The following is a 72089-nucleotide window of genomic DNA, read 5'->3' as shown; positions in this document are numbered from 1 at the left end:
ATGGTTATCTTCTGCCCTGGGGCGTCACAGGGCTGATGAGGACAGATGAAGCCCGCTGCTAGCAACATTGATGGAACACTAGTGCAGAGATGGATAAATGCATGGACTAAGATGAGGTGGACGGTATATAGCAAAATCGGCCTTGTGGGGGTCATTATCGTCTAAAGTCGTATGGTACAGAGTAAGAAGATGTTGAAGAGCTGTGGCTTGATGTTGAGGAGGGGTATCATGAATGATGTCCTGGTGAAAGGTGTCGAGGAAGAGCGGATTACCTTCGGCAATGACTTTTGTTATGTATTTTGTGCGGAGTGTTTCCAAGTGTTGTAAGATGGTGGGAAAGTTGATACGGCGATAGAGATCGGCAGTTGGTGCTGGTAGTCTTATGCGATAGGCAAGGCGGAGAGCATGACGTTCGGATATTGCAAGTCTAGTATATAGTGTGTCAGGGGCAGAGATCCAGCATATATGGCCATGTGTGAGAGCAGGTCGAAGGAAAACCTTATAAGTCTTAATAACAGTGTCAGTATGTAAGCCCCAAGTGGTGCCCACTAGCCGCCGGAGAAGGTTTAATCGATTTGTAGCCTGTGATCGGATTTTCTGTAAGTGAGGTTTCCAGCTGAGTTTTGAGTCAAAGATGATTCCGAGGTATGTTGCTTGTGATGATGGGCGTATGAAAGTGCCATTGACGTGAATATGAAGAAGAGCAGGATTGCGATGAATTCGTGATCGGCAGCGAGGTGGAAGAAAAATGATAGCCTGAGTTTTGAGGGTATTTATTGTTAGGCGCCACTTGTCACACCAGGAAGTGAAGGCATCAATTGCTTGTTGAAGTGTTCGATTTATCTGTTGAACAGTGTTGGCTGTGGTGAAAAAAGCTGTATCGTCGGCATATTGATATAATGAGACATTTGGTGGTAGAGGGGGCATGTCTGCTACGTATAATACATAAAGAAGGGGTGAAAGAACAGAGCCTTGAGGAACACCACAGTGAAGAAAGATCGGATGTGAAAGTGATTGGTTGACGGTAATGTAAGTCATACGATTTGAAAGGAAAGAATGGATACATCTGATGTAGGAGAAAGGAAGATGAAAAGAGAGAAGTTTTGCGATGAGGCCGGCATGCCAAACTTTGTCAAAAGCCTTTTCAAGATCGAACAGTAACAGGCAGGAAGGTTTGGAGGTATTGTAATGATTAGTTATGGCAGTCGTGAGGCGTAAAAGTTGATCGGAAATACTGATGTTTGGGCGAAAACCAGCTTGATGAAGAGGAATGAGGTTTCGTTCAGAAAGATGGTTATGAAGGCGACTGACAAGAATGCGTTCAAAGATTTTGCTGAGTACTGATGTCAGTTGTATAGGACGGTATGATGAGAGTTCTGTAGGAGATTTATTGGGTTTGGTGAAAAGTAGAGTTTTTGAGATTTTCCATTGTGGTGGATAAAAGCCGGTGCGGAGAATGAAGTTGTATATGGCTGCAAGAAGTGTATATAAGACGGGAGAAGAGGCTTTTATGAGTTTATAAGTAATATGGTCAAAGCCAGGCGCCGTGGTACGTTTCGATTTGATGGAGGCTGAGATATCTGCAGGAGTAATGGGATCATTAAGAGGTGAATCGGTGAGTTGATGGTGAATGTTGGGTTGTAGGAGGGGGGAATGCGGATTTGCAAGGCGTTCGACACGTCGGGTGATAGTTGGATGTGTTAGTTGTACGGTAGGGGTAAATATTTCTTGGAAGAAGGAGGCAAAAGCATTTGCTTTATCAGTATCGGTTTGGAGAGGATGATGATGAGAGATGATAGGGTATGATGTATGTCGAGTTTGACCAGTTAACTGATGGAATTTTTGCCAGAATTTGGTAGGATGTGATGTAGTTGAGAGGGAGTTGCAGGTGGAGATCCAACGTTTTCTTTTATAGGCAGTAAGGTAATTATGAAGCATGCGGGTCCAACGGCGATGCTGTGCTAAGGATATAGGATTATGAGTACGTTGAAAGTCACGGAAAGAGCGACGAGAGGCAGCAAGGATGGAAAGGTATTGTGGAGGGATCGGAGGTTTGTGTGGATGACGTATACGTAAGGGTATGTTATTGTGGGTGGCTGTGTCAAGAGATGCTGTGAGTTGGTCAACAAGGTCATAGAGTTCGTGCTCTGAGGTAGGCTCTGGAAGATGCTGTATCGAATTTGTAAGATCCGCTTGGAAATTAGCCCAATTTGCATGTTTATAATCAAAGTAGTGAATGGGCGGTGGTTGTGTTTGAGCTGAATGGGTGAGAATAATATCGAGTAGTATCGGAGCATGATCGCTGCCGAAAGGTGGGAGAACCCTAAGATTTTGAATATTCAGAGACGCAGAGCTGATAACTATGTCTGGGGAAGTGTTGCTGATGGGGCGAGATGGCGATGGGAGATGATGAAAATCGGCGGCAATGATATTAGAGATGTAGTTGTGAAACTGTTGTTTCTCAGCCTGCGAGCGGCAATGAATATTTATGTCTGCCATGATGATGTAATGCCGAAAAGTATTGTCAATGTATTGAAAAAATTCATATGGTATGGGGTGGCCTGGTCGAATGTAGATAGTGCATAGAGTGATGATTTTGGTGCGAAAATATAGTGTGACTATGGAATACTCGGGAAGGTTATGTGGCTTTGGAAAATAGTGAGTGCGTACAGGGATATTGTGATATGTTCCAATTGCAGTGCCTCCATTTGCTCGTTGGTATGGTCTAGAGCAATCATGACGGTGTAGTTGAAACTGTGGAAAACGGACATGATGTGTAGGTTTGAGATAGGTTTCGTTCAATGCAAAAGCCTGTATTTGTTTCTCCCTTAGGAGTTGTTCAAAAACTGCTTTGTGAGTGAGAAGAGATCGGATATTAATGAACAGGAAAGTGACTGCCATGAAGATTGATAGTGTTTTAGAAGTTGTTGGGCGATGGTTGTAAATTATAGAGATGGCCATTCTGGATCTGTTTTAGTAGATGTGATGGAAAAGTGGGCATGTGGACCGGTGTAAGTGGCAGAAAGTTGTAGGCCAAATAATTGTTGGGCTATGTGATCGACCTGCATAAGAATGTGTGGGCGTAAGAAGGGCTGGATATTTTGAAGAACAAGAGTGGTGAAACGGAGCAAGTCCTCAGCTGTGATGGGTTCTCGTAAGGAGTTAGCAGGTGGTGTAGCAGAATCGGTGGTGCGGATGGGAACGGATAGTTCAGGTTTATCAGTAGGTGGAGCAGGTTTTTGATGGCATTTATAACTATAGGTTGGGTGTTGTTGATGGCAGGTATTGCATAGAGGTGGTTTTTTCAGGTTAGGACAGTTGTTAGTGGAATGGTCCTCATTGCAGTGTCCACAGCGGGGTGAGTTTGGACAGTTTTTAGTCAGATGTGAGGCATATGTTTGGCATCTTTCGCAGCGGATTGGGAGTGGTGGTGAAGTGCGGGATGGTTCTACTCTATGACGTCTGCGATAGATAAAAGCACCATTTTGCAGCAGATCGTCTACTGTTTCCTTGGATGTTGTAAGAACTCGAACGAGATAGGTGGGACCGGACTGACACTTGATGCGAATGCATTTGTGAACTTCATAACATTCGAGTCTTAATTCGTCAAGGATTTCTTCATCGGAATATGCTGGTGGAACGCCTTTTATCACCACTGAAAACATGGGTTGGCGTCGAGGTGGCGGTGGTTGCTTTTTCCTGGTTTGAGAGAGAGCTTGGATGTTAGCTTTGTCTCCAAAGATGTGAAATCCTGCTTTGTTTCTTATTGTAGTAAGGAAGTTTTGATCTGGAGATTTTATAATTATTCCGTTTCTAGTGAAGATGATTTCTGAAACATTAGCTCGCGGATAGTATTTCATAAGTTGAATTAGAATGTGTTTTGGATTTGAGTATTTGTTGTCAGCATTAGTGAGAAGATAATTGAAGGTTGCTGGAGGTTGGTTTGAAGCGATGTCCATAGCTAGATCATATAGGTCACTTTCGGAAGCCTGACTGACAGGAGATCTTGATCGAGGACGAGGTTGCTTTTTCTGATTTTGTGATTGTAGTGTTTCACCTGATCGTTTTTGGGAATTGGGACCCGTTCTGGGTTTGGCCCCCTTGCACTCCATCGAGTTCACAGGGGACACACCCACGGATCGCGAAGACTGCGGAGTGGCCGAAGCCAGTACAATATGAGAGGTGAATAACAATGATCAGTCAGGATGATGTCGATGAAACGGTGTACAACGATGATGATAGGTTTCACCCTCCAGCACTGAAAAGTACTGTCAATCCCAGAGAGAGCGTATGCGTGCTGGTCTCTATTGTGCGTATGCTACACAATGTCCTCGAAAGCACGTTAACGATTCTCAGCTAGGCTAGGCGTGGTACAAAATACAGCTCGTGACGTATGGTACGTCTAGCTGTTGAGATAGTATGTTTAAGAGCGACCGAGCTCAAACCTATAACCTTAGCATTCAATCCTTTGACTTACGGTTATTTGTGATTTCACGTTTATAACAAAGACAAATATATTTAAAAGAATGTAGTTTAAATAAATTACTTAAAGAAATATTTTTCACAAAGTTATCCTTTTAAATTATTGTTCAAAGGCCTTTGCCTTTAGTAAGTCTTCTCCGAAATAAATGCAAATGAATTGTGCTGCCATCTTTGGAGCTCTTTTGAAATACGCATTTTTTTTTTTTTTTTGCGGCCCATACTGTCGACAATGAGATCTCAGAAAGTACAGTCTCTAGAAAGATGACGTTTTCACTGATCGATTGCAAATTTCATGTAGATTGTCCAGTTCTAATTGAATATTTAAAAAACATGGGCACTATTTCTTTATTACATTTTTACGGGTACATTGGAAGTGTTGAAATTTAAAAAAAAATAAATAAATAAAACATCACATCACACTGTTGTATATAGGGGTTGTATATGTCTCCGGCATTTGTTTCATAGCCAAATAATAATGGAAAAGGAAGGATAACCATTTCTCCAGTCTAAGATGAACCTTTTTTGGGAGTGTTTTGCCCAATGAACACCATATATAACTGACATTATATTAATTTTGTATGTAATATATTTGCTTATTACATACTGCATGCAAGAAGAAAGAAAACACTGGTCATACATGAATTAGAAACTCCAACCGGAAGTAGGCTCAAATCTTGCAAACGGTGCGAGATATTCAGAAAAATAATCGAAAAATCTCCTCTTTATGATACCCCTTGGCTATTTTTTAATCAATACGTCTTTAACTTGTGTCTGTAAAGAGACATGTACAGATGTTGAAAGGAATGATAAGGCGATTTATGCTCATATGCGAATAATGCGCTGTGTAGAGAGCGCAGGTTCAGCTAGTTTCTTGCAAAAATTCTTCAATTGAAGATTTATAATCGCCATTGATTTTCAATTTTGTCGATATTATCTTCAAATTCCACACAAGGTGAAAGAAGAAGCTAAATCAGTAAAAGATGTTTCACCGGTTTCAGGCTTATTGCCACTGAAAAGCGACATTTCCTGAAGGATGTCTATATTATCAGGCTGAATTTCTTTAAGGAGTTAGTTTATACTTAAACTTACGTCTTCCCGAAAATTTTATGTAACGTATAGTTTTAACGTACAGGTTTTGATCTAATTCTCTGCTGTGTAACGTCACAATATAACCAAAAATGCTAATTTTATGAGGACAATTCTGACAGTGGGGTTTAGAATTTTACAACCTAGAGTACGCATCAAACGTCAGAAAATTGCAAAATGACACACAGAATATATTAAAATGTGGCTAAACTCAGAAAGTGGCTATAGAAGTGAAAAGCATATGGCTAAAAAAGCCACTATTGGCTCTTTGGAAATTATGTGACTAACGACGTTCTCAAAATGGCCAGATCTAGTCACAAAGTGGCTAAATTGGCAACCCTAGTCGCAATACGAAGCAACTTACGCACAACCATGCCATGGTACATGGGGTATGTGCCATTCACATTCCTTACATTCCAGTGAAGCATGTAAAAGTACCTTTCAAGTGTCAGAAATTCCTCGAAAGGCACGTACCTAGCGACACATGCTATGCATATGAAATGTACATTTCTCAAGTACCAGGTACGTAAACGATACATATGGAACTTAAATGGCACGTTCCTAGAATGTACCTGGTTGGGTGGGTCGCAACTGGATAGCTGATTGCGTGGGTGAAGATAATGAATATTACTACAAACTGTTACAAAGGTGGGGGCCGCAGTGGCCCAGTGGAAGCCAGTGGGTGTAGCTAAGCAGCCTGAGGTGTCAGCCTGTAGTGTAGTGGTGCGGCTCGGCTCACGACTCAGTCACCACCGAGCCGAACCTTGAAGTGAGCCGACCCTACATCTCAACATACCGAGCCGGTTCGAGATCCATAAAAGTGATTAGATGCTAATACAATATGAAGTACTAGCAGCGTTCACCCCGCTTCGCTGCGGTCACCCCGGAACGCAATAAACTTTGTTACTTAGATAATTTTTACTTTTTCGCTTTCAAATTGCAGTAAATGTTAACATTATAGCGCCTGTCATTTATGTTAACCCGCCGAGTGACACGGTCATGCGGGTTGCATATAAATACGTTTATTTTTACCTATGATGAACTAATAACAAAGGATTTGTACGTATGGACACTTGAATGGTCAATTATCTCAAGACACTGGTAATTAAAAATTAAAGTGATATGATAAAAACCATCTAGGGTCCAAATCCTAATAACCCCCCAAAAATGAAAGAAATTGGTTCAGCCGTATTAGCGTGATGAGCTAACAAAGGATTTGTGCATTCTCTTTTATATATATAGATATGTTCTATAAGCCTTTCCCACAATTCTACTGCTTGGGGCTGAAATCAGTCAATACCGAGGAAGTTAATTATTCGTCCCTGACTGAAAACTGTTCCGCGAAGACATCTTTAAACAAATCCCATTTTTATGGAACATAGTGAAATTGATCAAAGACAAGCGCTACAATTCGACTCAACTGACATTTGTGTGTATGTGCGGCCGTTTGCCTGTTCCACAGCTCTTTTATTGTTTTGGTTTCATTTTAATGAAAATTGGCTTATGGTTTCAACTAATAATCCTATTGTTTGGGATTTAACTCTATCAAAAATAAGGGGTGAAAGCTAAAACACTCACCCTTTGCACATACACATATAAAACATTTTTGTGTTATAGGCAAAACAACTTGAAGATCATTTGATTAGACAAAACATAGGCTATTTTTACTTTAGGCCATCCGCATCATCGGAATTGGTTGCGGGTGAAATTGGCAATGAATAAGCGCGTAAAAGGGACCAAGTTCCTCTGAACTTCGAAACTTGGTTATTTAAATATTATAATAAAATATTTTTAAAAATAACTTTTACCATATTGAGTCAATTTCGATTCAAAATGGCGTATGGTTGTTGGGAGCAAGATCTCAACAACCTAGTCGAAGCTAGAGGTTAACTATGTCAATAAAATTCATTTGAAACGGTTCAGCCATTTTTCGTTATGATAGACAACGTATTTTTCATTTATATACTATGTAGATATACGTTAATAGTATTGTTACTGTCTTTTTATTTAAGTTAGTTATTGATATAAAAATGATGTATTAACTTTAATATTTAACAGTATCATACAAATTCATCGTGCGTATGACGATGTGTCGTCGTCTCCAGGTCTGTTCCGGTCATGCCGGGACACGAGTGTGATTGCTTCCAGGTCACGAAATTCGTAACCAATTAGCACTGCTTCCAAATACCAGTATAATAATAGGGTATGTTCTAACCCCAACGGGTAGAAACTGACTGTGGTTAGATTTTTCCTAAAAACGGAGCTCGATTCTCAGTAGAATCCTATGGTTTCGGATCCCACGTTAAGCTTTAAGTCCATGTCTCATATAGACTCGCTGCTGAACGGGACGCTAAAGTAAAAGCAACTACTACAACTAATAACAGACATACTAGAAAGCTCTGCAGACCATTTTCTTCACAAGAAATATTTTTTCATATCAAACAGAGCAAACATAAATGTATAATTACAAGCATTCTGTTAAAATCTTCCGAAGTATCCAGAAACCTAAGAAAAAAAGGTTTGATGTATGAACTTCTACCAAACATAAGTTCTAGCAAGCGAAGTAGGCTATTTTTAGCATTATTCAATTTGATCAGGACTAAAAGATGAAAATTTTATACAAAAAGAAAAAAAAACAAAATTAGTGACATTTAGTTCCAGAAATAGGGATGATGGAAGTCAATGTGCTGATCACACACAAAACAGCTGAAATCCATTTCCTTGACCATAGCTAATTATGGACTACAATTAAAGAGAATTCAATTTATTTTGAGCTGTAATCTTATTCATAGTTTTTATTAAGAGTCAAATCTAGAAGTTTTTACGCTTGTAAAATTCTACTTTATTTTTTCGCTTGACAAGAAAAAAATAAATAAATACTTGCAGAATATCGAATCACACCTTGAACTGTAACCATGTTTCTTTCTACTGGAGTCCTACCTGATCAATAATAAAATAAAAATAAAAAATAGCGACACGAAGATTCAAACACGGGTCCCGTGAATGGGAATTCTGCACGGATCCAATGAGCTACGGAATAAGGTACACGAAACATCTACGCTATAAATATATGGCAATAATCGTAAGCTTCACGCTGTGAAAGAACTTTTTTTCCTTTTATTAAGTTTTACGATATTTCTAGTGTCTTGGGTGAACTGCAAAGAGAGAGATCATGCAGTTATCGAATTTGTTAGGGATTGAGCTTTAAAAACTTTTAAAACAATTAATTAAATCGCGATATGGTAGCAAGGAATGTGTAGCGATTTCATTCTAATAGTAAGGGGCAAAAGATAGTATCCCACGGAAAACATGTATTTTCTTATGTGACAGAGAATACATAACTTGGTAACAGGGGCGTAGACAGGATTTGATTTCAGGAGGACCGCTGGCTAAATGTTCATTTGGGATGTGTCCGGGGGTACACCCCGGGAAAAAGTTTAAATAAAACCGCAATCTTAGGCTTTATATTAACAACTTCTACCAATGTCGGGCATTCCAGACCTCCTGGCTACGCCACTGCTCGGTAGCATCCATTGTTCCTGATCATAATCAGTCTGTTCACTTCCAACTTCAGCCATAATTTTATTCTTCCAAGCCAAAAAGAATGCCTTTGTTCTACGCATTTGGCGCCCTTAAAAGTAAAATTATGGTATAATTAAACGTGAGATTTTGCCATTTGAATGTAAATTTATTTCCCTTACTGACCAAAAAAATCTTATGGGCGCAATCTGCTTCCTAAGTCCTGCGTGTGTGCTTCTACCTGTTCCCAATAGAAAATTTAGTTTAGGTATTATCTGCAAAACTATTCGCGAGATATAGAATTTCATAATCAGTACTTCTGTTTCCTTGGTACGGGAGTTCATAGAATTGGAAATAATTCGTTTGTGTAAGTATAATTATGTGAACAGCGATGAATAAATGTTTTGTGTTGCTAAAAATGTATGCATATTGTTAGGAAATTTTCTAGAGAGGTGGAAAATATTTTTCTCAGGCTGGGACAACAGTAATTAAGTTAGTGCCAAGGAAAGAAAAACTAGAGACGGGGAATTTCCCTAGCTTCACCATACAAATAAATCACTGGTCGTAACGAATGTTTTTTTCCTTACGTATGACTGTCATTCTGTGTGGCTCCGTGGATGAGTGAGCTAAGGCGTGGGTCCGGTCGGGGGAAGTTGGTATTTTTTTTCCATTGTTTGTTCCCCATATCTTAAGATGTTTCTCTTCCTCCCTAATCATCTGATGGTCTCAACTGAGTTGAATTTAACAATTGGTAATTGGGATGCTGTCAGGTTCGGGTGAGCTTTTACATGTCTACTTACAAAATCAAAATTTGCGACAAAATATGGATGCTATCCGATCATTTTGTCTCCAATTCTGAATTTGCACATGTGAGTGTATTTCTCCATCATATTTGTATCTCCCGTTCTGCTGTGTTGTCAATTATGACATAAGATGGCTTGGGAGCAAGATTTCAAATCATAAAAGCGGTATACCAATGGGCTCACTCTCGCTAAGCATTTGATTAAAAGTATATGTTTTCATACTGTAGGAAGGGAGCATTCGCTCTTCCTACCCCCCTGAAGTGACAGAATATTTATTCAGGTTCTGCAAAGTCATTTCAGATCAAACGACTTAAAGAGAGTTCATTGCAATAGCAACAGGATTGGACTTTCATTTTTTGTTGCACTTTATCTTCACAAATAGGGCGAATATCAAGTAGTATGTTTGGCATAAGAACTAAACGTCTAAGATTCATCTCATTTTGGAGAAATGATGCTGTAGACGGTAGTGGGAATTTCACCCAAGTGTACGGGAATTTTCATTGCCTGGCGATTATGCCACCCGCCTTCTTTTAAAGTTAGTTCGGTTGCAATACTTCCCGGCAAATACTTTGTACTCAACTGGTGGAGCACTCTTGCCATAAATCTCCATATGGCTGTACCATTTAGAAGTGTTCCTCACTGTACAATAGGAATGGACAAAAAAATTCGGAACATCCAACCTACGTGAATCATCTTGTATTTTGCTCGAGAGATTGTGGTATACGCTAACATCGGCAGGTTTGGCCATGCTTTTAATTGTCACAAACGTATCAGCTATACATCGTTGGAAAGCTTATAGAACATACATTCGAACAAGGTAACTTATAGAACAGATAGACAGACAGACAGAGAGAGAGAGAGAGAGAGAGAAAGGAAAACAGTTATCACCTCAGAACACAGCGTTCTATTTTTAGCCTGGTTAAGGTCAGCCGTAGCTATCAGTGGAACCTACGGGTCGTAAATATGCAATACATTTCTTTCAACTCCCTCCTTTGATAAGTTATTTAGTTTTAGAAAATATCTTCCTGCCGAAGGAAAAGAAAAGAGAAGCAATGATCTTTCGACGAACAATGTTAGGTGAACCAATGCGAGTTTATTCTCTGCCGTTAGTAAGATTCCTACTGCACTTACACGGTTTATTTTTTGCACAATTGTTCACAATAACGGGGGTAAATATGAGAATTTTTTCGCATACGACAAACAACAGCGTTGTCATAGTCCGACAAATTTCAAAAAACTTGATTTTCCGCTCAAAATTTTCATTTTTGTCTTCTTTTTCTTATACTAGTTTGGCCCAACAGACACGAAATTTATCTTGTTGGAATGTTTATTCCATAAGCTTTCCAACGAGGTATAGCTGATACGTTTGTGACAATTAGGAGCGTGGCCAAGCCTGCCGATATTAGCGTATACCACAATCTATCGAAAAAAATGCAGGATGATCCACGTAGATTTGATGTTCCGAATTTTTCCCTCCATTCCTATTGTACCTACACCATCCATTTTTTTATATCATTGTCCCCAATGTCTGGCGTAAATGTGAGAATTTTTTTCTTCCGTACGAGAAATAACAGCGTTGCCATAGTCCGACAAATTTTAAAAAAATGGATTTTCCAACCAAAATTTTGATTTTCTTCTTCTTTTACTAATTTAGCCCGAGAGACGCGAAAGTTGCCTTGTTGGAATGTGTGTGTTATACGGATTTCAACAAGGCATAGCTGATATGTTTGTGACAATTAGGAGCGTGGCCAAGCCTGCCAATGTTAGCGTATACCACAATCTCTCGAAATAAAATCAGGATGATTCACGTAGGTTGGATGTTCCGAATATTTTCCTCCATTCCTATCGTACCTAAACCCTTCATTTTTTTATATATCATTGTTCCCAATGTCTGGCGTAAATGTGAGAATTTTTTCCTTGCGTACGACAAATACCAGAGTTGCCATAGTCCGACAATTTTTTTTAAAAATATTTTTTCGCAAAAATTTTTACTTTCGTCTTCTTTTACTAGTTTGGCCCGAGAGACACGAAAGTTACCCTGTTCAAATGGGTGTCATATAAGGTTTCCAACGAGGTATATCTGATATGTTTGTGATAATTAGGGGCATCGCCAGACTTGCCAATGTTAGCGTATACCACAATCTATCGAAAAAATACAGGATGATTTACATAGGTTCGGAATTTTTCCCCTCCATTCCTATTGAATCTAAACCCTTCATTTTTTGATATCATTGTCTCCAGTGTCTGGCGTAAATCTGATTTTTTTTTTTTTTGCGTACGGTATATAACAGCGTTGCGACAGTCTGACAATCTGAAGAAATGTATTTTTGAAAGAAAAAAAATATTTTCTTCTTCTTCTTTTACTAATTTGGTCCGAGAGACACGAAAGTTACTTTGCTGGAATGTCTGTTCTATAAGGTTTCCAACGAGGTATGCTTTGTTTATGTGTGACATTTAGGGGCGTCGCCAAGCCTGCCAACGTAAGGGAAAATTTGTCGGGAAAATAGGAACAGGATGATTCATCTAGATTCTATCTTCCGATTTTTTTTTACCTAGCTATTGTACCTTTATCCTTCATTTTTTTGGTATAATTATTACCAATGTCTGGCCTACAGGTCAGAATATTTTTCTAGCGTACGACTAGAAACAGTGTTGCCAGACTCTCACAAATTTGGAAAAAATATTTTTTTCACTTTCTTTCTTCTTCTACGGGTTGGGTACGGTAGCCTCAAATGTTATCTTACTAGAATCTTCGTTTTATAAGCTTTCCAACAAGGTATAATTCATACCCATGGAAGAATTAGGAGGGGTGCTAGGGTCGCAAAAGTAAAGGTCTACGATTTTCTTGAAATCCCTGCCCGTCCTGAAAAGGTTAAATTGATATAAGTTAAAATGGAGTGAAGTTAGAATGAGGAATATTCACTATTGTAGGAGCCTATTTATTTAGGCCAACGTATACGAAATTCAAATCTATTTTTCTCCTATTAGTGCAATTTTTTGTGTTCTTCAATAGCTTGTTCGGACATGAATGTTTTCTTTTTTTGGCGAATCCAATTAGTAATTCACTTTTGTCGACGTTTTGGTTCAGATTTAAAGAGTGAAAGTTCTTCGTAAATTAATGGTAATGTATTTTCCTTTTGCATGTTTGTTAGGTTTATTCTATGTAGTTATTTCGGCATACAACCAAAATAATCAAAACGTGCAATTACTGCAAATCTGAGAATTCTTGTTTAGTCATACGACTTAAAATTTTGCTCCTGAATAGTAAGTTATGTTGAAGTTTTCTATTTTCTTGTTGCTTGTGTATTATTTGGTTTTGTATCAGAAATTTAATCACACATTTTATAGTTATCGTTGAATTGGCAGTTTTTTTTAAAAAAGAATAATAGTTAATCACATGTATTCATGGAGCCTAATTTAGCTGAACCGAGGTCCTACGCACGCGGATAAATTACACTGCAAACTCTGCAACAAAATGAAACGAAATTTATAATATGATTTGTGTTTAAAGGGAGAAAAAATGTCTAAAGATTAAAGATGTACCTAATCGGTTGATCACATCGAACTGAACAAAATCGTACATGTGACGGTGAAACATTACGTATAATTCTTACGAAAATCAAGGAAACGTATTATTTGGTGAACCAAAAAATGTATGCTGAACAACCGCACTATTTATTAAGGTAAAACTAACGTCGAGGGATGCTCTTATGAAGCTCTTCAACATACCACTAGCAAGATGAAAATCCAAATTATGGTGAATGACATATAGTGCAAAATTAATTCATAAACATTTTGTTTAGTTATGATATTGTGCATATTTTATATACTACCTTGATCAAAAAGTTCCCGGAATTCACTCACAAAATTAAAATACAAGTTCATTCCTAAAAATTGACGCTGTCCCCTTCGAAGTAATCCCCACACTTATGCCAGTGCTTGATCCAGTTGTCAAAATATTTGTGGTACTCGATTTTCGTATTATCTCCTCTCGGGTGCCAAAATGTGTTCACTGTAATGGTTTCTTGAGTCGACCAAATGGGAAAATATCGTACGGAGCTAAATCCGGTAAATTTGGTGGCTGAAAAATGATATTCGTTACATTTATGGTGAGAAACTCGCGGATATGATAGCATATCTGGTAAAACAACACGTGGATTTTGCACCAATCTTTTCTTTTTAGGCGGATTGCTTCACGAAAACTCTTCATAACGCCCAAATAATACTTCTTGTTGATTGGCTGACCTTCTGACAGAAATGCATGATGTACAACACCGTTATAATCCACGAAAACCGTGAGCATCACCGTTTCCAATTTAAAAGGTTTTTTTTTTTTTTTTTTGTTTTGCTCTTGGCTCATTGAGTGCTCGCCACTGACAATCCGCTGTTTTGTTTACATCTTTGCCGAAACATTTTTCGAACATTTCCAAGGTCTTTGCACCGTTGAATCAGTTTTTAACGCAAAATTTAATACGCACTCGTTACTGCAAAATTAATTCTATTGCTAAAATCGATGTGTGCACGCAAACAGGTGTACTGAACACTGCATCGCTTACACAAATGGCAAAGTAGGATGTTCAAATTGGCAAGTAAAATCGCTGACAGTTGTAGCAATCCAGAGAAAAAGAAACGGTCAAATTAGGTGACTGAAAGCCTCACACGTTGGTGATTCTAGGAACTTTTTGATCAAGTTAGTATATATGAAACGGAGAAAAACGAATTTTTATGGCGCGAAAGAAGTATAACGTTCGTTGCAAATAGATTTTAAATTACTGGAGATATGATAATCCAAGTGGGACTTATCAATGTGCAATGTTAGTAGTCGTCTATTACTGTACACAATAACAGAATCAAATTTTCATCTTCCCCACGTAAATAGATAGCAATTATGTCGGTCCAGTTCGTTAATGGAGTCAACTCGTTAACATTCTAACCTATAACAGAGACTTACGTCAGTGTATCATTCCACGCTGTAACTCTTGAACGAAATAACATTTTTAATTCATTGTTTGTAGTAGATACCTAGACCAATTATCTCAGCCAAGTTTCCTAATTAAGTGGATCTGTTCGTGTTTCCACGGATAACAATAACTTTAATAGTAGCTATTCATATCTCAGTTTTCAGTATTGAAACCAAGGCAGTAGAAGTTGCACATCTCTCCGTTAGATGGCGGCAAACGCCCAGCTGCTGACATCTACCGGACGAAATTGAAACTTATAGTGCATTCTCATTTTAACTGTTAACGAGACATTATTTGTTTATTCATGTGGCGTATGTGAAAAAAAAATTTACTAAGCATCACATTATATCTAACACTGATTGTGTTTCTTGAAACTCTAGGTAGTAAAGAAAGACGTGCACGGAAATTGTTACATCAATGCTCGAGTGAGTAGCATAGGTAGAGCCTTTCCAGTGTAATGCTTAAAGAATATAGGTCCTTCATTTCGCAAAGATTATCTTCATTACCGTGTGGTACTTGTGATATCGCTTTCTCAATTTCTGAAGGAGTGGATTCCATAATTAATAGTATATACCGGGTGTTTCAAAACACCGACAACGTTTGGGAGGTAATTCCTGACACCAAAGTAAGACAAAAAGTTATAGACCAACGTGGATGCATAAATTCTTCCTTTCGGAGTTATACGCTCCCGAAAACATGAAAAAAAAATAACAATTCTAAAGGCCCACAGCTCCAAAACTATGGGACTTACCGTAGCCAGGTCGAAACTTCACTTAGGAACTAGTGTGTGCACTATTCAAAAATATGATACAAGTTTCAGAATCCCAAGGTACTCACGCAACAATTTTTATAGAGGCAGTTTGGCTATGGGCATATAATATGAAATACTCACCAACTCTATAAAAACTGTTGCGGAAGTAACGCAGGATTCTGAAACACAGATATTTCGATGGGGCACATACTAGTTCCTTGACCCGATTACGGTATGTCTCATAGTTTTGGAGCTGTGGGCCTTTAGAATTATTTTTTTCCATGTTTTCGGCAGCCTATAACTCCGAAAGGAAGCATTTATGCATCCAGGTTGGTCTATACTTTTCTGTCTTACCCTGGTGTCAGAAATTACCTCCCAAACATTGTCGGTGTTGTTTTGAAACACCCTGTTTATATATATTTTAGTAGAAAGCTATAATTTAGTCTTTTGCATTTTTCTCAATAAACAGTTCAGTTGATTTTGTTTTTATTTGTTAAATAACATTAATAATTCTTCAATTCGGCTAAACCACTTTGCATTAAAAAATCTACAAGGATAATATTAAAGTTCACAGCCACTTTCAAACAAACATCAACCACCTTTCTTTACAAAGGAAAAGACCAGTATTCATAACTGCATGGAAAAATTTATTTCAATGCACAGTAAAATGACTGATTTGCTAGAACCCCATTTACCTGTGAAGATGGAAATAAATTATGGAAAACCTACTTTTTCTTTAAAATCATTATTTCCAACAGAAATCAAACCTTAGACCATTTTACTGTATGGTGTTGTAACTGTAGGGAAATATTACACTATAGTAATGCAAACAGAATAAATTTAAAGACCCGGTTATTATTTCGGAGACGAGACAATTTTCTTGTAATTATTTGCGAAGAAACTAACAAGCAACTGTCGTAATAATATGAACTTAACTAGTGAACTTGTCTTTATCGTAGTGTGTAAGCCAAGATGCTTTACAAATATCTTACAGGCCAGGCTCAAATACGAGGTGATGTATAAAATTATGAAATAAAAGCTACAAATGAAAGACATATTGTGGAAATATAATACAAACTGTTTCTAAATTCCAGAAACGTTAACTTAACCCTAGAAAGATCAATGGGGGGGAGGATCAATTTTGCCCGCGAGTTTATTTTATATTAATTATTATGTATTCAGGATTCTTTTTTTTTATTCCTTTTGATTGAAGGGTTCATTTTCGCTTTGCTTTTTTCAACCGGAATATACTGCATTGTTTCTCTGTGAAAAAAAAAAAAAAAAATTTAAAAATCATGTTTTGAAGGCCGATTTGAGCCCCGCTTGGTCATACATGCATGCTACCCACCTTTGTTTTCTCAAAATTCCTTTCACTTGTTTTCTTTTTTATCTAAAACTGCAACTTTTCTCCTTTATATAAACACTTAGGCTTTCATAGAACTTCTCGAGTGTTAATTATAATTGTTCTCTGCATATAATTGTTCTCTGCATTATAAGAAATTTGGTTTAATATATAAGCAGATTTACGCACTGTATTGAGCCCGTTTTTCACAAATAAAAAATACAATTTCTTGATAAGTTTATTTTTTGAAGAGTAGTTCAACACGTTAATTCAAATTGAACAAATATACTATCTGAAAGCTAAGTAAAACCAGCGCGGGCAAACTTGACCCCCTTTTCCCCTGGTCCTTCACGTAGCAGAAGCGAGCACGGACTTTCTAGGGTTAACATCCCTTGTCACTTTTCCACCTTCTAGCGACGAAAGGAGTCAGTGTAAAATACAATTTCGAGATTTTAAGAGATACACACGTTTCATTGCTAATATATAGATCTGAAATATTCACACGAAGCATGAAAAAAAAAAATCACTGGCCTGATATACACAATTTGCTTCCTTTTTATTTGCATGCTATACAAAATATTAAGTAGGCAGTCATGGCTATAAACAGAACATTCGCACGAGCAAGTACCACATACTACACTATACAGTGGTAGTTATATTGATAACTTATCACACTTTTCATCAATTTGAACTTTCTCCTATTCTTAAGGGAAAAGAACAAAAACTATATCAATTGTTAACTAAAATTTATTTCACATTAAAGCTTCAACACAAAAAAATAAACAAAGTAGAAAAAGTAACAAAAAATATTTCCATTCACGCACATCTCGTCCTTGAACACATTTCTTGCTTTGGAATTGAACATAACCAGCTATAAAACAAATGTAAACTCAAAATATATAGTCAGAACATTTAACCGCTCCTGAAAAGGAGAACTGCCCTCTCCTTAATATAAAAGAACGAATACGTATTTTTTCTATGGGTAACGTAGCCCCCAAAATTTGACCCTATTACACAATGCCACGTTGGGCCGTACATTTTGTCGAATATTCTCTTGATGTGTCCAGCCATGTCCTAGAATTAAAATACAGAAATTAATGCATCACAAATATTTAAAAATTCTTTATACAATAGATTTAGAACCAAATCAGGGTACGATTTTAGTCTTTCAGACTACTCAAATATGAATGTAGGTTTCGATTTTTTTTTTTTATTTTTTTTTTTTAAGGTCTTTTCAAAATCAAGCCTTTCCTTTGCCACTCCTTTGGACGAGAGTAGAGAAGAGAACTGGAAAATAATAAGAACGTTGTTTTTCAAATTTGAATTATTTCCATTGATTTTTTTTGAAAAGTGCATACAATTTGAATAACTTTCCTCTTGAATTACTAAACTACGGAGGTTTCAGGATTCTTATTATATGATAGAATAAAAACTAAATCTGATGTTAATCTTTTTCAAAGTATTACTCAAGTAACAATTACTTAGTAGCACTACATTATTGTATTCCTAACAAATGAGTAGGCTGTCACAGTGATCTTCAGAATTCACTTCAAAATGATTAAACAAACGAAAGGTAGTTATGGCAAAAGTAATGCATATTTCTTTTTGAGCATTTTAATCAGTAAAATAACTAAAGAATATATGCATGTATAGAACACGCTACTATTTTGAATTGCATTGCAGAACTAGTACATATCCTTTTTAAAAATAAATACAAACATTTATTATCAACGTATAAGTCTTATATATATTTACAATGATATACAAGTTGAAAAACAAGAATTTTAGGGATAAAGTGAATCAAAACACTGCGATCTTGGCCAATAAGTAATTTTACACGGTCTGTAAGTACTGCTTCCAGGAAACCGTTATTGACCTATGCTCACTGATCACAATGTCAACAGGAAGTTTGTTTTCATCAGTTTTAGCGCAATTGAGGAATGTGATGTAATAAGGGCGTAAGCGAGGTTACGCCTTTTTGCATCAAACTCTTAAGTGGCTTTCACCATGCTTAGTTAGTTTCCTGCCGAAATTTCACTGAATATCTAGATTCTGGAGGCCAGGGCATCTCTCTGAATTAAGAGCAATGTCAGCCAGAGTAGCGTGAAAACATAGTTTATAAGCTGATAACACTGCTTCCATCCCGCCAAAGGCTGTTTATTTCCCTCCAAATACCACAATGAAGTCGGGTACCGTCTAACGACGGGAATAAAATGCTGCATATTGTATTGTTTTATGTAAGAAAACACTACCTAAATTTTCCATATCGTTTTTATCAAAATGCTTATTACAAACTTACACCCTTATTGCATCAAACTCTTCAAATCATCAGTATCACATACATCTGTCACGCATTTTACATAGTCGCTGGGAGATCAAAAAGACCAACTGATACAGTTCTCCAGATATAAGGCCTACATTTTTTTTTTTTTTTTTTTTTTTTTTAAGTATATTGGATCTTTTGAGCTAATAATTAGTTGGATCAGGGGAAACAAAACTTTTGAACGCCTCTAAATCGAGTTTTCGTATTTTTTTTACGGAATAAGCACACCATACCGAGTTAACTGATAGTTTGGGTTTGGTTACATTATGTAGTTTTCCAGATATAAGGCGTACAAGAAATGTTTTTATTAAAATGAAATCTTTTGATCCAATAATGGTAGAAGTGTGTTTCTGGTAAAAACTACCCTAAAATGATCTAGATGACCTCCTTAGTATTGAACTTTTCGACCTGAATTCAAGATAATGGATGTGCTTCTATCTCCATTACCCAAACATTACGCTGCTCTCACTCCCTCCAACTGTTCCACTTACAAGGGTCTGTTACAGTCCTCTGCCTCATATGCTGTAAATGCATTAAAACTTGAGGTCGGTGGAGCATTATGTAATATTATTCAATTGAACTAGTTTTCCTCACTGGTTATTTTAGTTTGATATGGAACCATTTCCGGAGAGGGGGAGTCTCAAAAGAATCACTCGGGAAGCCGAGAAATAATTGCTAATAAAACTTCAACTGATCAAAGCAGTATATATATTTCAAGAGTAACTTTCCTTCATACTTGAAGTACCTCCGATGCTGGAAAGGAGATAATGGATCTGAGGAAGGCTATGTTACATAGCCGAAACAGTAACATATTATATATATATATATATATATATATATATATATACTGCTTTGGTCAGTTGAAGTTTTATTAGCAATCTTGTATTTCCCAAAGCTACAATAAATAATTTACAAGTCAAGAAACAAGGACAGTTTTAATAAGATAAAATTTTATACTTAATTTTCTCATAATGAATAACAGTACTTTTGCTTTCAAACTGTAGAATTATTCTAGGTAAACTTGTATATCAGCATGAATTATGTATGAATATAATTTTTGATTTCTAGTATTAATCTGCACTCAGTACGAAAAAAATAATACCGTTAAGTGTATCTAATCAATATTTTTTTCCAATTATATTTTTCATTCCTATTTATATTTTATTTCTATTTTCATATCTTCCTATTTATAGTATTAATGACTGGTTGAAATGTCCCTCTTAACAGTAACACGGGAAGAATAGGCGTAGGGCAAATATATAAGAGGTATATTCTCTCTTCTTCACCCTTTTAGTATGCGAATTTCAATCGAAATGAAAAGACAGAAACCTAACTCGACCTATGTGCTATCTTCCAAATATACTTTCAAACAGTGTAGTCGTTGTTTCCGAAAAATCCTACTTCCTCCGCCCTCCTTAAAATACGCATTTTAATCTAACTGCAGAGCCAGCGCTGTCACTTAGACTTTCTTCTGGGGAAGGGCGGGAAGCATTAATTTTTGGGCCCCCCCGCAAAATTCGAAAATAGGCCCCATCTTTCTCTTATTCTTTGTGGGCTCCGGAGCCTATGGGCCCTCTCGTACGCCCCTGGGCCCGTTCCATACATGATAAATTAATTAAGGGGACAATATTGACAAATCTCAAAGCCACACGAATAAATATCATTTCTAGGGCCACTAATTGGCCCATGACTCATGTTTGAGTTATTTGCCTTTTGTGTGTTGTTTTGTTTACATAATGTACTGAACTTGTTTGATGCTTCATTTATAATTTCATGTTCGTATCTTAAATGAGTAAGAAAATTTGGTCCTAAAATGGGCCCCCCTCGAACGGCACACTGCCACCCACAAGTTATGGCCCTGTGCAGACCTAATTATAAATAGCTAGGTCAATTCAAGTTATATTTAAAAATTCATTTTAAACGGTTCAACCGTGTCCTCACATTTGCTATTTTGTGAATACAAAATAGAAATTTCAAATATTACAAAAATGTTCCTCCTTTAGAGCCAAAATTTCTAGAAACCTTGGGATACGTCTCTACCATTTTCAGTGAGGATTTCATACACCGAGTTCCATCTGCCAAACCTGAAGGGCTCGTGAAATATATATTTTTATCGAATTTTAAACCCCTCGCCAACTTAGGATACGCATTTTGCGGAAACTAACAGGTAAAACCCCAGCTCAATTCAAGTGCTAACTATGCTTACATATGCATTTCAAACGGGACACTCGCTTTCCTGAGATGATCAAACACACCATACAGGACCCTCTGTAGAACCCTCCCCCACACACCTTGGAAGCGGAATTATCTAAAACGTTGAAGTACGTGACCTCTTACTTATAATAAGGAAGTTCTATACAAAATTTCATCTTCCAAACATGATGGAAAGTAGGTGTTAAAGGAAGTCTCCGTAGCCAAAAGCAGTCTTGGGAGAAGGTTTGCGTAGGTCTTCGTCCCATCGTCCTCTTTTATAGCCATCTTCTTAGAGGAAGGACCTATGATGGGGTATTCGGCTTTCTTCGTAGTTCTCTGAATACTCTTAGTTACTTCCTGGAGGTTACTTACATCGTCAGCCATTGTGTGTTTATTATACTAAAAACACGTATTTGTAGTGAGAACATGTGACTTGGAGTGTGTGTGGGTATATGGATCCTTAAAATATATAAACGTTCCATTTCCTTTTGGAAAGTTTATATATAGTAGAGTCCCTATTATCCCAGTTTCGATCAAGCAAGTTTCCGTGTTATCTGAGCTTAATTCAAACAAACAAACAAAATACTTTTAAAAACTAGTCTGGTGCAACAATAAATAGTCTGAAGGCTTTAGTTTCAGCAACAAAGCGAAAATAAAGCTAGCATAAAGATAACTATCCCCACCCGACGTTGCCACATTTAAGCCAGTAAGCTTTAATTGTTTCACGTCTTGCGTCTAAGTCACAAAAGACGTATTTTGTCTAACAAGAAAGCAGTGTGAGCGGCGGTGGGTGTTTCTCCTAGTTCTCGTGATTATTTGTGGGAATGGCTGGAAAAAGAAAACGTGTTGTTTTATCATTAGAAGATAAGTTTACAACTATTAAATGATTAGATAATGGTGAAACTATCAAAAAGGTGGCAAATGATTGGTAAAGTGACCGTTGGTGACTGGAGAAAATGGGTAATTTCTTATGTACGTAAGTGGGTACTGTACTATATGTCCAATAAAAACAATAAAGAGAAATTATCAATAAACAATAATAATAAATACTGTATTTTTTATGAATAGATCCGTGTTAACTGAGTTTTTGCTTATCCGAGTTAGAACCGGTCCACATTAGCTCGGGTAATCGGTAGTCTACTGTATTAGCATGATATGTACAATTCTGAGCTAAAAAGAATACTAATTGTTAAACGGATTCAAATTTTAACCTCTCCTATACAATATGAATAAATCAGTACACTGACAAAACTTCGTGACTCATTAACTGTAATAAAAACGACATACTTTGTTTAAACTTGAATTATTAAGATAATACATCAGACGGATTATACTAGTGTCCCAGATGGTCATACATCGTATTTTATTTCTCTTTTAAGCAAAAAATGGATTTAATTTCGATCAAGTAAAAAACACTAGATTTAAATCAACAAACCCTGATGAGTAAAGAGTTGTTGTAAATCCACAACTAAGGACAGCTTTTGGCATCTACTAACCTACTAGAAACCGGTTGTAATGATTCCCTCGGAATTCGAAAAGTAATCTAATATAAATATAAATAAAATAAAGGGTTTGTTTGTGTGCTTATCTGTCTGTCTGCGTCCTGGGGACCAGATGAGTGGACCGAGACTTACCAAATTTTGGTCAGGGGTACCTTAGTCCACGCCCAAGACCAAGATGAAGCGTTCTTTTTTCTATTTTTTTTTCTTTCTTCAAAGTTCGAACCAGGGAAGGGGGTGTGTTTACCGTGACATACAAAAGCAGTAGAAAATAACCGATATTAGTGTCGATTTCATCGTTTTCGCGGTCGCTGAGATCAATGATGAAACTCTGATCGCATTAACTTCCAAATTCACCCCATTCGGCTACGGGCTGGGGGTCACCTGCGGGGGGGGGGGATACCGAGCCATGTAAATATAATCCAAAATTACAAATATTAGTGTCAAATCCATTGTTTTCGCGGTCGCTGAATTCAAATTCAGGTACCATTATACGCGGGCCGGGAATGACCAGGGGGGTACCGAGACATGTAGAAATAATCCAAAATGACCGAGATTAGTGTCAAATCCATAGTTCTCGCTGTCGCTAAGATGAATGGTGATACCCCTACAGGCGTTGAGTTGCAAATACAACCTCCATTCTATGCGAGCCGGAGGATACATGCGGGGGGTTTACCGAGTAGTAGAAAATGACCGATATTTTTTTCTTTCGTTGTTGTTTAGTTTGTTTACATAGATATTTTATCTGACCCATACGAAGAATGGGTATTTCAGCTAGTTAGAACATATGATTAAGCTTGAGATTTAAAGCCCAAAGGATTAGCTTGAAATCCGTCCTAAGATGAACTTCTTACCAAAGTTCGATTTATAGACATTGTACTAATTCAGTATCAACATCAATACACTGTTTAACTTGTGTTATAATCCATCAACATGAGCTTAAACCTACTATTTAGATAGATAGATAGATTCACTCACTCACACTCACACACACATACACACACACACACAAAGCAAGAATCCAAGAGCCAATGCAACCTTGGGACAACTCTCGAACCCAAAGCGTTCTAGTAATTTTCACATCTGTATAAACGTTACACCATGCTTTGTTAAGGCCAAATTAGAAATACTTTACCAATTTGTGGCGATGTTTCTGTTGGTTATTTTGGCTATAGTTACTCCCGTGACTTAGCGTTATTACATCAAAATTGAAGCTTCGTCCCTTCTATGAAATGTGGTAATTTTGAAATTAGCAGAGCGTCACTTGGGGGAACGTCAACTTAACACCTATTTGGTCTCCAGAAACTGGAGATTTTAATTAAAGTTTCGGAACAGCACATTTATATCATTCGAATTAATTTTAGTCACAATATCGCAGACAATAAATTACTTTTGTTCAAAGTTTTAATGTTTGATCAAGACTAGAAACCAGTCAGAATTTATTTCAATTTATGTATATAGTGTATCGACAAGGCTAGGGTCAGACACGCCTCTTTGAAAGTGGTGAAACTATGACGTCATGTGGCGACGAAACATAACACTCGCAAAAAAAGAAAAAAAAAATGAACAATTTGAGAAGCGTTTATGTTAGTTTATTTTGACTTGTGAGCTGACTCCTTATCAGCGGTATCCCCGGTGCAACTCGAGCCCGTATATTTATGTCATGTAACTCGTGGCAGTTTGATTGTTGACACCAGACTGGCAGGTGCTGCTCGACTTCCTCCGGCACTTGCACCGCAACGGCACGAACGACGGTTCTGATTTTAATTCTCGTTGGGATCTGTGACTTCAGGGTTTGCTTCCGACTATTATTCCTCTTCGGCGTGAGTTTCGTAGGCAGTCATCAGTACCTTTGCGATATACCTAGTACATTTGCCTCATTCGTCATGTTCCCACAACATAAACGAGTAAAAGCAATTTACCCTCTTTGGAAATCAAGAGAGGTACCCCATTTTACACTATCACTGCCTGCTCAATTCACGGCATTCTACTGCTCCTCACGTAGTACGGAGCTACTGTGCACTGAATTGATATCCAATCAGTGACTTACAATAAAGATGGACATTTCCTAATAAAGGCAATTTATTCAAACATAATTTTGGTCCATACAGCGTGACATACCATTTCTTATACCTGTTCACTTTGGTTACAGTGCCTTCCTCGCACCCACAAATACGGCTACACCTAAATTAAAGCACGTCTTTAAAATTCAAGACTCAAGGCGTTGTTGGCAGTTTTGGAGGTTAAGGTCGCCTTTCACCATCAAAACTATGAATTGTGGACCTGCAGATTAACGCCAAGTTCCAAACCCGTACTACAGTAGCTCCCACCACGAATCAAACCCGGGTTTGCCGCGCCGAAGGTGGTGACTAAGCATTTATCCACGGGCTCGAAATTTTGTTCTACAGGGTGTCTGAGCATTCAGAGTACTATTCCCCCTAATACAGATACAACATGTATGTGTAAAGGCTTTATTTTGTATAATTCATCTAGCATAAAAATTGAATTTTCCAATCGAAATTTCTGTCACAGAATTCGTGAGTAAAAAAAGCCTCCTTAACATGTGAAAATCGCATAGTACTCCTAGAAATTTTACTTTGTTACACGCTATATGGTAAAATGTTGGCCACAATGTGAACTTTTTCTCTTACAAATACCAGCTAATACAGAATTCCAGCCTTACCTTCTCAATCGTATACTTTTCCATTGCCTCCGTAGCACAATCGATAGCTTTTTTGCGCATTTTGATTGGCATATCGCTACATTTCATCTTTCCTTTGGCACGTGTCGGCCTAGAAAGCAGTTTATATTATTACTATAATACCCTACTAATGCGTTAAAATCAATCAAAACAATTATAAAAATGTTGACATAACAATTCTACATACAACTGAGATAGTACCCTTCATGCAAAGAACCAGTATATAGTTAGGTGAAAAATAGTTCTGCTATCATACACTGGTCAGTAATTACGAAGCGTCATTTGTTACCTTTTGAAGCAAGATATTTTTAATTATTATTATTATTATTTATACACGTGTAAAGAACACAAAAAGTTACACTGAGGAAATGGACCCCGCTTATAATGACAGACACATTGAGAAACCTACTAAATTTATCCGTTTATTTTCTATTGCCATGCCATAAGTTCAATAAAATGTTTCAGTTATACGAACCAGGTATACAAACGTGACACTCTAAGTTATTTTGCGAGAGAAAAAATGTTTTAGATGTAAGCCCCGACCGGCGAATGAAAGCCAGTGAATGCAATTTCTGAGAGAAGATGGCAAATTTCCCAAAACACATCAGAACTCAAATTATCCAAAATCCTTAACCTGGCACTAATCTAAAAGAACTTACTTCATGACAGTAACCTGCATCCATCCATTAATCTATCATTTAATTACGATTTTGGTCATCGACTACGCTTCGCAGAAAAATGGACTGATCTTAATTTAACCAAACCAGATCTGGACTGTCGAAACCAAAATTTATTGCAACGGAAATGTTAACATGGGTATTGGCACGTGTTATTATGTCCTTATTGATTCTTTGAAATTTTGATGGCGACAGCTATCCTGAATAGGAAGTAAATGATGCCCAGCATTAAGCATGGGCCGAGGTAAAGGTAAGATTTTCCACGCTCCGGCCGCTCTTACCTCAGATTTCTTCAGGTACCCTGCTTACCTAAATCGCTTTGGATCAAGAGCAGAAGGGAAAAATTCTCGCCTCCACCAAAATAACCTCGAGGTAAGGACGTCGACGACTTACCAACAGACATCGTGGCTTTTCAATGTTCACCTCCCCCCCCACCCCCCACCCCAAAAAAAAATACTTCCAAACTTGAAGTGATAACCTTACTGTATTTATACAATTAAGAAAAATTACTTACCTCGTATGTCTAAACTTTGTTCCTTTAATTGAATATTTTCTTCCCCGCTGGGAATATCGTCAGTAACTTTTATACTACGTTACCGGATCCCCCTCCAATCTTCAACTTTGGACTCCTCAACAAAAAATTCTGGGTGCGCGCCTGCACCGTATCTTTAGATTAGGTGTAAGTAAAAACCGAAATAAAGTCTACGAATACTCTGTGTAAATCGTTTTTTATATCAAAACTAATACTATAATAGGAGATGTAAAAATAAGGATCCAGTGCAGGCGCGAACCCACAAATTTCTATTGAGAGGACTTGTCGAAAGATTGGAGGGGGGTCCAGACCTGGTGGACCACCTGTGGATGGTGACGCAGTTTAAGAAAAAGAAAAAAAAAACTTGCTGACGTTCCAAGTTAGAAAGGAAATACTCATTAAGAAAAAAAAGCAAAAGGAAAATAACTTTTCTTATGAATATGTCCCTTATACCTTCTATCAGTAGTTACAATTTTTTTCTGCACTCGTGTTTCAGTTTGTGCCTACTTTCAGAATTTGTTTATGATATTTATTTATCAAGAGATCCCAGAACAGAATACCACTGAAAAGCAATATATGAAGAAACAAAGTATTTTCCATGTGTCACTTAATTACAGATTGCAAACAATTCATTCACTTAACACTAAGTGCTGGCCTCAGACAGGCCTTCCCAAGAATGCTGTCTTTTTGCTATATTTTTAAAAAATATCATATCTCGAAATTGAGAAAGCAAAAACTATACATCACTGGTAAGTTTGAAGCTTCCTCTGTTTTGCTATATCATTTTACATTCCAATAATAAAGTTATATTGGAGAGTGTCTTGCGTACTGCACAAATTCCCAAACAAGTTGGCGAAACATAATATGCATAAAGAGAGCATTTGCACTGTATTATACTTATATTTGTTTTTTTAATTATTTTATACACAGGGTGGCCCAAAAGTAGGTGTACAGTCCCGTACTCATCTGCTCACTGTATTTCATATCATATTTTATTGTTATCAAACAGGCAGACCTAGCTTTTATTATTATTTGTTCTCAATGCATTTTTTCTTATACCTTAAGCCCGGAACAGCCGAAGCAAATAAACCTATAAGCTAGAATGTTAAACTTGATCAATGCAGGGGCGTATACCTACTTTTGGGCCACCCTGTATATTGGATTACATTTTCATCATCTACACTGCACTACAGTTTACGACGTGGTCTTTTTGAATCGAAAACTTTGAAGCAGGATCCTTTACAAAGTGCGACTTTATAATGGCGCATTCGTAGCAAGTATCCTTCCTTCTAGCCTTCCCTGGAGTCAACCTAGTAATTCCTAATCCTAGAAGTCTCACATGCGGATCATCTTTGTATACAGTCAATGCCTCACGGTAAACTTCATGAACTTAGAATTTTGTTGCTGGTAGTTTTAATGGTTAAGCACAACCATTAGATCTTCCAAATTGAGCCATATGATATCGTCCGACAGATTTTCTTGGTATATTTGCTGTAAATCATGCACATGCCTTTCAAAGATAACAAAACAGTACGGATCATTTAGCGACAATTGATATATGAAATTCAAGGAATAATTCAAGAATGCTAACTCCGTATAAGTATGAAAGAAAACCCATAAAATTTTGAATGAAAAGTGGTAGTTATTCGTACTGCACTCTACGGATGTTCGATCATGTCATACATATACGTGATTATCACGCAAAGTGTTAATGATAGAATATTAACAAAGATTCATCTCAATTATCTCAAAATTACACTTGAATACAATTGACCTTCAGGTACTCCCAGTATTTACCTGGCTTGTTTTGAGGGAAACAGAATTCTCAGTGAGGATAGATGACCCAGGGATTTGAATCTGTAAGGATAACGCTTACGTGCGATTATTATAATCTTTAGGGCAAAATCTGCTTCTAAATGTTGCATTAACCAGAAGAGAAGGAAAAAGTTTAAAATGTACTAATTAATATTTATTTGTTTGTTGATTATTTCAAGTTTTTATGTTGACTTCTGTAATTTACTTGTCATGACATTGAATCGATATTGATCTCGGTTGCTAATAGATGGTATGGTATCTATGTTCTTATGGATTGATATAAAAAATAATATATAACATTAGAACGCCGAAACTATAAGGATGTATGTAAGTTTTCAATTATGTGTAAGGAAAACAGTTACAATATATTGAATGCTACGGTTAATACGTTTTTATTTATGCAGTAAACAGCGTATAGTAATGTGACTATTAATTGCTACAAAATATAAACTGACGAACTGTGGCAATATATATAATTTAAGGTTATATATATATATATTTGGTTTTACCGCCCAGGAACCTTGAGATTAGTTGGAAGTAAAAGTATAACTGTCTCATCTACGTCATAAATATTCTGTAGCCAAAATGGATTATATTTTGTTACGTAATAACAAGAAAGTGTATAGAAATACCAAAATGAATATTCAAGAGAATGGAGATAGCATTAGGACTAGAGTTGATGATGAAGATATGACAGCACCTGAGTTTACAACGAATGTAATTGATCTTACACGGCAACTTGGACAGCAAATGAACTCGATGACTCAACAGCTAAATGAAAAAATGCATTAAGCAGATGTTAAAATCGAACTAATGACAACAAATAAATGCCAAATGGGAAGAAACGAATGCTAAAATACAACAAATTGTTCACAATTTTACGGCTGTAAGGAGTTCTGTGAAAGCAGTACAAATTCAAGTCAATTATCATTCACACCAGATCCAGAAACTCCAAGAAGTGCAAACTCTGGAGAAGTTTGGGACAACAGATGGCAATCAACAAGCTTCCACCATGAATGCAGTTAATGTAGACCAAAATATAGTTGAAACCCGACTTTGCGAAGAGGCCAGGCATTCACAGGAATACTACCACGAAATGAAAGTCACAGGTTCTAATTCCGAAAGTGAGGAGGAGGAGAACGATTGCGCGCGGCGTCAATCGAAAATCTCTCCAAATTTAAGTACGGAGTGTCATTCGTTTTCTGAACGCGCAAAAGGTTAAGTCTATTGAAGTTTATAAGCAAATAAAGAATGTTGACGGTGATAGTGCAATGAACGAGTCATCAGTGAGGAAATGGTGCATTATGTTTAATCAACGAAGGACCAGCGTGCATGATGATCAGAGTGGGAGGCCATCACTTGTTACGGAAGAACTGAAGGAAAAAAGTCTAAGAAAAAATCAGGAAAAACCGACGTTCAACTTTGAGCACGTTACACGAATCTTCAAGAAATTTCACGATTGCTCCTACATGAAATAGTGATAGTGCACCCTGGTTACTCAAGGAAGCAGTGACGCCCGGGCTCAAATCTTTGGCGGTAGATGAGTTTAGCATTGGCATTGAAGAATTGGTCCCACGTTATAACAATGTCTTGACAACTATGATGATTACATAGAAAAGTCGAGTAAGGTCCTGTGGCTTTGTAAATAAAGTTTTATGCTGATATATTTTATCTTTATTTAACCACGCCAAAAAGTTATTTACTTTCTGGACGACCCTCGTAATTCGGTGCAGTTTGTGGGTGAATGGTCTATCTGCAAGGACGACCCTCAGTATAGGGACTTCCCCACCAAACTATCTAGCCTACACGAGACCTAGATTGAGGGAGCACGCACCCATACCCCATGAGGAAAAAATGGACCAGTGGTAGAGACCTAACTTCTGGTACGAGGGGGCTCACTGGTTCGATCCCAAGTCATGTGCGTTGAACACAGTGACCGTGGGCTTTTTTTGATTAGAGTTGCCCATTTTCCCCCATTCTCATTCAACCAACTAGGCTACAGGTCGTAATTGTGAGACGTAAATGCAGAAATCTAACTTAATCTAGCCACCGGCTTTGGCTCAAAAAAATATTGAAATTGCAATATCGATCCAAGTATCGCAACTAAGTACTCCAACACTGCCTTAGTTTAGTGATACTTCCAAAACATTAAACCAACGCGATAAAGAAGCTTCGCACACAGCGATTTTACACTCTTATAGTCGTTTAACTTGGAAATTAGGGTTGTTTGGTAAGCTCTGAATTTAAGTGAATAACAAAGGCAATGAAGAACGGTACGTGACGTTTGGGCGCCGCCATTTGGGCGCGGACGTTTGGGCCCCGCCGTTTGGGCACTGGACGTTTGGGCGCCAGACGTTTGGGCGCGAAGCCATTTGGGAGCCAAACGTTTGGGCGCGAGTTAAATTAAAAAGTCATTATGTTAGGCGCTGAGTACTAAGTTCGAATCAAGATATCACAAGGTGTCTACTGTAGTGGAAGTCCTTGAACTATACTGGATATTGTTTTACATACTAGAAATACTGGAATTTCGAAATTCTAAAAACTAAATTAACAATTAATTTTTGTAAATTTAAGTTTCAACCAAAGTTAAGTGTGCTTTTTATTTGATAACTTTTCAAGCCAAAGGTAAGTAGACAAGACTAAATATGATTGACTACATTACATATGTAGTGAGCCTATTCCATTCAAAAACTTAAAGCAGGCCTTCTACTGTAGTTATGCAATAAGTGTGAATGGAAAACATATTTCTAGTGGCTAAATGACCAATATATGTACACTTAACTATTATTTTTCACTTTGAAATCGTTCTTTTTTTCCTTTCGCCACTTTCTTTAATGCAGATTAAATGTTTACAATGGGACGAAAAAAAGTGTGTTAAGTTTTAAAAAAGTTTGGAATGTTAATTAAAAAAAAAAAAGTGATGCCAGAAATACGGTATACTGCAGTTCCTAAACTCAATGTCTTTTAGACACCCTGTATGCGAAATATCTTTCTCTCAACTCGATTAGGATTTTTATATTTCTGGGCTCTCGGCATCTAAGGCCATTTAGCCCGTCGCGTTTGAGGGAGCACACTATCCGGGGAAAAGGAAGGAAGAAAGGATTGGGGAAGCAAGGAAGCGGCCTGGACCTATAAATTAGGTACCACCCCGGCATTTGCCTGGTGTGAATGAGGAAAACCTCATTCAGGGTGGCTAGCCTGAAAGAGCGTGTTAAACTTTTCCGACCGACTGCCCCCACCGGGAATCGAACCAGGGACCGCTCGCACCGAAGGCGAGGGCGTTAGCGACTACGCTACGCGCGGCCACTTCCCTCAACTCGAGTGCGCGGAAATCTTTTATTGGTAGTTCTTTATTGGACTTAAGGAAGAGAAGAGTTTGGCAAACGTAATACGAAAGAAAACAAATTTTAATATTCATAAGTATGTAATTATTAACTTAAAAAAAAAAATACAAAAATTAAATCAACATATTTTAATTAACATTAAGAAAATTTTTAACAGTTCGTCTGATTCCTTCATTTCCTAGCTTTCTTATATAATACAAAAATTAGATCAACATTAGATCAGAAGTACCAGAATCGTGAAGCGAAAAATGAATCCATGACGAGGTTAGGCAACAAATGCCACAAACGCATTAAACTATTTAATTTAGATGAATAAATAAGATAGAGATAGAAAATATACAGATAAATGAGGTAAGATAAAGTGTAGGAAATGTATATATCTTGATTCGCGCTTAGTTTTCAGTGTCTAGCTTACTTTATATGTCGTAAATTGTGATTTTTACTATGTACCTCGCGCCCAAACGTCTAGTGCCTAAACGGCTTTGCGCCCAAACGTCCGGCGCCCAAACGGCAGCGCCGAAACGTCCGCGCCCAAATGGTGGCGCCCAAACGTCCTGTCCCGATGAAGAATGCCAAAACATTTACAAAATTTTATTAAATGTAACTATTTTCAAATATTATATATATAAAATGTGTGTATAGGTAGAGTAGTTTTGCAAAACCACTGGCTCCAGTTGCCATCTCCCAAGTACATATACCAAATGTCGGCTGTAGCAAAATAAAAGTTTAAAACAATGAGTTTTGAGAAATAAAAATCCGTACTTAAAATTTCCTGACTTTTTCAAGTTTAATTTTATTTATTTTTATTATTTTATTATTATTATTTCATGAAATTACCTTCCACGACTGTTCACAACTAAGCTGAATTTCCTAACTTTTGCAGGTCAGTGGAAGCCCTGTTATAAACTAGAAATTTATGATTTTGCAAAGCTTATGATCATAATTTTTATGTTAAAATTATGTAGGCGCCTGAGAGGATTCAAATTAACAAAAAAATTGTCACTTACCAATAAATCCTCCTGTAGGGAAACTAAATATTCTCTAAACGTATCGGAACAACAAGCTAGTAGTAGGTAGCTTGTCTTCAGTGGCAAGATAAGAAGGATAAAAATGGGTGAAAGAAATATGGTATGGAAAAAGGAATACATACCATCAAATAAATATAACGTGAGAGACGGGTATTAAAAAACCCCGAGCAGAGAGACAGTGAGCGCAAGAAAGGGCTGAGTCGAAAGAAGCACGATTCTATGTTACGTCACTATTGTCAGATCCAAAATATACATCAAAGGTCGTAACCAGATTCTATCAATTTTACCAAGATCCAGATTTAAACCTGGTTTATATTTATGAATAAAAAATTCTTTAATCTCTCTCTCTCTCTCTTTTTTTTTTTTTTTTTTTTCCTGAACGTATCACATTAACCTGTTTTATATAGTGTGCATGTTGTTTAAGTGAAGAGACAATCCCAAGATACCCTCTTGTGACTTTTTGTCTAATGCGTTCTTTAATTCGGATGTTAATATTGCGTTTGGTTTGACTTATATATGAAGTGTCACATTCAATGCTCAATTATTAACCCTTTTAGGATCTTGGGTTTTTGGGGTATTTTTTTAGACTTTCAGTCAAGCAGCTACTGCATCGTCACTATTTTCCCTAGGATCATGGTTCATACCTCATTCTCTTCAGAACAGAGCAGGCTTCCAAACGGTACCAATTACATACCCATACCATATACCACGAGAGGGAAAAAGTGAGGTCAAATGGAAAATTTTGGGGAAAATTTTTTTCACACTTTGGGACCCTCTGGAACGGCCCTGTGTGAACGTAGAGATCTCAAAAAAAAAAATCTGATAAATACTAATCGGTAGACTGAATGTGTGTGCCAAATTTTAGGCCTCTATCTTGAATAGTAAGGGCGGAAGAAATTTTATCAAGAATCCCCACAATGCCCCAGATTACCGCAAAAGACCCTTATCTCTGGTAAAAAAAAATTCCTGAGACATCCCTATTTACCCTAGAACTATAATCCGCCACTCATTTTCTTCAGAACAAAACTACCTTTCAGACGATACCATTCACATGTCTCCATCATGTATCTAAGGAGGGAAAATCCCGAAGAAAGGGATTTTTTGGTTGAAATATCCCTTTTTTCAACTTTTTGCCCTCTGGACCCCCCTCCCTGTTTTAAAGCAGAGATACGAAAAAAAAGAAAAACATGATAAATACTACTCGGTGGACTGTATGTTTGTGCAAAATTTCAACCTTCTAGATGCAAAAATAAGCCCGCCAAAAAATCATGAACATAGGCCTAATAAAAGAAAATATATTGTTTAAAAGTTATGACGTCATCACCTCCTATGTCTCGACGCAGGAAGGTGTGAAACCATACGTTACGTGTTCTACAATGCCTCTGAAACAAAAACAAAACAAACAAACAAACAAAAAGGACGAAAAAGCTCAAATAGGAGTTATAACGCAATGTACCATGAAACACCCGTATGGTACAGTCCGCAGCAAAAAACCTGCAACATGAGCATGTAAGTTTATTGTGAAACTACGCCTAACAGCCCAGGGAATCAACATAACGTCTAAGTGGCACGAATCACGCCAGGAGAAACCTCGGCGTCTTCCCCTGCACACTTATTTTGGAGAAAAGACTTCACAATGAACGTACCTGCTCCTGTTGCAAGTTTTTTGCTGCGGACTGTACAAATTGTACCATAAGATCCTAAAAGGTTAAGAGCCATAAAGCCACCAATAATAAAGAACTGAATGTGAAATAAGACTTTTCATTATTTAAATAATATAGCCGCCTGACTCAATGTCTAATTGCGGTTATAAAGTCCAATAAAATTTACAAAGAGACAGGTGTTTTTACAGCCGAATATAGATATTCTTTTCTGAATCAATCTGGGATCGAATGAGCCTTCTGTCTCAGATTTAGGTAGTCGCTCAGTTGGGTAAGCTGACGAACTACAGATCAAGTTTGTTTATATATATATATATATATATATATATATATAGGCGCGGATCCAAGGGGGCTATAGCCCCCTTCCTTCAAGCTCAGGTATACACTGGATAAAATGAGCTACAATCCTACTTTACACTGGATAAAGCGGCAAACTATATTGTTTAGCCCTCCATTGATCATATATATTCCGAATGAGGGATTTACTAAGTACTCTTCCTGAAATGGAAATTGGTTGTTTGGTTAAACGAGCTACCAGCACAATATGTACAAATATTGATTCAATCTGGAACGGAAGTATTTGTAAGCCTTTGTATTCTTGCTTATACATGGCAACATTATTATTATTATTATTGCCAGATATCTGTATATCTTCCTCAAAATATGTACTTATTATTTTTTTTTTATAAGTACAAACCAAACGAAATACTAATGTGATTTTAACTCTTATCCGGGCAACCGATAGCTTCATATTTTTTTTCGAATTTCTCAATAACCACAAATATTTCGATGACATAAAATTCTGAATTCTTCTATCTTTAGTCGAAGTTAAAGTCATGAACATATCGAGTTGGTAAGGCTCAAGTTGCCGTCTACGTTACAAAAATAGCTTGCCCGGATAAGGGTTAAAATCAAATGAAATCTTTCAGTTTAACGTCCCATGATTATGCCCTTTAGGCTAAGAGAGAGGGCTGATTAAGGGAAGTGAATGATGATGGAAGGATTGGTGGGATGAAAAAGGAGGAAACGAACAAATGAAATGAAATCTTTAAGTTTAACGTCCCACGGTTATGCCAGTTAGGCTAAAGGAGACTGTGATATGAGAGATGAGTGAAATGGTGGAATGAAGAAAGTGGGAGGAAACGGGAGAACCCCGAGAAAACCCACGAGCACGGTGTTTGTCCACCACAAAGTCCACACGGCGCGAGCTGGGATCGAACCAGGGACCCCAAGCAACGGAGGTGAACGCTCTACCACTGAGCCACCGCGCCCCCATAAAGGAGGAAACGAGAGTACCCCGAGAAAACCCATGGACACAATGTTGTCCACCATAAACTTCCACTTGTTCGGGGATCGAACCAAGGACCCCGGGTACCAGAAGTAAGCGCTCTACCAATGAACCTCCGTGCTCCCTGAATTTAATCACAGTGAATGAACCACCGTGCTCTGCAGAGTATACAGTAAGTCTATGCAGATTATATTAATAGGTAGAATTGTGAACTTGCTTGTGCATTTTTTCTCACCTTTCAACCCTTTCTTGCAAGCCTATCTCAAAACCTTCTACTTACGGCTGAGAGTAGCAACGAATGAAATAAAAATTAGTATTTCTGTTTTTAATTTGACTGTACAGTTGCTCAAAAAATATTCCTTTCCCGTTTTTACAAATATACTGGGAGTCGATACACTTATACAGAAAATTTGGTGAGAGAGAGGGAAAGGCTACAATTTATACGTTCAGATTAAAATAATTTCATAACTTATTATTATTATTATTTTCAATTGGAAAGAATCAACCTCAGTCAACACGCATAGTCTTCTGGACAAGAGAGTTTCCTTGCTAGAGCAGCTCAATATCTGCAGAAACAGTAAATTATTACACTAAAATGAACACTTTCTCAGATTACGTACAATAAAATTTCACAGTGGTGATAACAGTAACACCAAGACTCATTCCATGATTTTTATTTTCTACACAATGTATTTATAAATATAGATTTAAAAAACGTTAACATAAGCAAATTTCTAAACCAACAACAAAATTACAGGTGTTCAAGTTTCTGATTACCGGGACTGCCTATCAGCACGTTTCAAATCAGCCAAAAAATGCTATCCGTTGAGGAAAAAAAGAAAAAAAAAAAGTAAAAGCTAGAAAATTAAACTGAGCATCCAGTGTGTATAAAATGATAATATAACTACGCCTATAAAATTTCTATACAATGCATTTAGAATCATACGGTTGTAAACTATAAATGCAGAGCATAACATACAGGAAATTTTATACGAAACGGGACACAATAAAAAGCATACGAAGATTTCCGATTTTCAGCTTGTCCACTAATTGTCCACATTTTGCTAAGTTTTTCAGCAATCATGCCACGAGAGGGTTCAGAGAGAAATTTGGAGGCCCTGACTGAGTATTTGTCGGGAACCATTAAATCTATAGATGGTTGTTTGATGGAAATATTTCTAACACCAAAAGTATTAACGTAAGGAAATTTATTTCTCTTCTCATAAAGTAAAAAGTCCTGGACTGATGATAAATATATTCTCGCGCTGTTGTATGTAAGCATAATTTCGATTACGTATATTCATTTCTTTCGCCTTCTATAATTACGATGTTTTAACCAAAAGGAAGACCTTGCAAAGTGACTGACAATTACAATAACACCGAAACTAAATTCTATTTTGCTCGAATGCAGTACGTTCTTCAAATTCTTCACACACTGCTTAATAACAAATAAAAGTGTATACTTTTCTAATGGCATATTGTTAAGGGAACCCCAGCAGCTTTATGAGCTCCAGCCTTCTCGGCACATATCTCCCCCGATATCAGCGCCCGTGATCGTTGATGCACGTCTAATATAAATTCAGTGTTGAAAGAAATGCGGAACCGTAATACAATTACTGTGTAGTTTAGTTCCCCTGTGGAAACTACAACATCCTTCGGTTTTACGTTCCACGGTTATGCCGGCTAGGTTACAGACGGTGATGATGAGAAATGAATAAACTGGGAGGAAACGGGAGAACCCATAGAAAACCCATGCACAGGGTGTCTCTCCACAACAAAGTCCCAGGGACCCCACGCACCAGAGGTGAACGCTCTACCACTGAGCCACCGCGACCCCATTAATAACAATGGAGTTTGTAAGTTTGTTCATCGCTATGAGAAGCGCCTAAACATGTACGGTGACTATATCGAAAAGTAGTGGAACAGTGTCGCTTCAAACTGTATATGATTTTAAAAAAATATATATATACTTCAATTTTCTTCTTTTTATTCCAAAACGTGAGTTATATTTTGGATACACCTTGTATAAAGAATATGACTCACCTCTTTTTTCTAACATTCTTTTTCTCCTGACGTATCCATTGTCTTTCCCGGAACGACCTTCTGTAATCTCTGAAACAAACAGCATAAACAAAAAGTAGTAACTAATTATTATTTTCTAAAATAAATAATAATAATAATAATAAAAAAAACCTCTTAGAAAATTATGTCAAACTATAAGTAAGTTTGGAGAAACAAGATAAAACGTTTAATTAATGTTTGAGGACTATGTCCTGTAGGTTGAAAGGCTTGAAAGAAACTGACGTGCCTGATGGCAAAAGAATTGTAGTAATGACGGAAACGAGACAGTCACAACATAATCCGTCGACTACAATCTCATGTAGCCTGGGATGGAAGAAAAATCAAAGAATTATACATTTCGACGTGTGACCTCACTCTTTCTTCAAATAAACCTATTAGAAACTAATAAATTTTGTCTTCAATATTTTAGTTGTCGGATACATGTCAAACTTTTACTAATCATTCATTGCTTCTAGGAGTGTATTATTATTATTATTATTACAAAAGTAGATAACGTTACTGCATTACAACAAACGACCAACAAATATTAATAAATGAAATACAATTACTTATTACAACACTAATCAAAACTTCTTCATGATATACAAATGTCCATTATTGGATGTTTGAGATGAACTGTTGTCATTTCATTACTTTGTACTAAAGTTCAGTGTCTCCTTTGGCAGTGAGGCTACATGAAACGTGAACCTACAGCTTAACGTCGGACACTCATGCCGGGAATTGAATCTGGGTTTACCGTGCAGAGGACTGTACGCTAACCATATGGCCACGAGGGCGCTATGCTGTCTTTTTTAGAAAGTCCTGAGGAAAAGTAACAGAATTTTCTCCAGGACTCGTTATTTGGTTGAAATACTCGAAAGCTATGAAAGGAATTTAACCTAGATTCAAAATTAACGGTCTAGCGAATGAAAGGAAATATACAAGAACAAACTGCCCGTTATTGGGCGTTCTAGTGTTAATACAAAAAGAAATTGCTTCTTACGTGTGGAGCCCTTGACTCTCGCTAAAGTACAATCCGTTTTTCTTTCTTTCTCGGCTTAAACCTACTAGAGGTCGGGATGTAGTGGGGTTCTCCATTCTGAAAATAGAGGAAACACATACATTCAGAGAAATTAGCAATAATAAGAGAAATAAAAACAAAAACATGATAAATTAGAACAAATGAATATCATACATAGATAGACTAGCCTTTGGCTAGCTGAGGGCTCCGCCTCCAAACCCTTGAGTTTGCTCGGTCTGCGGCCTCTCATCTCTTACGTATCGGAATTTGAATCAACAGTGAATTTCGTGAACTTGCTCTTCATACGAGGGGGGATCAAATATAAACGGGATTTTTGTTCCTGAACATCAACAGTTGGTAGGACTGGCCACGCGCTTCTGCTACGTTTACGCGGGACCACTGGGAGTGGAGAGAGCGTGCTGTTAGATATTTCCCGCCATTTCGTCAGTACCACTCATGATATCGGAGCAACAGATGCACCCCTCCGCAGCGCAACGCATAATTATAAAATTTCTTGCTCGTGAAGGAGTTACAGCGGCAGAAATTTGCCAGAGATTCACTGCACAGTTCGGGGATCAAACATTGTCAGGGACGCGTGTGTATGCCTGGCATAAAAAGTCCAAGGAAGGACGAGAACGTATGGAAAATCAGTAACACGATCGCCGTCCTCGAACCAGCATTACGGACGAAAACATTTGTGCAGTTAAAGGCATTATTGACGACGATCGACGAGTAACAGTATCAGAAATTGCAGAACAAGTCGGAATCAGCCATGGGGGGTTGTCAAGCAATCATCAAAAACGATCTACAGTTCCATAAAGTGTGTTCCAGATGGGTCCCTCACCTTTTGACCGAAAATCTAAAGTTGAGACGTTTGGAGATCTGTCAGAGGCTTAAAAACAAGGTTTGCAAAAGAAGGTTATGCATTTTCGAGCCTGATCGCCACCTACGACGAAACATGGATTCACCACTACACTCCTGAATCCAAACAAGCCAGTAAGGAATGGCGGAGGAAAGGGGAAACAGTGAAAGCTGACTCGACTGTCAGCTGGCAAGGTTCTTTTAACCATTTTTTTCGATCGACAAGGCATTTTACTGATTGACATTTTACATGAGCGACACACAATAAATGCTGAATGCTACTGCGAGCTGTTGGACAAGGCGAGAGTTGCATATCACAGCAAAAGACTAGGCCAATCGATTCATCAGATCCTCCTCCTGCACGACAATGCGCGACCCCCTACTGCAGCTCGAACTGTCTCGAAGGTACGGGAAATGCACTGGACTACACTTGATCATCCTCCTTACAGCCCGGACTTATCGCCAGGGTTGGCAAAAACCATGGTTTTTATTGAAAAAACCAAAAAAACAGTTTTTTTTGTCTAAACCCGGTTTTTTTGGTTTAAACCAGGTTTTTTTTTTTTTTTTTTTTTTTTTTTTTTTTTTTTTTTTTTTTTTTTTTGGTTTAAATAATTTGCTCTATGTATTTATATCACATATGGACAAAAATAGGCTTGTTTCGCCTTGGTGTTAGTATGCAACAACCGAGTTATGCTGGAAGGGGTCACATAAGCTTAAAGCGGAATCTAAACCGCTTCTCGGCTTACATCCAAGAGAAATTGTCCTCTATTTGAACTCGAAACCGGGACTAATTGGCTACAAATGCGATACGTCTGCCGGCTCACTCACGAAGGAATCCTAATAAAAATACGTTGACTGATCTTTACATAGTTGGTAATATAATCGTCAAGAGTCATTAGTACAGAAGGACAAAAAGATAAACGACTGCACAAGTGGAACCATTATACAGAATCACACATGGACAATTTCAAAATATGGAGAGTACAGAAGAACTAATTTAGTCCACTACGACTTTTATTAGTCCAAGTTAAAGAAATATAACGACTTACTTTGCATATCAATAAGAAAAGTGAATCAAGATACGAATTATTTGAGTCTCCTTTTTGCTCTGACCCATTTATACATAAATAGTTACCAAAGATTCTTGTTATTTTAATAATTGCCTCTCGTGGGGTTTGTATGACCCCCTCCCCAAAAAAGTACGGCATTTCGATGTATTTTATCAATAATAAACATTATTAAAACGAAACAATGTTTAGAATTTTCCTTTGGTTGCATAACAATAACAAACTATAAAAAAATCACAAAAGAAACATCCAAAAAGTTACATTAAAATAGTTGCTTTTAGAATATAATCTCTTTGAGTACAGAATGGGGAATTTAGGTCTGAATATAGTACGAATAATATATGGGAGTGAAACGTGATAATCCACAAAAGTATGTTCATCAAGATTTTACGAATAGTTACACTTTCGGATTCAAAACATGGCAGTAGTACTCAACGAAACCTATCATTACCTAATCTTCTACTACTACTACTACTACTACTACTACTACTACTACTGCTACGGAACTTCACCCAAATTTGAGAGATGAAATAATTGATTTAACCCTACGATAATGGTAAGAATGGGCTTTTGCTTATTGCTATGTGGTAATGCCATTAATGTAAATGTGAAGTATAAATTGCAAATTGTATTGCTGTCCGCTATCCGATGAAATTACATTAATTTTTAAAAATACAACCTTGCACTTACTTTAACAACAATATTAACTATTAACCCTTTTACACTTTATGTCTTATATATCGATCATGGCATCGACCTTCGGAATTTGCTTTATAATCTCTAATAAAGCTTTTCGCACCGGGTTTTTTGCATTCTTCCAAGCTTGCAAGCATAAAAGAGCATGTTTCATGTGCATTTTGCAGTCACGGGTGCGATGCCTGGGGGCAGCGACGTCACAAACATGGACGAAGGAAAAAAGGCAAGGGTAAACTTTAGAGCCTTTAAAAAAATCCTGATACATCCCTGTTTACCCTAGGATCGTGGTTCGTACCTCGCTGCGTTCGTAATGAAGCAATGTTTCCAACTGTACCATTCAAATTTCACTATTATGTACCAGAAGCGGGAAAATCCCGTCCAAATTGGAAAAAGGGACTTTTTCAGGAGAAATTTTTCTATTTTTCGGGAATTACTCCCCTCAGGCACAGGATAGAGACATGTGAGTGGTACCGTTTAAGATCTACCCTTATTCAAAACAAAATGAGATACCAATCATGATCCTGGGATAAATGGAAATGTGTCAAAAAGTTTTTGCATTTTTTCCGTATTTGCACATTTTCAGTCAATTCGTTTAGTAAAGTATACAATATTACCACTATTTACCCTAAAATCATGACTCGGATTTCGTTCTCTTCGAAATGAATTAGCCTATCGAACGGTACTACTTGTATGTCGGTACCATGTACCGGAGTAGAGAAAATTCCCTGCTTTGAGAAAAGGGATTTTTTTTCACAAAAATTCCCCTTTTAGGACGAAGCATGATCCACGGTCCTATGATAATTAGGCATGCCTCAGGATTTTTTTTTATGTAATACCTGTTGTCTATCATGATAAAAAGGACGTGGGATATTCTTTACAAATAGGGAAATATTTTTTCCCGCTCTAAGTTTCCATGACATAAGATTAAAATTTTGCACATGTATTACATACACTACATAGTATGTTTCAGGTGATATTGGGATCTGTGCGTTATAAAAGGGGGTGCCAGGAGGGACCCAAAATTTGGAAAGACGAATTTTTCCTCAAAAATCCCCTTTTTAGGGAACTTTCCTGGGGTACATGGTACCGAGATGAGAGTTGTGCCGTTCGAAAGGCTGATTCATTTTGAAGGAAACAAGGTACGATTCCTGTTCCTACAATGAACAGTCTTTATGCTGAAGCTGGTTGAATAAAAAATTACTGAAAATGTATTATCTAGGGGAAAATTGGTAAATCGGCCACATCATCAAGACTCTTTTTCGTCGGACCAATCTTCGTACCTCACTCTCTTCACAATGAAGCAAATTTTTTTTTCGTATCATCCGTATGTGCGTGCAGTGCAGCTGGGGCGAGAAATTCGCGATAAACGGGGACATTTTTAAATTTCCTTTTTCCGCACTTAGGTAATTTCTCGCCTTAGGTACATAACAGAGAAATTTGATGACACAATTGGAAACATTGTTTCATTCTTAACAAAATGAGGTACGAACCATGATTCTACGATAAACAGTCTTGACGCAATAGCTGATTGAGTGGAAACCTACGAAAGGCTTTAAAATCCCCAAAATTTAAAAGGGATAAACCAACAGTATATGAATTATCGCTGCTAACGAAGTGCAACAGTATTTTCTGCTACGAAAGGAAGAAAGAAAGAAAAAAAAGATTGCAAACATCTAAAAGTTTAACAATGACGCACCGAAGATTAGACAACGAAACGCGTACGATTAAATTAATAAAAGCGGGTGTTTAAGTAAAGTTATTAATTCATTACTACCTATACATTTAGTAAGGTCTTAAGCAACCTATCGTAACGTCAGGAAGGTATAGTTTAGCCAATCGATTCGTTAAGAATCCGTTGAGGAGAGTCACAAATAAATAATACCAGAAAAATAAATAAATAAATAAAATAAATAAGCTAAAGTTCGGTAAAGTTAGCCGATTACATATAACAATAATAATAATAATAATGTAAGTCTACATAACAAATACCATATTTACTGCCCCAAATCACCGGTTACAAAAGAATCGATTCCTTTGCATGAATTTTACATTGTTCCGAAAGGAAAATTAGCAACGACAACAGCAAACACATCACCATTACCTCGATATGAAAGCAAAAACGAATGAGCCAAGCGTAACCTAACCTACTAAACATACGGGAAAAACACTTTGAAAATACGGTGCATTAAGAATCTAAATACCAATGCTTAAAATATGTGCGAGTATAATATACAAATATGGAAAAAAAAAATGAAGGAAAAGACAATTACTACGTACTAGGGATAGTCAAATTTCCGCTTCTGCGAACAACACGTTCCGGATCTTCGAAACCGGTTCCAGACCCAGATCCGAAAACCTGGTTCCGGAACCGGTTCCAGACCTGTATTCCAAACCCCTTCAAAGACTCGTAAAGGAGGCACAAAATTGATCTTCAAAACACTGCGAAGACGACCACGCATTTGTGCCCTCCCCGCCTGTTCGACTACGTTCACACGTTCCTCCTTACGAGACGACATCGTCCATAAATTCATAACCGGTTCCGGAACCGGATGCGAAAACCCGATTCCGGAACGGATCCGTTCAGAACCGAAAACAGATTCCTGCCAAGCACACAGTGCAAAGATCTCCCTCACTGAACAATTTATGAGCTTCCTTGTGCTATATGGGTAGCGTACGCCTCTTTGGCACTAGGGACTCTGGTTCGAATCCCGATGGGAGGTAATGGTGTTCTGATTCCATGACAATTTGTAGGTCAATGTTTCATATAGCCTCGCTGTTAAAGGAAAGCTCAACTTTTAAGATAATTCACAAAGTATTTTGAATCTACTGAATTTAAGCGCCTGTCCCATAATCTTCGGTGCCCTACGCAGCTGTAACGCAAAACTAGTTTACAGTAAACCCATTGTCAATAACTCACCTACACGTAGCTACTCCTTTTACGCAACCCAGTTTTCGCTCTGCCCTGAAGCAGAATGTTTGCATAAACCATTTGCAGTGATAACTTTATTTTTTTTCCCCACTAGTACCCGTATCGGTTCTTCTCAACTTCACCTGCAACAAGTTGAGCTTTGCCACGTTGCTTACTGCAAATAATTTGCAGAAGAAAATAACGCTAGCGAAAAAAAAAAAAAAAAAAAAATATTATACAGCCCCCGTTAAGTTCATCTACGCTACGTAGATTACCATGACGCCCAGTGCTGAACTTAGCAAAACCTATTGGAGACCATCACTGAAATAATCTTGATCTTAAAAAAAAAAAAAAATTATATATATAAGTGGCCCTCTTCAAGTTAATCTGTGCTACGAAAAGCGTCATTATATTACCCACTACAAATATTTTGCAAGAGTTCAGCGAGATAATCTGTGAAAATCCTATAACACTTCCGTGTCAGTCCAATTCAGTAGAAATATGCAATGCAAGGTATATTTTTTAACCTACGCATTAATCTGTAAGGAAGTACTAGTGAAATAAAGCGCAATCTGAAGGTAACGTTGTAGTGCAAAGTATGATTTATTTCTTCTTATATGCAACAGTAGCCTTTTAAAATGTACACACGAAATACGTGGATTGTTTTCCCCAACATCTCACACCCACCACCGCTGATGCGCACTTTCCCTATGATACACCCCACACGGTCCCACAAGTTTCGCGCTGCCCTTACGTGGGTTATGTTTAGCAGAAGAGGTCGAGGAGCACGTAAAAAACACAAAATTTACGGGAGAAATGGATGATGCAAGTACTTAGACGTAACATAACGTAACAAAATCTAACCTAACATCACCTGAACTAACCTAATATAAGCAAAAAGCTATCATTTTTTGGAAAATTATGCTGGACCCCAACACTAACATAGACCTAAACTAACCCAAACACACATAAACTAACCTAATGTGAACAGAAATTACCGAAATTGTAACACTTTTTTTTTTTTTAGATACAATTGCTGGACCCCTTTTGCTAAACATTGTGTTTCTGGGCACTTAACACAAGTCACTTGTTGTCTTCTGTACTATCGTGTCAACGCCGGATGTGGGGACGGTATATTTATATCAATAGTGGTTAAGGTGTCAAACAATATGCACGCACGAACGTAACTCCCCAAAAATCTGCGTATTAGGTACCAAGAGTATATTTTCTTCATAAAAAGTAATAAATAATAATTCATACATGATCCCTTAAACTGTACCTGTACCTGTACCTAAATGTTCAAAAAAGAAATCGAACGGTATCTTTACACTTAACCTGCATGATTAACGTAACAGGGATGATATATACAGCAACGCACTTGTTTATAATGATTACTTATATGTGCTGCCATCTGTACAGCGGAGCGAGGTGAATAAAAATTTTAATTTGATGCTAGAATATTACTTTTGAAAGTAATGACTTGTTTTTCTTCCTTTAAATTAAACTACATTTGTATTCCATGACGGCACACACATTCTTTAGCTGCACGGAAACTATAACATGAAACGAAAGTACACAGGTTAAGCGTGACGGATTTTCGCCAGTTTTTGTTGTTCGTGTTTAATGCATATTACAATGCAAGAGATTATTGCAATTCTTGATTACGTCTCTGAAAGAGGGGCTTTGAAGAACACACAGATTAAATACTAGTAAGGGAGGGACACTTACTTATATGAAAATTACGTAAAAGACGCCGGCCTACCCATTACCTGGCAGCCATTGAAACCGAAACGCCAAGTTCTAGATCCTTACACTTAGGTTGAGGGCGGAAATAATTTACCTAATTTATTATATAATTGTACATGTATTCTTTAGCTGCACATGAAACAAATTTATTGAAGTTAGTGGCGTCCATTCTATTGTCACAAATCATTGAGAAAAAACAAGTGGGATAGTTTCCCCACGAATACAGACGTACCGTACACCGTACAGACTAGGTTCTAAAATTTCAACTTTATCTTACGTAACACAACACGACATCAGGGAAATTCATTAAAATATATTTAAAAACATAATATTATAACAATATAGATACATATCTTACAATATTATATTTTAAAAATATAATAATACATTTTACAATATCACACATACCTTTTCCTTAGCCTCTTGAGATAGATGCACAATCACAAGTGGTACCAGGTCAGAAAAAGTCAAGCCGTAGATAATATCTCGAAAATCCCTGAACATCGGTAAAACTTACAAATTAATAACATTGTACTTCAGCATAAATCCCTTTTTGAAAACGAGATAGACAATATATCTATGCGAAAGAACAAAGAATTGTTGGGTAGAAATAAGAAAGAGCCCTCCAGGGCCTCAATCCGTAATATCCTAAGCAAAATTGATCGCAACGCATATAATGTAATGTAACTTCTATGCAGATTGTTACAACCTAAAATAAAAGTTTTGCGTTGCGTTCTGTTAACGGTAACCGCTACGTGTAAAGTCCCATGTTCATATTTAGAGACACCGGGACTCGAGACAATTGAAAAATCAATTACTTCATCCTTGTACCAAAGTTTTATGCCGGACGGACGTCACCATACTATTTTTAGCATAGGTGAAAATTTAGGGGAACCCCAGAAATAACTATTAAAGAAACATTATTTCACTAGCTGCCTCATAATGCTTTCGAAATACACTTGCAGTAACAATACCCCACTCAGCAGAGGCGGAGTTGAGGGGAGGCAACGATCCCGGGTATATGGATAAAACTTCCGAAACACATGTCCTAACCTGTGCCAGGTGGTCAATACAAACTAACTTCGCAACTATAAAGGTTCTGGGCATGCCCAAGCTTCAGAGCCAGTTCGGGCGGCATCCCTAGCAAGCAGGCGTATTTGTGACGGTGGGTATGGGAGTAAAATCAGACAAGTGCGTAACGCTAACTTTGCACTGAAATTCCACAGCAACGAACCACACTTATGATTCCAATGGGTGCTGTGACGACTACGTCGTATTGCGTCTAAACATTTAGGACTTACAGTAACTTTCGTTACCATAGCGTAGTTTGTCTTTGACCGTTTACTTAGGCCCTATAACAGGCATTGAGGCCGTTTTTTTTTCTATTGGTCAACTCAAGCATTGACCAAAGAACACCCCAGGTGTGTTTTCGAACCAGATGGTCAACCTGGTGGCGCCAAGTAGGGGCGTGACATTTTTTCTTAAGTCAAATTTCAAAAATTTCTTCAGCAAACCTTTTTTCTTTGTTCTTTATGGAAGCATAATTCTTACTCGACAGGTATTTTGTATTTGTAAGACATTTAATTTAACCCCCCCCCCCCCACGGTTCAGAACCAATGATGTACAAGAACGTAAGAATCGTCTTGTATACAAGCTAGAAATAAGTTTTCTACTGGTTCAGTTTGAAAACTGTCTTCAAATTCACGAGGGAGGGAGGTATTTAAGATTATTCTCTTATTTCTATTACCAAAATTACTAACGTAACGATACTTACTTTCGTCCTCATAACGAGCAAAATTTTGAGCTCGTTATAAAAATATTCTTTTGTTGTGTGCAAGTATATATTCCGATAGCGAATATTCATGTTTTCTCTCTTTTATAATTACGGCGTTTTACAAAGCAGCAAAAACTTGCACAGACACTGTCACATACAGTAACACTGGAACTTAATTCCAGTTTTCTTGAATGGAATACTTCCTTCATAATCCTCACACACAATGGTAATTAACAAAGAAACACTTATAAGTTCCAAATGAACCTATTTCTCCCTTGAAACGGACAGATTAATACGTAGCATGCAATCGAACAACACTATGCCCAGAACCAGAACTGCCAACTCGTTATCTGGAATTATTGTGCGCGATGATCAAAATTATGGTATTTTCAAATATATTATGGTACGCTGCAAAACTCGAGCGTGACACACCGTACTCAGTAGCGGATCCAGGGTTTAGAGTTTAGAGTTAAAAGTAGCTGTAAGTAGAAGTATTACAACCCACCGCTCCCCCAGAAGTCCGTCCTGGATCCGCTGTCCCTGACTGTATTTATTATCTCCCTCTTCAATTCATTTGTCAGTTGAAAAGCAACTTATTCTCGTGCGCTGTTACCTTCTACTTTTTGTGATAATAGGTTGAGCGTTGTTTATTGTACGTATTTATATAATAATATGTTAACCAAATACATTAGAAAATGAAACATTTCAATTTAACGTCCCACGACTATGCCCTTTAGGTTAAGAGAGACGATCATTAAGGCAAAGGAATGATAATAGAAGAATTGGTGGAATGAGAAAGTGTGAGGAAACGGGAGTACCTCAAGAAAACCCACGGATACGATGTTGTCTACCACAACCTTACTTGGCCGGGGATCGAAACAGGGACTGCACGTTAACTTAGCATAGAAAATAACATTTGCGCATCTATATTTGTGATAAATTTCATCGTGTCATGTTCTTATTTCTTGTCCAAAATATCACATTCTTTTTTCAGAAATAACTAGCTCCTCTCATTGCAAAATTATTTTGTTTATTTATTATTTATTTATTAACATGGTATCAGATACACCAACTGAAGTGCCATTTTACCTTTAAACGCGATCAACAACTAGGGAAGGGAAATTTGGAAGGAACCCGGCCAGGGGTAATACATGTAAAGGTACCATCCCAACATGCATGTAGTGAGACTGAGAGAAAACCTTGGGAAAAAAATCCCAGTCAAGATGGCCGTTCTCAAGATTTGAGCCCGGGATCTTTCGATTGCAAAGTGCCCACGCTTACTACTCACCTACGCTCGCTCAGTGATAAATGCAGTTTTTAATAAAGTATCTTCGTGACTATCTTTCTTATTATCCGTGGTGTATAAAACCTGAGTCTGATTTCCGATAAGATTACGTGTTTTTCGAATCCTGGTTAAATTCATGTTTTTAGTGTTGCCCATGAGACGAGACAGACGAGGGGGGGGCGAGGGACCAATATTCCCCAGTTTTTTGAATGACAAAAATAATTTAAGCTATTACTTATATATGTTTGAAAGTTTATAGTAAACTGATGATATGACTGTCATAGTTTGGGTTCTGACACCCCCCATTTTTACCTTCTAGATCCATCACTGCGAGATAGTATCTTCATGAAGAAATAAGCCTACAAGACAAACAGGCATCTTCCAATAGAAACATATACGGTATTTGAGACAAGGCAGCCCCAAATCTCATCTCAGCTGCAACAGTACATCTTCCTGTGCTGAAGAGAATGTTCAACTTTAAGCAAACAAACACGTAAAGTTACAAAAAAAAAAAAAAAAAAAAAATCTCGAAAGAAAAGTTTCTTAAAACCCCTTTCATATTATTGCATGTGTTTATATATGACGTACTTTTAGCAGTGTAATATATTAAATAAGTGACATTAAACAAAATTCTAATAGAATGCAATGATCTTCTTTATTTTTATTTATTTATTTATTTTTTTTTTTTACCCTTCTCAACTTCTGTTCCAGCGCTGAGACAAGCAGCAAGGCACAGAGAATTCTCATCTGGCAGTAGCGATTCTGCGAAAAGAATACCGCCCCATGGAAATGCAACATAGTTTCTTTTTTTAAAGGAAAATAGTGGAATAAAAAGCACTCAACGATAGTATATATATTTATGGTATGGTATTTCGTGGCCCTCCGTAGCGTAGTCGCTAACGCGCTCGGCTTAACGATCCCGAGTTCAATTCCCGGTGGGGGCACTCGGTCGAAAAAATGTAAAACGCTTTTTCAGGTCAGCCACCCTGAATGAGGTTTTCCTCGGTTTTCCTCATTTTCACCAGGCAACTGGTAACTTATAGGTCCCAGGCCGCTTCCTTCCTTCCCCAATCCTTTCTTCCTTCCCATTTCCCGGATTATGTGTTCGCCGAGGGACGTCATACCTCAAAACGTGAAGGGCTAAATGGCCTTAGATGCCGAAAGCCCAGAAATCTAAATCCTAAATCCTAAATGGTATCGTATTTCGGAAACTCAAGATAAATAAAACGAGGGAAGTGAAGCCAGTGGACATATTTACGGCTTGATATTCTATATGGAAAAGGAAACTACAAAAAATATTCTTTTGACTTTCCAATATCTAAGCTAAGAAAAATGAAGACAGACACATCCTGGATTATGGTGCTTTGCGTACCATAATGAAAATACTAAGGTACATGATAAACAATTTGAAATTATGGTACACGTACCTTAATTATGATGTAGTTGGCAGTACTGCGTCACAATTCGTAATCCGCAGCTTAGTTTTATCAATAGATGGCAGGACAGTTTGTTAGATGAGAATCTAGCTGCAACATGCAAACAACGGGTAAGGTTACATTTACATTCAGTTACCATGACGTAATCTTACGTTGTTCTGTGAATTGTGATGGAATAAAACGAGCCCTGAAGGGCTTGTAACCCTTTCCTTCGGTCGAGGTCGCTCAGCTACGTTGAGAAGCGTAAGTATATCATTTCTTATCAGTAAAGTTGTTCGTGGAAAGTGGAGTAAATAGCACGTGACATTAGGTCACTATCTGGTGGTGAAACTTTAGTGTAAATTTAACATCACCCATAAGAGAAGAAGAGTAAAAGGTACTAGAGAAGGAAGGCATCTTGCCTAACTCACAGTAGTGCTATTCAGGAGGTTCGCTAGAATGTGTTGTTAAATTATTTCAAGTTCGCAAAACCGATTGTTATACTCAGACATAAAAGTTAATTTTACCCAGTTGTACCCAGGAACAATAAATTTTAGAATAACTTTTAGTTTTTAAAAATTCTTACCGCTAAGAACATGATATAGGCCTAAGAGTAAATTTCCTAATCTCAAATCCTCAGCTTTAGTTATTACATGGGAAAATAAAAAAGATTCGGGAATTAAGACAATAAGGACCAGTTGTCGACAGGGAGGAGATGGGTATCATTCGATTCGTATTAACAAGTAGATCAATAATTCGTATGCGTTTTTCCGGAAAATTCAATTATTACGCGGGAAAATAAAAAAGATTCGGGAATTTAGGCAACAGGGACCAGTTGTCGACCGGGACGAGATGGGTATCATTCCATTCCTATTAACAAGTAGATCAATAATTCGTATGCGTTTTTCCGGAAAATTCAATTATTACGCGGGAAAATAAAAAAGATTCGGGAATTAAGACAATCAGGACCAGTTTTCGACAGGGAGGAGATGGGTATCATTTGATTCGTATTAACAAGTAGATCAATAAATCGTATGCGTTTTTCCAGAAAATTCAATTATTACCCGGGAAAATAAAAAAGATTCGGGAATTAAGACAAAAAGGACCAGTTGTCGACAGGGAGGAGATGGGTATCATTCGATTCGTATTAACAAGTAGATCAATAATTCGTACGCCTTTTCCGCGAAAATTCAATTATTACCCGGGAAAATAAAAAAGATTCAGGAATTAAGACAATAAGTACCAGTTGTCGACAGGGACGAGATGGGTATCATTCGATTCGCATTAACAAAAAGATCAATAATTCGTACGCCTTTTCCGCGAAAATTCAATTATTACCCGGGAAAATAAAAAAGATTCGGGAACTTAGACAATAGGGACCAGTTGTCGACAAGACGAGATGGGTATCATTCGATTCGTATTAACAAGTAGATCAATAATTCGTATGCGTTTTTCCCGAAAATTCAACTATTACCCGGGAAAAAAAAGATTCCGGAATTTAGGCAACAGGGACCAGTTGTCGACAGGGACGAGATGCGTATCATTCGATTCGTATTAACAAGTAGATCAATAATTCGTATGCGTTTTCCCGGAAAATTCAATTATTACCCGGGAAAATAAAAAAGATTCGGGAATTAAGACAATAAGGACCAGTTGTCAACAGGGAGGAGATGGGTATCATTCGATTCGTATTAACAAGTAGATCAATAATTCGTATGCGTTTTTCCGGAAAATTCAATTATTACGCGGGAAAATAAAAAAGATTCGAGAATTTAGGCAACAGGGACCAGTTGTCGACAGGGACGAGATGGGTATCATTCGATTCGTATTAACAAGTAGATCAATAATTCGTATGCGTTTTTACGGAAAATTCAATTATTACCCGGGAAAATAAAAAAAATTCGGGAATTAAGACAATAAGGACCAGTTGTCGACAGGGAGAAGATGGGTATCATTCGATTCGTATTAACAAGTAGATCAATAATTCGTATGCGTTTTTCCGGAAAATTCAATTATTACCCGGGAAAATAAAAAAGATTCGGGAATTAAGACAAAAAGGACCAGTTGTCGACAGGGAGGAAATGGGTATCATTCGATTCGTATTAACAAGTAGATCAATAATTCGTACGCCTTTTCCGCGAAAATTCAATTATTACCCGGGAAAATAAAAAAGATTCAGGAATTAAGACAATAAGTACCAGTTGTCGACAGGGACGAGATGGGTATCATTCGATTCGCATTAACAAATACATCAATAATTCGTACGCCTTTTCCGCGAAAATTCAATTATTACCCGGGAAAATAAAAAAGATTCGGGAACTTAGACAATAGGGACCAGTTGTCGACAAGGACGAGATGGGTATCATTCGATTCGTATTAACAAGTAGATCAATAATTCGTATGCGTTTTTCCCGAAAATTCAACTATTACCCGGGAAAAAAAAAGATTCGAGAATTTAGGCAACAGGGACCAGTTGTCGACAGGGACGAGATGCGTATCATTCGATTCGTATTAACAAGTAGATCAATAATTCGTATGCGTTTTTCCGGAAAATTCAATTATTACCAGTGAAAATAAAAAAGATTCGGGAACTAAGACAATAAGGACCAGTTGTCAACAGGGAGGAGATGGGTATCATTCGATTCGTATTAACAAGTAGATCAATAATTCGTATGCGTTTTTCCGGAAAATTCAATTATTACGCGGGAAAATAAAAAAGATTCGAGAATTTAGGCAACAGGGACCAGTTGTCGACAGGGACGAGATGGGTATCATTCGATTCGTATTAATAAGTAGATCAATAATTCGTATGCGTTTTTCCGGAAAATTCAATCATTACGCGGAAAAATAAAAAAGATTCGGGAATTTAGGCAACAGGGACCAGTTGTCGACAGGGACGAGATGGGTATCATTCGATTCGTAATAACAAGTAGATCAATAATTCGTATGCGTTTTTCCGGAAAATTCAATTATTACCCGGGAAAATAAAAAGATTCGGGAATTAAGACAATAAGGACCAGTTGTAGACAGGGAGGAGATGGGTATCATTCGATTCGTATTAGCAAGTAGATCAATAATTCGTATGCGTTTTTCCGGAAAATTCAATTATTACGCGGGAAAATAAAAAAGATTCGGGAATTTAGGCAACAGGGACCAGTTGTAGACAGGGACGAGATGGGTATCATTCGATTCGCATTAACAAGTAGATCAATAATTCGTAAGCGTTTTCACCGAAAATTCAATTATTACCCGGGAAAATAAAAAAGATTCGGGAATTTAGACAATAGGGACCAGTTGTCGACAGGGACGAGATGGGTATCATTCGATTCGTATTAACAAGTAGATCAATAATTCGTATGCATTTTTTCGGAAAATTCAATTATTACCCGGGAAAATAAAAAAGATTCGGGAATTAAGACAATAAGGACCAGTTGTCGACAGGGAGGAGATGGGTATCATTCGATTCGTATTAACAAGTAGATCAATAATTCGTATGCGTTTTTCCGGAAAATTCAATTATTACGCGGGAAAATAAAAAAGATTCGGGAATTTAGGCAACAGGGACCAGTTGTCGAAAGGGAGGAGATGGGTATCATTCGATTCGTATTAACAAGTAGATCAATAATTCGTATGCGTTTTTCCGGAAAATTCAATTATTACCCGGCAAAATAAAAAAGATTCGGGAATTAAGACAATAAGGACCAGTTGTCGACAGGGAGGAGATGGGTATCATTCGATTCGTATTAACAAGTAGATCAATAATTCGTAAGCGTTTTTCCGGAAAATTCAATTATTACGCGGAAAAAAAAAAGATTCGGGAATTTAGGCAACAGGGACCAGTTGTAGACAGGGACGAGATGGGTATCATTCGATTCGCATTAACAAGTAGATCAATAATTCGTATGCGTTTTTCCGGAAAATTCAATTATTTCCCGGGAAAATAAAAAAGATTCGGGAATTAAGACAAAAAGGACCAGTTGTCGACAGGGAGGAGATGGGTATCATTCGATTCGTATTAACAAGTAGATCAATAATTCGTATGCGTTTTTCCGGAAAATTCAATTATTACCCGGGAAAATAAAAAAGATTCAGGAATTAAGACAATAAGGACCAGTTGTCTACAGGAAGGAGATGGGTATCATTCGATTCGCATTAACAAGTAGATCAATAATTCGTATGCGTTTTTCCGGAAAATTCAATTATTACGCGGGAAAATAAAGATTCGGGAATTAAGACAATAAGGACCATTTGTCAACAGGGAGGAGATGGGTATCATTCGATTCCTATTAACAAGTAGATCAATAATTCGTATGCGTTTTTCCGGAAAATTCAATTATTACGCGGGAAAATAAAAAAGATTCGAGAATTTAGGCAACAGGGACCAGTTGTCGACAGGGACGAGATGGGTATCATTCGATTCGTATTAACAAGTAGATCAATAATTCGTATGCGTTTTTCCGGAAAATTCAATTATTACCCGGGAAATTAAAAAAGATTCGGGAATTAAGACAATAAGGACCAGTTGTCGACAGGGAGGAAATGGGTATCATTCGTTTCGTATTAACAAGTAGATCAATAATTCGTATGCGTTTTTCCGGAAAATTCAACTATTACGCGGGAAAATAAAAAAGATTCGGGAATTTAGGCAACAGGGACCAGTTGTCGACAGGGAAGAGATGGGTATCATTCCATTCCTATTAACAAGTAGATCAATAATTCGTATGCGTTTTTCCGGAAAATTCAATTATTACCCGGGAAAATAAAAAAGATTCGGGAATTAAGACAATAAAAACCAGTTGTCGACAGGGAGGAGATGGGTACCATTCGATTCGTATTATCAAGTAGATCAATAATTCGTATGCGTTTTTCCGGAAAATTCAATTATTACGCGGGAAAATAAAAAAGATTCCGGAATTTAGGCAACAGGGACCAGTTGTCGACACGGACGAGATGGGTATTATTCGATTCGTATTAACAAGTAGATCAATAATTCGTACGCCTTTTCCCTGAAAATTCAATTATTACCCGGGAAAATAAAAAAGATTCGGGAATTTAGGAAACAGGGACCAGTTGCCGACAGGGACGAAATGCGTATCATTCGATTCGTATTAATAAGTAGATCAATAATTCGTACGCCTTTTCCCCGAAAATTCAATTATTACCTGGGAAAATAAAAAGGATTCGGGAATTTAGAAAATAGGGACCAGCTGTCGACAAGGACGAGATGGGTATCATTCGATTCGCATTAACAAGTAGATCAATAATTAGTACGCCTTTTCCGCGAAAATTCAATTATTACCCGGGAAAATAAAAAAGATTCGGGAATTTAAGCAACAGTGACCAGCTGTTGACAGGGACGAGATGCGTATCATTCGATTCGTATTAACAAATAGATCAATAATTCGTATGCGTTTTTCCGGAAAATTCAATTATTACCCGGGAAAATAAAAAAGATTCGGCAATTTAGGCAACAGGGACCAGTTGTCGACAGGGACGAGATGCGTATCATTCGATTCGCATTAACAAGTAGATCAATAATTCGTATGCGTTTTCCCCGAAAATTCAATTATTACCCGGGAAAATAAAAAAGATTCGGGAATTTAGACAATAGGGACCAGCTGTCGACAGGGACGAGATGGGTATCATTCGATTCGTACTAACAAGTAGATCAATAATTCGAACGCCTTTTCCGCAAAAATTCAATTATTACCCGGGAAAATAAAAAACATTCGGGAATTTAGGCAAGAGGGACCAGTTGTCGACAGGGACGAGATGCGTATCATTCGATTCGTATTAACAAGTAGATCAATAATTCGTATGCGTTTTTCCGGAAAATTGAATTATTACGCGGGAAAATAAAAAAGATTCTTGAATTTAGGCAACAGGGACCAGTTGTCGACAGGGACGAGATGGGTATAATTCGATTCGTATTAACAAGTAGATCAATATTTCGTATGCGTTTTTCCGGAAAATTCAATTATTACCCGGGAAAATAAAAAAGATTCAGGAATTAAGACAATAAGGACCAGTTGTCTACAGGAAGGAGATGGGTATCATTCGATTCGTATTAACAAGTAGATCAATAATTCGTATGCTTTTTTCCGGATAATTCAATTATTACCTGGGAAAATAAAAAAGATTCGGGAATTTAGGCAACAGGGACCTGTTGTCGACAGGGACGAGATGGGTATAATTCGATTCGTATTAACAAGTAGATCAATAATTCGTATGCGTTTTTCCTGAAAATTCAATTATTACGCGGGAAAACAAAAAAGATTCGGGAATTTAGGCAACAGGGACCAGTTGTCGACAGCGACGAGATGGGTATCATTCGATTCGTATTAACAAGTAGATCAATAATTCGTATGCGTTTTTCCGGAAAATTCAATTATTACGCGGGAAAATAAAAAAGATTCGGGAATTTAGGCAACAGGGACAAGTAGTCGACAGGGAGGAGATGGGAATCATTCGATTCGTATTAACATGTAGATCAATAATTCGTATGCGTTTTTCCGGAAAATTCAATTATTACCCGGGAAAATGAAAAAGATTCGGGAATTAAGACAATAAGGACTTATTGTCGACAGGGAGGAGATGGGTATCATTCGATTCGTATTAACAAGTAGATCAATAATTCGTATGCGTTTTTCCAGAAAATTCAATTATTACGCGGGAAAATAAAAAAGATTCAGGAATTTAGGCAACAGGGACCTCTTGTCGACAGGGACGAGATGGGTATCATTCGATTCGTATTAACAAATAGATCAATAATTCGTATGCGTTTTTCCGGAAAATTCAATTATTACTCGGGAAAATAAAAAAAAATTCGGGAATTAGGACAATAAGGACCAGTTGTCGAAAGGGAGGAGATGGGTATCATTCGATTCGTATTAACAAGTAGATCAATAATTCTTATGCGTTTTTCCGGAAAATTTAATTATTACGCGGGAAAATAAAAAAGATTCGGGAATTTAGGCAACAGGGACCAGTTGTAGACAGGGACGAGATGGGTATCATTCGATTCGCATTAACAAGTAGATCAATAATTCGTATGCGTTTTCACCGAAAATTCAATTATTACCCGGGAAAATAAAAAAGATTCGGGAATTTAGACAATCGGGACTAGTTGTGGACAGGGACGAGATGGGTATCATTCGATTCGCATTAACAAGTAGATCAATAATTCGTATGCGTTTTCCCCGAAAATTCAATTATTACTCGGGAAAATAAAAAAGATTCGGGAATTTAGACAATAAGGCCAGCTGTCGACAGGGACGAGATGGGTAGCGTTCGATTCGTATTAACATGTAGATCAATAATTCGTACGCCTTTTCCGCGAAAATTCAATTAATACCCGGGAAAATGAAAAAGATTCGGCAATTTAGGCAACAGGGACCAGTTGTCGACAGGGACGAGATGCGTATCATTCGATTCGCATTAACAAGTAGATCAATAATTCGTATGCGTTTTTTCCGAAAATTCAATTATTACCCGGGAAAATAAAAAAGATTCGGGAATTTAGACAATAGGGACCAGCTGTCGACAGGGACGAGATGGGTATCATTCGATTCGTACTAACAAGTAGATCAATAATTCGTACGCCTTTTCCGCAAAAATTCAATTATTACCCGGGAAAATAAAAAACATTCGGGAATTTAGGCAACCGGGACCAGTTGTCGACAGGGACGAGATGCGTATCATTCGATTCGTATTAACAAGTAGATCAACAATTCGTATGCGCTTTTCCGGAAAATTGAATTATTACGCGGGAAAATAAAAGATTCTTGAATTTAGGCAACAGGGACCAGTTGTCGACAGGGACGAGATGGGTATAATTTGATTCGTATTAACAAGTAGATCAATATTTCGTATGCGTTTTTCCGGAAAATTCAATTATTACCCGGGAAAATAAAAAAGATTCAGGAATTAAGACAATAAGGACCAGTTGTCTACAGGAAGGAGATGGGTATCATTCGATTCGTATTAATAAGTAGATCAATAATTCGTATGCTTTTTTCCGGATAATTCAATTATTACCCGGAAAAATAAAAAAGATTCGGGAATTTAGGCAACAGGGACCTGTTGTCGACAGGGACGAGATGGGTATAATTCGATTCGTATTAACAAGTAGATCAATAATTCGTATGCGTTTTTCCTGAAAATTCAATTATTACGCGGGAAAATAAAAAAGATTCGGGAATTTAGGCAACAGGGACCAGTTGTCGACAGCGACGAGATGGGTATCATTCGATTCGTATTAACAAGTAGATCAATAATTCGTATGCGTTTTTCCGGAAAATTCAATTATTACGCGGGAAAATAAAAAAGATTCGGGAAATTAGGCAACAGGGACCAGTTGTCGACAGGGACGAGATGGGTATCATTCGATTCGTATTAACAAGTAGATCAATAATTCGTATGCGTTTTTCCGGAAAATTCAATTATTACCCGGGAAAATGAAAAAGATTCGGGAATTAAGACAATAAGCACCAGTTGTTAACAGGGAGGAGATGGGTATCATTCGCTTCGTATTAACAAGTAGATCAATAATTCGTATGCGTTTTTCCGGAAAATTCAATTATTACGCGGGAAAATAAAAAAGATTCGAGAGTTTAGGCAACAGGGACCAGTTGTCGACAAGGACGAGATGGGTATCATTCGATCGTATTAACAAGTAGATCAATAATTCGTATGCGTTTTTCCGGAAAATTCAATTATTACCCGGGAAAATAAAAAAAAATCGGGAATTAGGACAATAAGGACCAGTTGTCGAAAGGGAGGAGATGGGTATCATTCGATTCGTATTAACAAGTAGATCAATAATTCTTATGCGTTTTTCCGGAAAATTTAATTATTACGCGGGAAAATAAAAAAGATTCGGGAATTTAGGCAACAGGGACCAGTTGTAGACAGGGACGAGATGCGTATCATTCGATTCGCATTAACAAGTAGATCAATAATTCGTATGCGTTTTCACCGAAAATTCAATTATCACCCGGGAAAACAAAAAAGATTCGGGAATTTAGACAATAGGGACTAGTTGTCGACAATGACGAGATGGGTATCATTCGATTCGTATTAACAAGTAGATCAATAATTCGTATGCATTTTTCCGGAAAATTCAATTGTTACCCGGGAAAATAAAAAAGATTCGGGAATTAAGACAATAAGGACCAGTTGTCGAAAGGGAGGAGATGGGTATCATTCGATTCGTATTAACAAGTAGATCAATAATTCTTATGCGTTTTTCCGGAAAATTTAATTATTACGCGGGAAAATAAAAAAGATTCGGGAATTTAGGCAACAGGGACCAGTTGTAGACAGGGACGAGATGCGTATCATTCGATTCGCATTAACAAGTAGATCAATAATTCGTATGCGTTTTCACCGAAAATTCAATTATCACCCGGGAAAACAAAAAAGATTCGGGAATTTAGACAATAGGGACTAGTTGTCGACAATGACGAGATGGGTATCATTCGATTCGTATTAACAAGTAGATCAATAATTCGTATGCATTTTTCCGGAAAATTCAATTGTTACCCGGGAAAATAAAAAAGATTCGGGAATTAAGACAATAAGGACCAGTTGTCGAAAGGGAGGAGATGGGTATCATTCGAAACGTATTAACAAGTAGATCAATAATTCTTATGCGTTTTTCCGGAAAATTTAATTATTACGCGGGAAAATAAAAAAGATTCGGGAATTTAGGCAACAGGGACCAGTTGTAGACAGGGACGAGATGCGTATCATTCGATTCGCATTAACAAGTAGATCAATAATTCGTATGCGTTTTCACCGAAAATTCAATTATCACCCGGGAAAACAAAAAAGATTCGGGAATTTAGACAATAGGGACTAGTTGTCGACAATGACGAGAATGGTATCATTCGATTCGTATTAACAAGTAGATCAATAATTCGTATGCATTTTTCCGGAAAATTCAATTGTTACCCGGGAAAATAAAAAAGATTCGGGAATTAAGACAATAAGGACCAGTTGTCGACACGGAGGAGATGGGTATCATTCGATTCGTATTAACAAGTAGATCATTAATTCGTATGCGTTTTCCCGGAAAATTCAATTATTACGCGGGAAAATAAAAAAGATTCGGGAATTTAGGCAACAGGGACCAGTTGTCGACAGGGACGAGATGGGTATTATTCGATTCGTATTAACAAGTAGATCAATAATTCGTACGCCTTTTCCCTGAAAATTCAATTATTAATAGGGAAAATAAAAAAGATTCGGGAATTTAGGAAACAGGGACCAGTTGCCGACAGGGACGAAATGCGTATCATTCGATTCGTATTAATAAGTAGATCAATAATTCGTACGCCTTTTCCCCGGAAATTCAATTATTACCTGGGAAAATAAAAAAGATTTGGGAATTTAGACAATAGGGACCAGCTGTCGACAGGGACGAGATGGGTATCGTTCGATTCCTATTAACAAGTAGGTCAATAATTCGTACGCCTTTTCCGCGAAAATTCAATTATTACCCGGGAAAATAAAAAAGATTCGGCAATTTAGGCAACAGGGACCAGTTGTCGACAGGGACGAGATGCGTATCATTCGATTAGCATTAACAAGTAGATCAATAATTCGTATGCGTTTTCCCCGAAAATTCAATTATTACCCGGGAAAATAAAAAAGATTCGGGAATTTAGACAATAGGGACCAGCTGTCGACAGAGACGAGATGGGTATCATTCGATTCGTACTAACAAGTAGATCAATAATTCGTATGCGTTTTTACGGAAAATTCAATTATTACGCGGGAAAATAAAAAAGATTCGAGAATTTAGGCAACAGGGACGAGTTGTCGAAAGGGACGAGATGGGTATCATTCGATTCGTATTAACAAGTAGATCAATAATTCGTATGCGTTTTTACGGAAAATTCAATTATTACGCGGGAAAATAAAAAAGAATCGGGAATTCAGATAATAAGGACCAGTTTTCGACAAGGAGGAGATGGGTATCATTCGATTCGTAATAACAAGTAGATCAATAATTCGTATGCGTTTTTCCGGAAAATTCAATTATTACGCGGGAATATAAAAAAGATTCGGGAATTTAGGCAACAGGGACCAGTTGTCAACAGGGAGGAGATGGGTATCATTCGATTCGTATTAACATGTAGATCAATAATTCGTATGCGTTTTTCCGGAAAATTCAATTATTAGGCGGGAAAATAAAAAAGATTCGAGAATTTAGGCAACAGGGACCAGTTGTCGACAGGGACGAGATGGGTATCATTCGATTCGTATTAACAAGTAGATCAATAATTCGTATGCGTTTTTCCGGAAAATTCAATTATTACCCGGGAAAATAAAAAAGATTCCGGAATTAAGACAATAAGGACCAGTTGTCGACACGGAGGAGATGGGTATCATTCGATTCGTATTAACAAGTAGATCATTAATTCGTATGCGTTTTCCCGGAAAATTCAATTATTACGCGGGAAAATAAAAAAGATTCGGGAATTTAGGCAACAGGGACCAGTTGTCGACAGGGACGAGAGGGGTATTATTCGATTCGTATTAACAAGTAGATCAATAATTCGTACGCCTTTTCCCTGAAAATTCAATTATTACCCGGGAAAATAAAAAAGATTCGGGAATTTAGGAAACAGGGACCAGTTGCCGACAGGGACGAAATGCGTATCATTCGATTCGTATTAATAAGTAGATCAATAATTCGTACGCCTTTTCCCCGGAAATTCAATTATTACCTGGGAAAATAAAAAAGATTTGGGAATTTAGACAATAAGGACCAGCTGTCGACAGGGACGAGATGGGTATCGTTCGATTCCTATTAACAAGTAGGTCAATAATTCGTACGCCTTTTCCGCGAAAATTCAATTATTACCCGGGAAAATAAAAAAGATTCGGCAATTTAGGCAACAGGGACCAGTTGTCGACAGGGACGAGATGCGTATCATTCGATTAGCATTAACAAGTAGATCAATAATTCGTATGCGTTTTCCCCGAAAATTCAATTATTACCCGGGAAAATAAAAAAGATTCGGGAATTTAGACAATAGGGACCAGCTGTCGACAGAGACGAGATGGGTATCATTCGATTCGTACTAACAAGTAGATCAATAATTCGTACGCCTTTTCCGCGAAAATTCAATTATTACCCGGGAAAATAAAAAAACATCGGGAAATTAGGCAACAGGGACCAGTTGTCGACAGGGACGAGATGCGTATCATTCGATTCGTATTAACAAGTAGATCAATAATTCGTATGCGTTTTTCCGGAAAATTCAATTATTACGCGGGAAAATAAAAAAGATTCGGGAATTTAGGCAACAGGGACCAGTTGTCGACAGCGACGAGATGGGTATCATTCGATTCGTATTAACAAGTAGGTCAATAATTCGTATGCGTTTTTCCGGAAAATTCAATTATTACGCGGGAAAATAAAAAAGATTCGGGAATTTAGGCAACAGGGACCAGTTGTCGACAGGGACGAGATGGGTATCATTCGATTCGTATTAACAAGTAGATTAATAATTCGTATGCGTTTTTCCGGAAAATTCAATTATTACCCGGGAAAATAAAAAAGAATCGGGAATTAAGACAATAAGGACCAGTTGTCAACAGGGAGGAGATGGGTATCATTCGATTCGTATTAACATGTAGATCAATAATTGGTATGCGTTTTTCCGGAAAATTCAATTATTACGCGGGAAAATAAAAAAGATTCGAGAATTTAGGCAACAGGGACCAGTTGTCGACAGGGACGAGATGGGTATCATTCGATTCGTATTAACAAGTAGATCAATAATTCGTATGCGTTTTTCCGGAAAATTCAATTATTACCCGGGAAAATAAAAAAGATTCGGGAATTAAGACAATAAGGACCAGTTGTCGACAGGGAGGAGACGGGTATCATTCGATTCGTATTAACAAATAGATCAATAATTCGTATGCGTTTTTCCGGAAAATGCAATTATTACGCGGGAAAATAAAAAAGATTCGGGAATTTAGGCAACAGGGGCCTCTAGTCGACAGGGACGAGATGGGTATCATTCGATTCGTATTAACAAGTAGATCAATAATTCGTATGCGTTTTTCCGGAAAATTCAATTATTACCCGGGAAAATAAAAAAGAATCGGGAATTAAGACAATAAGGACCAGTTGTCAACAGGGAGGAGATGGGTATCATTCGATTCGTATTAACATGTAGATCAATAATTGGTATGCGTTTTTCCGGAAAATTCAATTATTACGCGGGAAAATAAAAAAGATTCGAGAATTTAGGCAACAGGGACCAGTTGTCGACAGGGACGAGATGGGTATCATTCGATTCGTATTAACAGGTAGATCAATAATTCGTATGCGTTTTTCCGGAAAATTCAATTATTACCCGGGAAAATAAAAAAGATTCGGGAATTAAGACAATAAGGACCAGTTGTCGACAGGGAGGAGACGGGTATCATTCGATTCGTATTAACAAATAGATCAATAATTCGTATGCGTTTTTCCGGAAAATGCAATTATTACGCGGGAAAATAAAAAAGATTCGGGAATTTAGGCAACAGGGGCCTCTAGTCGACAGGGACGAGATGGGTATCATTCGATTCGTATTAACAAGTAGATCAATAATTCGTATGCGTTTTTCCGGAAAATTCAATTATTACCCGGGAAAATAAAAAAATTCGGGAATTAGGACAATAAGGACCAGTTGTTGAAAGGGAGGAGATGGGTATCATTCGATTCGTATTAACAAGTAGATCAATAATTCTTATGCGTTTTTCCGGAAAATTTAATTATTACGCGGGAAAATAAAAAAGATTCGGGAATTTAGACAATAGGGACTAGTTGTCGACAGGGACGAGATGGGTATCATTCGATTCGTATTAACAAGTAGATCAATAATTCGTATGCATTTTTCCGGAAAATTCAATTATTACCCGGGAAAATAAAAAAGATTCGGGAATTAAGACAATAAGGACCATTTGTCGACAGGGAGGAGATGGGTATCATTCGATTCGTATTAACAAGTAGATCAATAATTCGTATGCGTCTTTCCGGAAAATTCCATTATTACGCGGGAAAATAAAAAAGATTCGGGAATTTAGGCAACAGGGACCAGTTGTCGAAAGGGACGAGATGGGTATCATTCGATTCGTATTAACAAGTAGATCAATAATTCGTATGCGTTTTTCCGGAAAATTCAATTATTACGGGGGAAAATAAAAAAGATTCGGCAATTTAGGCAACAGGGACCTGTTGACGACAGGGACGAGATGGGTATAATTCGATTCGTATTAACAAGTAGATCAATAATTCGTATGCGTTTTTCCTGAAAATTTAATTATTACGCGGGAACATAAAAAAGATTCGGGAATTTAGGCAACAGGGACCAGTTGTCGACAGCGACGAGATGGGTATCATTCGATTCGTATTAACAAGTAGATCAATAATTCGTATCCGTTTTTCCGAAAAATTCAATTAGTACCCGGGAAAAGAAAAAAGATTCGGGAATTTAGGCAACAGGGACCAGTTGTCGACAGGGACGAGATGGGTATCATTCGATTCGTATTAACAAGTAGATCAATAATTGGTATGCGTTTTTCCGGAAAATTCAATTATTACCCGGGAAAATAAAAAAGATTCGGGAATTAAGACAATAAGGACCAGTTGTCAACAGGGAGGAGATGGGTATCATTCGATTCGTATTAACATGTAGATCAATAATTCGTATGCGTTTTTCCGGAAAATTCAATTATTACGCGGGAAAATAAAAAAGATTCGAGAATTTAGGCAACAGGTACCAGTTGTCGACAGGGACGAGATGGGTATCATTCGATTCGTATTAACAAGTAGATCAATAATTCGTATGCGTTTTTCCAGGAAAATTCAATTATTACCCGGGAAAATAAAAAAGATTCGGGAATTAAGACAATAAGGACCAGTTGTCGACAGGGAGGAGACGGGTATCATTCGATTCGTATTAACAAATAGATCAATAATTCGTATGCGTTTTTCCGGAAAATTCAATTATTACGCGGGAAAATAAAAAAGATTCGGGAATTTAGGCAACAGGGGCCTCTTGTCGACAGGGACGAGATGGATATCATTCGATTCGTATTAACAAGTAGATCAATAATTCGTATGCGTTTTTCCGGAAAATTCAATTATTAACCGGGAAAATAAAAAAATTCGGGAATTAGGACAATAAGGACCAGTTGTTGAAAGGGAGCAGATGGGTATCATTCGATTCGTATTAACAAGTAGATCAATAATTCTTATGCGTTTTTCCGGAAAATTTAATTATTACGCGGGAAAATAAAAAAGATTCGGGAATTTAGGCAACAGGGACCAGTTGTAGACAGGGACGAGATGGGTATCATTCGATTCGCATTAACAAGTAGATCAATAATTCGTATGCGTTTTCACCAAAAATTCAATTATTACCCGGGAAAATAAAAAAGATTCGGGAATTTAGACAATAGGGACTAGTTGTCGACAGGGACGAGATGGGTATCATTCGATTCGTATTAACAAGTAGATCAATAATTCGTATGCATTTTTCCAGGAAAATTCAATTTTTACCCGGGAAAATAAAAAAGATTCGGGAATTAAGACAATAAGGACCATTTGTCGACAGGGAGGAGATGGGTATCATTCGATTCGTATTAACAAGTAGATCAATAATTCGTATGCGTTTTTCCGGAAAATTCCATTATTACGCGGGAAAATAAAAAAGATTCGGGAATTTAGGCAACAGGGACCAGTTGTCGAAAGGGACGAGATGGGTATCATTCGATTCGTATTAACAAGTAGATCAATAATTCGTATGCGTTTTTACGGAAAATTCAATTATTACCAGGGAAAATAAAAAAGATTCGGGAATTCAGATAATAAGGACCAGTTGTCGACAGGGAGGAGATGGGTATCATTCGATTCGTATTAACAAGTAGATCAATAATTCGTATGCGTTTTTCCGGAAAATTCAATTATTACGGGGGAAAATAAAAAAGATTCGGGAATTTAGGCAACAGGGACCAGTTGTCGACCGGGACGAGATGGGTATCATTCGATTCGTATTAACAAGTAGATCAATAATTCGCATGCGTTTTTCCGGAAAATTCAATTATACCCGGCAAAATAAAAAAGATTCGGGAATTAAGACAATAAAGACCAGTTTTCGACAGGGAGGAGATGGGTATCATTCGATTCGTAATAACAAGTAGATCAATAATTCGTATGCGTTTTTCCGGAAAATTCAATTATTACGCGGAAAAATAAAAAAGATTCGGGAATTAAGACAATAAGGACCAGTTTTCGACAGGGAGGAGATGGGTATCATTCGATTCGTAATAACAAGTAGATCAATAATTCGTATGCGTTTTTCCGGAAAATTCAATTATTACCCGGGAAAATAAAAAAGATTCGGGAAATTAGGCAACAGGGACCAGTTGTCGACCGGGACGAGATGGGTATCATTCGATTCGTATTAACAAGTAGATCAATAATTCGTATGCGTTTTTCCGGAAAATTCAATTAGTACCCGGCAAAATAAAAAAGATTCGGGAATTAAGACAATAAGGACCAGTTGTCGACAGTGAGGAGATGGGTATCATTCGATTCGTAATAACAAGTAGATCAATAATTCGTACGCCTTTTCCGCGAAAATTCAATTATTACCCGGGAAAATAAAAAAGATTCGGCAATTTAGGCAACAGGGACCTGTTGACGACAGGGACGAGATGGGTATAATTCGATTCGTATTAACAAGTAGATCAATAATTCGTATGCGTTTTTCCTGAAAATTCAATTATTACGCGGGAACATAAAAAAGATTCGGGAATTTAGGCAACAGGGACCAGTTGTCGACAGCGACGAGATGGGTATCATTCGATTCGTATTAACAAGTAGATCAATAATTCGTATGCGTTTTTCCGAAAAATTCAATTAGTACCCGGGAAAAGAAAAAAGATTCGGGAATTTAGGCAACAGGGACCAGTTGTCGACAGGGACGAGATGGGTATCATTCGATTCGTATTAACAAGTAGATCAATAATTGGTATGCGTTTTTCCGGAAAATTCAATTATTACCCGGGAAAATAAAAAAGATTCGGGAATGAAGACAATAAGGACCAGTTGTCAACAGGGAGGAGATGGGTATCATTCGATTCGTATTAACATGTAGATCAATAATTCGTATGCGTTTTTCCGGAAAATTCAATTATTACGCGGGAAAATAAAAAAGATTCGGGAATTTAGGCAACAGGGGCCTCTTGTCGACAGGGACGAGATGGATATCATTCGATTCGTATTAACAAGTAGATCAATAATTCGTATGCGTTTTTCCGGAAAATTCAATTATTAACCGGGAAAATAAAAAAATTCGGGAATTAGGACAATAAGGACCAGTTGTTGAAAGGGAGCAGATGGGTATCATTCGATTCGTATTAACAAGTAGATCAATAATTCTTATGCGTTTTTCCGGAAAATTTAATTATTACGCGGGAAAATAAAAAAGATTCGGGAATTTAGGCAACAGGGACCAGTTGTAGACAGGGACGAGATGGGTATCATTCGATTCGCATTAACAAGTAGATCAATAATTCGTATGCGTTTTCACCAAAAATTCAATTATTACCCGGGAAAATAAAAAAGATTCGGGAATTTAGACAATAGGGACTAGTTGTCGACAGGGACGAGATGGGTATCATTCGATTCGTATTAACAAGTAGATCAATAATTCGTATGCATTTTTCCAGGAAAATTCAATTTTTACCCGGGAAAATAAAAAAGATTCGGGAATTAAGACAATAAGGACCATTTGTCGACAGGGAGGAGATGGGTATCATTCGATTCGTATTAACAAGTAGATCAATAATTCGTATGCGTTTTTCCGGAAAATTCCATTATTACGCGGGAAAATAAAAAAGATTCGGGAATTTAGGCAACAGGGACCAGTTGTCGAAAGGGACGAGATGGGTATCATTCGATTCGTATTAACAAGTAGATCAATAATTCGTATGCGTTTTTACGGAAAATTCAATTATTACCAGGGAAAATAAAAAAGATTCGGGAATTCAGATAATAAGGACCAGTTGTCGACAGGGAGGAGATGGGTATCATTCGATTCGTATTAACAAGTAGATCAATAATTCGTATGCGTTTTTCCGGAAAATTCAATTATTACGGGGGAAAATAAAAAAGATTCGGGAATTAAGACAATAAGGACCAGTTGTCGACAGGGAGGAGACGGGTATCATTCGATTCGTATTAACAAATAGATCAATAATTCGTATGCGTTTTTCCGGAAAATTCAATTATTACGCGGGAAAATAAAAAAGATTCGGGAATTTAGGCAACAGGGGCCTCTTGTCGACAGGGACGAGATGGATATCATTCGATTCGTATTAACAAGTAGATCAATAATTCGTATGCGTTTTTCCGGAAAATTCAATTATTAACCGGGAAAATAAAAAAATTCGGGAATTAGGACAATAAGGACCAGTTGTTGAAAGGGAGCAGATGGGTATCATTCGATTCGTATTAACAAGTAGATCAATAATTCTTATGCGTTTTTCCGGAAAATTTAATTATTACGCGGGAAAATAAAAAAGATTCGGGAATTTAGGCAACAGGGACCAGTTGTAGACAGGGACGAGATGGGTATCATTCGATTCGCATTAACAAGTAGATCAATAATTCGTATGCGTTTTCACCAAAAATTCAATTATTACCCGGGAAAATAAAAAAGATTCGGGAATTTAGACAATAGGGACTAGTTGTCGACAGGGACGAGATGGGTATCATTCGATTCGTATTAACAAGTAGATCAATAATTCGTATGCATTTTTCCAGGAAAATTCAATTTTTACCCGGGAAAATAAAAAAGATTCGGGAATTAAGACAATAAGGACCATTTGTCGACAGGGAGGAGATGGGTATCATTCGATTCGTATTAACAAGTAGATCAATAATTCGTATGCGTTTTTCCGGAAAATTCCATTATTACGCGGGAAAATAAAAAAGATTCGGGAATTTAGGCAAGAGGGACCAGTTGTCGAAAGGGACGAGATGGGTATCATTCGATTCGTATTAACAAGTAGATCAATAATTCGTATGCGTTTTTACGGAAAATTCAATTATTACCAGGGAAAATAAAAAAGATTCGGGAATTCAGATAATAAGGACCAGTTGTCGACAGGGAGGAGATGGGTATCATTCGATTCGTATTAACAAGTAGATCAATAATTCGTATGCGTTTTTCCGGAAAATTCAATTATTACGGGGGAAAATAAAAAAGATTCGGGAATTTAGGCAACAGGGACCAGTTGTCGACCGGGACGAGATGGGTATCATTCGATTCGTATTAACAAGTAGATCAATAATTCGCATGCGTTTTTCCGGAAAATTCAATTATACCCGGCAAAATAAAAAAGATTCGGGAATTAAGACAATAAAGACCAGTTTTCGACAGGGAGGAGATGGGTATCATTCGATTCGTAATAACAAGTAGATCAATAATTCGTATGCGTTTTTCCGGAAAATTCAATTATTACGCGGAAAAATAAAAAAGATTCGGGAATTAAGACAATAAGGACCAGTTTTCGACAGGGAGGAGATGGGTATCATTCGATTCGTAATAACAAGTAGATCAATAATTCGTATGCGTTTTTCCGGAAAATTCAATTATTACCCGGGAAAATAAAAAAGATTCGGGAAATTAGGCAACAGGGACCAGTTGTCGACCGGGACGAGATGGGTATCATTCGATTCGTATTAACAAGTAGATCAATAATTCGTATGCGTTTTTCCGGAAAATTCAATTAGTACCCGGCAAAATAAAAAAGATTCGGGAATTAAGACAATAAGGACCAGTTGTCGACAGTGAGGAGATGGGTATCATTCGATTCGTAATAACAAGTAGATCAATAATTCGTACGCCTTTTCCGCGAAAATTCAATTATTACCCGGGAAAATAAAAAAGATTCGGCAATTTAGGCAACAGGGACCTGTTGACGACAGGGACGAGATGGGTATAATTCGATTCGTATTAACAAGTAGATCAATAATTCGTATGCGTTTTTCCTGAAAATTCAATTATTACGCGGGAACATAAAAAAGATTCGGGAATTTAGGCAACAGGGACCAGTTGTCGACAGCGACGAGATGGGTATCATTCGATTCGTATTAACAAGTAGATCAATAATTCGTATGCGTTTTTCCGAAAAATTCAATTAGTACCCGGGAAAAGAAAAAAGATTCGGGAATTTAGGCAACAGGGACCAGTTGTCGACAGGGACGAGATGGGTATCATTCGATTCGTATTAACAAGTAGATCAATAATTGGTATGCGTTTTTCCGGAAAATTCAATTATTACCCGGGAAAATAAAAAAGATTCGGGAATGAAGACAATAAGGACCAGTTGTCAACAGGGAGGAGATGGGTATCATTCGATTCGTATTAACATGTAGATCAATAATTCGTATGCGTTTTTCCGGAAAATTCAATTATTACGCGGGAAAATAAAAAAGATTCGGGAATTTAGGCAACAGGGGCCTCTTGTCGACAGGGACGAGATGGATATCATTCGATTCGTATTAACAAGTAGATCAATAATTCGTATGCGTTTTTCCGGAAAATTCAATTATTAACCGGGAAAATAAAAAAATTCGGGAATTAGGACAATAAGGACCAGTTGTTGAAAGGGAGCAGATGGGTATCATTCGATTCGTATTAACAAGTAGATCAATAATTCTTATGCGTTTTTCCGGAAAATTTAATTATTACGCGGGAAAATAAAAAAGATTCGGGAATTTAGGCAACAGGGACCAGTTGTAGACAGGGACGAGATGGGTATCATTCGATTCGCATTAACAAGTAGATCAATAATTCGTATGCGTTTTCACCAAAAATTCAATTATTACCCGGGAAAATAAAAAAGATTCGGGAATTTAGACAATAGGGACTAGTTGTCGACAGGGACGAGATGGGTATCATTCGATTCGTATTAACAAGTAGATCAATAATTCGTATGCATTTTTCCAGGAAAATTCAATTTTTACCCGGGAAAATAAAAAAGATTCGGGAATTAAGACAATAAGGACCATTTGTCGACAGGGAGGAGATGGGTATCATTCGATTCGTATTAACAAGTAGATCAATAATTCGTATGCGTTTTTCCGGAAAATTCCATTATTACGCGGGAAAATAAAAAAGATTCGGGAATTTAGGCAACAGGGACCAGTTGTCGAAAGGGACGAGAT

The 72089-nt window shown here is 37.4% G+C and overlaps 1 protein-coding gene across 2 annotated transcripts; it reads right to left on the bottom strand.

Annotated features, from left to right (window-relative positions):
* Positions 1 to 17667: 17667 nt before the first annotated feature.
* LOC145674385 (dynein light chain LC6, flagellar outer arm-like) lies at positions 17668 to 48489 on the bottom strand. 2 transcript variants are annotated; one of them, XM_081744360.1, is made up of 6 exons: positions 48140 to 48489; positions 46774 to 46861; positions 39070 to 39165; positions 38049 to 38117; positions 25643 to 25751; positions 17668 to 18018 (listed from the first exon to the last, which is right to left on the bottom strand). In XM_081744360.1, the coding sequence occupies exons 3-6, from the start codon at positions 39162 to 39164 to the stop codon at positions 17857 to 17859; spliced, it is 435 nt and encodes a 144-aa protein (XP_081600486.1). In that variant the 5' UTR covers position 39165; positions 46774 to 46861; positions 48140 to 48489; the 3' UTR covers positions 17668 to 17856. The 2 variants fall into 2 exon arrangements, with proteins under 2 accessions (XP_081600486.1, XP_081600485.1); XM_081744359.1 differs by lacking the exon at positions 46774 to 46861 and having other exon boundaries at positions 17670 to 18018; positions 48140 to 48488.
* Positions 48490 to 72089: the final 23600 nt, after the last annotated feature.

Source organism: Thermobia domestica, chromosome 17, assembly GCF_964235325.1.
Source record: "Thermobia domestica chromosome 17, izTheDome1.hap1.1, whole genome shotgun sequence".
Classification (NCBI taxonomy): domain Eukaryota; kingdom Metazoa; phylum Arthropoda; class Insecta; order Zygentoma; family Lepismatidae; genus Thermobia; species Thermobia domestica.
Note: the sequence above shows the minus strand (reverse complement) of the source record. Positions and strands in the feature narration are given on the sequence as shown.

Coding starts and splice junctions, on each gene's coding strand:
- LOC145674385 (XM_081744360.1), bottom strand. CDS start 39,164: ATGGAGAACCCCACTACATCCCGACCTCTAGTAGGTTTAAGCCGAGAA. Junction 38,118..39,069: donor GAGAGTCAAGGGCTCCACAC/GTAAGAAGCAAT, acceptor TGTTTGTTTCAG/AGATTACAGAAGGTCGTTCC. Junction 25,752..38,048: donor AAGAATGTTAGAAAAAAGAG/GTGAGTCATATT, acceptor ACTGCTTTCTAG/GCCGACACGTGCCAAAGGAA.